General features: G+C 48.8%; 1 protein-coding gene and 5 non-coding genes across 6 annotated transcripts; 1 reads left to right on the top strand and 5 right to left on the bottom strand.

Moving 5' to 3' along the window:
- Window positions 1–6,216: 6,216 nt before the first annotated feature.
- TRNAC-GCA (transfer RNA cysteine (anticodon GCA)) lies at window positions 6,217–6,288 on the bottom strand. Its single transcript has one exon. It is a non-coding gene; the product is annotated as a tRNA-Cys (tRNA).
- A 6,621-nt stretch (window positions 6,289–12,909) lies between these two features.
- Window positions 12,910–12,981, bottom strand: TRNAC-GCA (transfer RNA cysteine (anticodon GCA)). The gene has a single exon. It is a non-coding gene; the product is annotated as a tRNA-Cys (tRNA).
- A 1,318-nt stretch (window positions 12,982–14,299) lies between these two features.
- TRNAY-GUA (transfer RNA tyrosine (anticodon GUA)) lies at window positions 14,300–14,371 on the bottom strand. The gene has a single exon. It is a non-coding gene; the product is annotated as a tRNA-Tyr (tRNA).
- Window positions 14,372–15,324: 953 nt separating this feature from the next.
- On the bottom strand, window positions 15,325–15,396 carry TRNAC-GCA (transfer RNA cysteine (anticodon GCA)). Its single transcript has one exon. It is a non-coding gene; the product is annotated as a tRNA-Cys (tRNA).
- A 4,016-nt stretch (window positions 15,397–19,412) lies between these two features.
- Window positions 19,413–19,484, bottom strand: TRNAC-GCA (transfer RNA cysteine (anticodon GCA)). The gene has a single exon. It is a non-coding gene; the product is annotated as a tRNA-Cys (tRNA).
- An 18,272-nt stretch (window positions 19,485–37,756) lies between these two features.
- On the top strand, window positions 37,757–57,716 carry ZNF746 (zinc finger protein 746). The gene is given in 8 exon segments (XM_028106328.2): window positions 37,757–37,863; window positions 40,856–41,155; window positions 41,283–41,361; window positions 42,323–42,436; window positions 54,730–54,921; window positions 55,409–55,534; window positions 56,636–56,746; window positions 56,749–57,716. Coding segments are annotated over 8 exon segments (1,902 nt in total). The 5' UTR covers window positions 37,757–37,839; the 3' UTR covers window positions 57,705–57,716.
- Window positions 57,717–70,750: the final 13,034 nt, after the last annotated feature.

Here is a 70,750-nt window from a genome sequence, read left to right as displayed (position 1 = left end):
CTGTGTGCGTGACTAGTATGGGAACTGGTACCCAGGGTAATTTGCAAGCAAGAGATCCTCAGAGAAATGCAGATATGTGGGGATCGGGGGTTAACTACCAGACCTCGTTGTACTGAAGGCAGGAAAAGTCCTGGTTGGTCCCTCCTGGCTAGGAAGCTAGCAAACCAGTGTTAACAGACGCATTGTTGCCTGCAGTCAGCTGAAATCAAGTGCCCACAGAGAGCAAGCGCCCTGGTGGCAGATTCTAACACCCCAGGAATGACTAGATCATACTACATCCAGTTCTCAGAAGGACACACGGGGCTTCTGACGACTGTGCCAAGAAAATCTGCCTAAGGCACCACGTGGCAGAGCCGAACACCAGAGGCAAACTTTGATCCAGCAGTTGCTAAATTCCCTGAAATTCGGAGACTCTTGGTCTCTTGGGTGAATGTTGGGGCATTTATCAGGGAAGAACAGTCCTCCCAAATTTGTAATTTATGAGAGGATATGGAGAAATCAATCCCAACTCCAAAGGCCACCAATCCCCACGGATTTCCTCTTATATCCGGACTGATGGAAGGGCTCGCAGAGGGTCCAGCACCCCTGTCCCTGCCCACTGAATGCAGAAGCTGTCCATTCACTGTGGAAACTGAAAACACCCAGGGGGTCTTTCCTGTCCATCAGAATCTTTGCACTTTGGAATCCAAATAGCCTGTGGCTCCAGGAGGGGACAGTGTGCGGTCCCCGCCCAGGGAGAGGCAGGTGTGGTCTGACTGTCCTAGGCAGTGGCTCAGCCAGCAAAGTCAGAGTCCCCATGCCAGTTCAGAAGGTTTTTAGGCTTTGGTAGCCCAAACAGGCAGCCTTAAAGCCCATCCCTGCCCCCTCCAGATGTGCAAAGCCCCAGACGTGAGGCCTTTCAAGGCAGCTGGGGCTGCTCAGCGGGAGGGTGGTGTTAGCCTTCCTGGCCAGATGCCTCCCCCAGGCTCAGCCCCGGGATTCGGCCTTGGGATGAAGAAGGGGAAAAAGAGATCCATCCAGCCAGTAGTCGAACAGGTGAAGCTGGGGGGAGAGGGGAGCAGGGGTTAGAACAAATGAGCCCAGGAAAGGTGGAGTGAAGAGGGAAGGTGGGGGAGGTAAGAAAGTGTATCAGCGAGAGACAGGAGGGGAGGGGCTGAGCAGGGCGGAGGGGGCTTCAGGGCATTCAAATGAGGGTCAGTGGGAAAGGGGAGGGAGCTTCTGGCCAGGAGAGGGTGAGTCAGCCAGGACATGGGGCCGGCAGGAGTAAATAGAAACTACTGGGTCTTGGCGGAGGAGGGTCCCTCCCTGGGGGAGGCCACAACCATGAAATGATGTCAATTAGGAAACAATGTGAAGTAAGCTCTGGGTCCGGGGAAAAGATCTGACTGCGGGTCGGGAGGACCACAGTTCAGATTCCCAGGCTGCTGTGAGCTCATCCTGTTTAGTCCTAGATGTGGGGTGGACATCATTCAGATCATTATTTGGGGAGGCCTATCTCCTCCAGCCCGGGCAGGAAGGAAGCAGCTGAAGGCAGTGGGCCCCGTCGCGTCTTGTCCCAGGTTAGGGAAGTGGAAGGAGCCCAAGATCAGCCATGTGGGATCTGGCCCCAACCCTATGATTAATCAGGTGTGTGTGCTTGGGCACATCTCTTAATTATGGCCTCTTTTCAAGCCTGTAACATGGGGCACCAAACTAAATTGGTGGTTTCCAATTCTGACTTTCCACTGGGATCATCCCATGAGCTTGTTAAAAATAGAGTCCCTTGGCCCTGCGCCCAACTATGCTGATTCAGGCAGTCTGACCTGGGGCCTGCGAGCTGTATTTCCATGAAAGCACACGCCATGGCTCTTACCATCTCACACGCCGGGTGCTGTGATGGGCCGTCCAGCTGGGGACCCTTGGCCTTAGAGAAGTCCAGAGCCCTCCACTGACACAGCCCTGCTTTGACATTGACGTCCTTGGCCAAGGACAGCTGGCATAGGCAGGGGATGGTGCAGAAGGGGATGGTGGGCAGGAATGCCTTCCACCTGAAGCAGAGCGGGTCTCAGGGACTGACAAGACATGAGGGGGTATGTCAGTGTCTGAAGGAGTTCTGGAATTAATGACAGAGGCCAGAAGTCTTCCTGTCAGAGTGAGGTGAGCTTTTAAGGACAGATGTTGCTTACCTGTTCTTGATTTTTGGAATGCGACTCCAGCTTCCTTTCCCTCACTGGAGCCCGTGATTCTACACCAAGGACAGAGAGAAAAGAGGCCCCGGAAGGTCTCTCTTCTTCAGCGTTTCCCTCCCTGGAGTCAGTCCCACAGCGCCAAGCACAATCCTGCTCTTCCCTGGGGGCGTGGGTCTGTGAGTCCTGAGCAGGCCTCAGGGGGAGCTCCACAACCTGAGTCAGGGAGCCTCAGGCCAGAGCCTCTGCAGGGCCGCCAGCACGCTGGGCTCAGAAAACTAAGCAGCAACCCTACTGCAGGGCTCCTTCTGGCTCAGCTACTCTTGTAGGACAGGGAACCCACTTGTGATTAAAAGTTAAGGAAGGGGGCACACCCAGATTTGAACCAGGGACCTCTTGATCTGCAGTCAAATGCTCTGCCCCTGAGCTAAGAAGATGGTATAAGTAACACCTTTTGCCTGTGTTGCTACATCAGGATTCAGTTTTGCTGGTTGGAATGTCCTGGCCAGTTCTGCTTCTCTCAGCTCTGACCTTCCTCCTGCAGGAAGCCAGCCCTTCCTCTTCCTGTCTCTACTGTGTGCACCTGGCTGAGGATGCCCCTGGTCGCCTTGTTAACCTTTACAGGTGGGCAGAGCTTTAAAATCATCCAGATTTCTCTCTTCAGCCCTAATGGTTGTTGAGCATCCACAGCAGGTCAGGGACACTGGGACGGTGACATAACTGTGACAAGTTGCAATTCTTTCCCTGTGGGGAGAGAAGGTTCAGAGCCCATGTCCAGCGGTTACTTAATTACACAGAACGTCCATAACGGGCACCTGCGTGGCTCAGTCCGTTAAGCGTCTCCCTTCAGCTCGGATCATGATCCCGGGGTCCTGGGATCAGGCTCCCTGCTCAGGGGGGGGTCTCCCTCTCCCTCTGCCCCTCCCCCCGCTCGTGCTCGCACTCTCTCCCACTCTCAAATAAATAAAATCTTTAAAAAAAAAAGAATATCCATGATAATTTGTCAAGGGAAAAGGCAGGTTACAAAACCGTGTGTCTGAACAAAATTGTTGATGATCTCAGCTTTTTTCTGTGCTTTTATTTATCTTTCAAGTTTTCCATGTTGAGTTTGTGGCCTTTGTAAAAAAAAAAAAAAGTTACTTAGGAAAAATTATACTCTAGGAGAGTTCCACTCCTGGGAATTTATCCCTCAGAAATACTCATGTGAGTGCACAAAGACGCTGTAGGTGGAGACTCGTTGCAGCTTTTACCTTTTTTGTTAGCAATAAATTGGAAACCACCTAACTCTCCACTGACAGGGAACAGGTTACAAAGCAGTCAGAGGATGGGGTATGATGCAACAGAAAAAGATGACATAGGTCCGGAGTATGACAATGAGAAGACTCTTAATATCATTAAGGGCAAAAAGCAAATTGCATGGCATGTGCATGATATGAACTCATTTGGACTTTTAAAAAGAGACCAGGTATATATATTATTATATAATAAGGGGCGCCTGGGTGGCTCAGTCGGTTAAGCGTCTGCCTTTGGCTCAGGTCATGACCTCGGGGTGCTGGGATGGAGCCCCTTGTAGGGCTCCCCGCTCAGCGGGGAGTCTGCCGCTCCCTCTCCCTCTGCCCCTCCCCCCTGTTCATACTCTGTCTCTGTCTCTCTCTCTCTCCAATAAATAAATAAAATCTTTTTAAAAAAGATTATATACACATACAAATATTTACGTATAAACACATAATAAATTTTTATATATATAAAACAATTTTTTGAGAGAGAGAGAGAGAGGTGGGGAGGGGCACAGGGAGAGGAAGGGGGAATCTCAAGCCGACTCCACGCTGAGCCCGGAGCCTGACCCAGGGCTTGATTCCCCCCACCCAGAGATCGAGACCTGAGCCGAAACCAAGTCGGACACCCAACCAACTGCGCCACCCAGGCGCCCCTAAAAATATAAATTTAAATATAAATTTGTATATTTGTTTACATGTTATATACTATATATAACACATCTATAAAATATGTATATCATCTACTATGGGAGAAAATAAACCAGACAGCTACTGCCAACGAGGGGGTGGGGGATTCTTTCATTTTCCAATTCACACACGTAATAACCCAAACGTCTACACACTCCAGCCTTGCAGGTACTGCGTGGTTAAAAAACAACTGAGAGAAAGCACTACGAATATTCTTTCCTTTCCTGCCTTCCGCAGCTGCATGCCTCCTGATTCCTGCTCCTCCCTAGACCCCGCCGGCCCCAAGCCCCTCCCGATCCGTCCTTCCCCCACTACCCCTGCCCCGTGGTGGTGGCAGGCATTTGTCCTTTCTGCTGGTTTTCTGCCCCCCCCCACCTCCCCTCCAGCGCTGTCGTCATGGTTTCACACACCGGGCGTCCACTGTCCACCCAGCCAGGATGCACGGTGTCCTCGGTTGGTGTGAGGACAAAGGGCCAGCCCACTGCCCCCCCCGGGGACCCCAGCACCGCCCGGCCCCTCAGCCACACACCGCCGCTGCCACATCTGGCTTCTCCGCCCCGACCTCTCAGCCTCCCCAGAGGCCTCCCGGACTCCAGGCTCTGGGGCCAAGGGTATAGGGAGGGCGCACCCGACGGGCCCACAGACCATGTAGGACTCTGAAAATCATGAGAGGAAAGCTCGCCTCCCAGGTCAGTGGAGACTCACAATAAAGTCAAAGGGTGACATTTCCAAAGGTAGAGAAAGGTTTTCGTATCCACACTCAAGAGCAAGACAATCGAGGAAGGGACAGGCCCCGGCTCGGTGATGAAAATCGCGTACACACAGCCTCAAATACGCAGGCTCTCTCCCGTAAGAGGGAGATGGTTAAATCAGGGGGCGGGGGCCACTAGGGAGCCCTCAGGAAGGGCAAGAAACAGAGACAGCTCCTGCACAAATCCGGAGGGTCCCGCGGGGGAGAGGTCACACGGACGGAGGCTGCCCCCAGAAGTCACTTTCAACATCAGAAGGTGTCGTGGGAGGGGAGGCACAGGAAAGGAACAAGCCACCCGGCTCTCGGCCAAAGTTCCAAGTGTTTACGAAACTGGAAAAAGAAGCACTGAGTCAGAAATTTGAGTCTCTCGCTAACAAAAAGGAGTCAGCTTCAATGAAAGGGAAACTCCAAAGCACATCCCTGAGGATAAAAGAAGTCTTGTTTTTTCAGGCACTCATGTTGTATGCTGATAACAGAACGCAGGATAGAGAACCTTTGCAACCCGGGGTGTCGGACGGAGAGCTCTGGGTCAGCTGACCGAGGTAGACGAAGTCTGACCACGCTGTTTCTATGCTGCCCTTTCCCGCCGTCCGGTGTAAGGGGGTTGAGGCCTCCTTGCTGTCAAAGAATTTATTATGAGAACCTGTTTTTAGCCCATCAAAAGTGTAGATTTCTGTTGTTGATCGAAGCCTGGAGGGTGGGGAAATGGGAGAAAGGTCATAAAAGATGATGGGTGTGAGGCATAACAGAAATCATGGCTTGCCCTTGTGAATTCCATGCCGTATCTCGGAACTCACAACGGATTCTGAGACTGTCTACCAACATGCTCCGCTGCTCCTTCTCCAAACCACAGAAAGTCATTACACACTTTAGTTTTGAGATGGGTGATATAATTCACGGGTTCCTTATGCAGAAGTTTACTTGTAAAGCTTGAATAAGATATACGATTGTCTTTAATAGTTCCTCAATGTGCACTTGAACATGTGGAGAGGGGCCTACCCTCTGAGCCACAGATCCCAGCCCTTTGGCTTGGAAAGAGAAGACCCCTTCTACCCCATTCACAGAATGCCTGAATTGAGAAGGGAGAGTATTGAGGACACAAGGCAGAGACAGTGACTGTCCCTGATACTGTTAACATCGGGTCACCGAGGATGCCCACTTAGAGATGAATCTGAGAAGATCTAGAACACAAGGTGCTGGGCAGACCGAGCAACTATGGTATTAAGCTTCACCATTTGATGGTTTTGGTGGGGGAAAACAACTTCACATTGACGTCTAATAAGGAAGAGGAAGTTTTAAAAAAAAAATGCAGCATCAATTTAAGTTAGGGATAAAGAGGGGGCACCCAGATTTGAACTGGGGACCTCTTGATCTGCAGTCAAATGCTCTACCCCTGAGCTATACCCCCTCCTGCTATGGTGTGACTTAATTAATATTCTTCATCTGTGTAGCCACACCCAGACCACCTGTAAAGTGATGAGTAACCCCTTCGGAAGGCGCTCTCTCGGGGACCGCCGGGCCTGCTTCAGGGAAAACTCACCAGCATGCTGCATAACAAGCAACAGGCTCCTTCCTCAAAAGCCTCACACCCTGTGTCCTCCTGGCCTACAGCCCGTAGGAAGGTGGGAGCAGTAAAAGGGTGAGGGGGCCGTCCCAGGGACAGAGTCTCAGGCCCCACACGTGGTGGGCAATCTGAAACAAGACAAGTTTGCCTAAAGACAGCACTTAGCAAGGGCTAAGCTCTTAAGGAGCAAGTGAGTTGAAGACAAGAAAGAGAAAAGCAACCCCGAGCATCCACAGCCCCTGGCAGGCTGACTTGGCGTGGGCCCTGAGTGAGCACTCTTCATCTGGTCTGAAAAGCTACAGGGAGTTATTTTAATTCTTGTTGGACTCGGGTGGATGGTGCCCTAGGCTCCTGGTCAAATGAAAATCCTCTCTGAAGGAATGCACCAGGAAACAAGCTTCCTAGAACTCCCACGGGTCGGGTTTTAATAAATCTAAGTGTTCGAGAAGCAGCATAGCATGGAGACCCACAGCATAGACTCTGAAGGCAGAGAGCCTGGATCCAAGTCCTGCCCCAGCTGTGGGACCTCTGGCTGGTTACTTCCCCTCTCTGTGCCTCGCTGCATACGCTGTAAAATGATAATAACATATACTTGATGCACTGGTGGGTAGATTAAATGAGTTAATCCGCATAAAACACTTGAACCAGGACTGGCACATAGGAAGCTCTATGTCACTGTTTGTGACTGAGCAAATTTAAAAACGCACGAGGAAACTAGCTAACATTCGTGAGAGTCGACGGAATAGGAAACATGGGAACTGGACCTGCAAAGACTCCACCTATGACATTATTTGAATGAATCAAAGAGTATCTTAAAAGAGAGAAATGAAATCTAAACTGAGGAGCAAAAGATTCAGAAATGGTCACATATATTCGAAAAACTAATCAAAACATTCTCGAAATGAAAGATGTAATTAACTTGTTTTTATTTCTTATTGAAGTGTTATTTACACAAAGCACACAAATCTTAAATGTACAACGCAATGAATGTTGACATATACACACACCCAAAACCACCACCCAAATCAAGACACAGAAAATTTCTGGCACCTCATAGGGTTCCCTTGCAGCCCTTCCCAACTGCCCCCTCTCCCCAAAGATAACCACCATTCTGTCGCCATGGATTAGTTTTGCCTGTTCTTGGATTTATTCTTTTGAGTTTGCTTCTTTCACCCAACCTCAGGGTTCTCAGACTCATGCCTGTTTAGCCACTGTGACAGTAATGTGTTCTTTCTGATTCCTGTTTAGCATTCCATTGTATGACTGTACCATGGTTTATTTATCTATGCTGCTGCTGGTGGACGTTCGGGCTGTTTCCAGTTGGAAGCTATTAAGAGAAATGCCGGTATGAACCTTCTTATATGTACATGTGCACTCTAAAGTATATAGCTTGGAATAGACTTGCTGATTAAGAGAGCGTTCGCATTTTCAACTCAACTGATAAGGCCAGACAGGTTTCTGAAGTGGTTATATCAAATTGTACTACCACCGACAGCATAGGAGAGTTACTACTGCTCCATATCCTCGTAATGCTCAGTACCATCGGTCTCCATTTTAACCATCCTGGTGAGAATCTAGTGGTATCTCCCTGTGGCTCCAATTGCATCTCCCCAAAGACTAATGATGTTTGAGCATCTTCTCATATCCGGATTGGTCATTTGAGTGTCTTCTTTTGTGAAGGGCCTGTTCAAATCTCTTGTTCATCTTTCTATTGGGTTGTCTGTATCCTTTTTATTGCTTTGCCCAGGTTCCTTTTGTGTTTTGGATATGAACCCTTCATCGGTGATATGTATATATGTGTATCATGTATTTACAAGGAAGTTTGGAGGGACCATGTAAGAGTAGAAGTTTTGGTGAAGGAAATGACCTTGTTGGGAGACAGGAGAGTGAAGAGCTTTGCCATTCATTGAGTAGGAAGTTGGTATACTGGCACCTTTATCAGCTAAAATCGTGGATTTTTCCACTGACCCAGCTCAGTCCTGCTAAACTCACTCACTCTGTAAGTTGTATTGTCCTAGAAAATTTTCCATGCCATCTGAATATTGTATTTTATTGGCACAAAGTCACTCATAATATAATCCTATGATCTTTTTAATGTCTTTGGAATTGTAGTTAGGTATCCTTTCAAATATCTCTTTTATTGGTTATTAGTGTTTTCTCTTTTTCCTTTGTCAGTCTTGTCTGGATTAACATTTTTTATTATTTTTTTCTTTTTTTTCAAAGATTTTATTTATTTATTTGACAGAGAGAGAGAATGAGAGATAGAGAGCACAAGAGGGAAGAGGGTCAGAGGGAGAAGCAGACTCCCTGCTGAGCAGGGAGCCCAATGAGGGACTCGATCCCGGGACTCCAGGATCATGACATGAGCTGAAGGCAGTTGCTTAACCAACTGAGCCACCCAGGCACCCTTATTATTTGTTTCAAAGAACAACTTTTGCTTCATTGGTCCTATCTCTTATGCATTTGTTTTCTATTTAATCAGTTTATGCTTTCATTAATTCATCTTCATTACTTTCCTCTTTATTTTTCCTTTGGCTTTATTGTCCCTTTCATTTTTTAAAATTTTTTATTTTTTAGAGCGGGTGGGGCGGGTGCAGAGGGAGACCAGGAGAGAATCCCAAGCAGACTCCATGCCCACCTAGCACGTGAGTTCAACACGGGGCTCGATCTCACAACCCCAAGATCATGACCTGAGCCGAAATCAGGAGTCAGTCGCTCAACCGACTGAGCCACTCAGGCACCGCTTTACTGTCCCTTTTATATCTTTTTTGGGATAGATGCAGAGCTAGTTAATTTTCACCTTGTCTCTTCATAATGCTGTGGATGCAAGAATTGCCCTCTGCACACTGCTATGGTTGCAACTGACAAGTTTCAATATCTGGTATTTTCATCATCATGTAGTTCAAATATTTTCTAACTTCTAACTCAATTGCAATTTCCCTTTTGGCCCCTGGATTATTTAAGAAGTACAGTTTTTAATTTCTAAGAAGGTGGGATTGTCTAATTATTTGTTAGGTTTTCTTGTTATTTATTGTTACTTGAATTTTAATTTAATTTGGTCAGGATACATACTTGTTGTGCTTGAAATACTTTGGAATTTGTTAAGACTTGCTTTACACTCAGAATATGGTCAATTTGTGTGAATGTTCCATGAGTGAATGGGGGGAAAAATGCAAGTTCTCTAACTGCTGAGTGTAAGGTTCTTTATGTGTTAATTAGGTCCTATTTGTTAATCATGTTGTTCAAGTCTTTTATATCTTTCTGATATTATCTCTGCTTGTCCTATCAATTCACAAAAGAGGGTTTTAAAGATCTCTCGCACGATTGGAGGGTTGTCCATTTTCCCTTTTTAATCTGTTAATTTCTGCTTCATACGTTTTGAGGCTTTATTTTTAGGTGCAATCAAATTTAGAATTGTGGTACCTAACTGGTTAATTGAACACTTTATCAGTACAAAATGACCATCTTCATCCCTGGTAATGATTTTTGCCTCAGAAACGATTTTGTCCCGTATTAATATAGCTACAAGACATATGGTTGTCATAGTTACATCTCTTTCTGTCCTTTTATTTTCAATATATTTATATCCTTATGTTTTCTACCTATCTCTTGTGACCATCCTATAGTGGTTGTTGTTTTTATCCAGTTACATTCTTTGTCTTTTTACTGTGGTATTTTATACATTTATATTTAATGTCAATACTGATAATACTTTGGTTTAAGCCATCTATCTTCTTCGTCCTTCAAGTTCTAGGTTCTTTTGCCTCCTTTACTGTCTTCTTTTGGCAACTATAGGAAGAGACAGCGGGAGTTGACAGATGAGATCCCTGCACCGTGGAATGGAACTGGTAAAAATCCACAAGAGTCCAGGGAGCTAACAGATTTCTCTTGCTGGTAGGATCACACAAAAGATGGTTAGTGTGGGGCTAACAGATCTTTTAACCAGAGTGTAGGCAAGGGAACCGGCAACCTTGTCTGCTATTGAGAGTGACCTAGACTCCTTGGATTGGCATTTGCCTAGAATAAAAAAGAAGGAGCTAGAGAATAAAATCATTAGCACTTTTCCTGTGCTGACCTGGGTGGGGACAAGTGTCTCTAGGGGACAGCAATTTTCTCACTGTCCACAAAAGGCGGACTCACAGAGGTGCAGAACTCGACCACAGCTCCGATAAAGCTACACCCCTCCCCACAGCAGACCCTCTGACTCCTTCGCTTCCATCACAGGCTCATCGAGGACATACTTCCTTCCCCCACTTCTGTCTTCTCCAGCACAAAAGCTCGTGCAGAAGCAGCCAGACTGCAGCTGCTTGGTTTCCCGCCACACCTCAGAGACCCCTCTCTTCCCCTCTCTTCTTTCCCATTCTTCTCAAAGAAAACATGCCTCTCCTCCCTTCCAAGTAAACCACTCCATCTCTACTCTGGTCCCCACAACTGAGCTGACTCAATTCTTTCTCCATCTTATTCCTTCCCCTAACCAAAAGCCGGCTCCGAACTCTAGCCTAAATTAGATTAGGCTTCCCACCTTCCCTATAGCTACTCTGTATTTCTCTCTGGACAAAAGTAATCCACGCATCTGACTCTACCTTCTCACACGATTGCTCATGCTGTACCTCTCATCAGCCACCAAGTCCTGTATATTTTATCCTGAAAGTCTCTCTGGAATTCCTTTTCTCCCCTGCTTCTGCTTCCTTACTCTGCGTCACTGGGTGAGTTCTTTAACTCTGTTAGCTTCAGTTTCCTCGTCTTAAACAGGGATGAGTTTCTTGTGACAAATACGGTTCACTTCAGATAAACTGCCCGGCGTGGTACTAGCACATAGTAGGTGCTCGAAAAAAAAAATAATACCAGTTAAGGAAGGGTCTTTTGGCAAACTTGGTCATGTAAGCATTCTCTGTAATGTCTCCTAGGTGATGTCCCCTAAATAAAGGGACTGGCAAAGAAGTCCTGCTTCTTTGCAGTCCGAAGGACTCCCTGTGACCCACAGAACAAAGTCTGAATTCCGAAACGTCCCTTACAAACAAACTTTCCTTTGTTGAAAGTCTGCATCTGACATTAGGTCACAGTCACGTGCCCTCCCCCCTGTCCCCTGCACAGCCGTCGTGCCCACACACACACTTCCAGTCTCCTCCAGGTACACACACACCCCTGCACGCATGGTTGCACACACATGTGCACCCACTCTGCACACACAGGTACATAGAAACACGCACCCGTGCATGACTTTTCGATCCAGAAAACACTCCAAATACATGGCGCCTTTGTTTCTTTGTGCGTGTACTACCCACACACTGCCTGACATTCACCGTCCAGACCCAGCTGACCCCACCATCTCCGTAGAGCCCTCGCCGAGTCAGCCCAGAGGCGCCAGGCTCCTTTCTAGCTAATATATTTTGTGTTGCAAATCACTCTTCCCCAAAAGAAGGAGAGCCTCTGAAAAGAGTGAGGAAGGAAAATGTCTGACTAGATTTGGCTCACCTCTGGACCCCCAGGCCTGGCCTCTTGCTCAGCACAAGAAGCATTTGAGGAATTTAACTGAGAGGGCTGATTGCTCTCTGGGGTTTGGTCCTGCCAAGGGAGAGAGAGAGATGGCGGGGGGAGGCAGCAGGGCTGCGGGCAGAGGGCTCAGAGGTGGCCCAGGGGGACCCAGGGGTAAGGGAGAGTATGCAGCAGAAAGACAGATGCATTTTCAGTGGGCAGGCTGCCTGCTGCCTACAGGTCAACCCTGCTTATTCAGGAGGGCAAAATCACGGTGTGGCTTCAACACAGAAAAGGTACTTGCTGGGAAGATACACTCATTCCTCTGTGGGGTGACAGGACATCTAATAGCTTAGACCTCGTACACTAGACAGGGCACTGAGAGGTCTCCGGATCACATCTCCGTGCCCACTACTCACTCTCCATTCTCTCCATTCTATTCATTGAACTCTTGTTAAACGTCAAGATCCCTCTCCCTCGGTAAGTGGGTGAGCAGCGGAGATCAGGAACCTTCTGGACCAAGGCAAGCTTCCAGCTCTGAGTCCTTGTCTGACTCAGCAGCCCATGGCCTCTTCAACACCAGGCGACTTTTCTCCCAATTCCACGGCTCTCCCAGGTAGGCAGACGATCTGTTTGAGACATCAGCCCACAATTATTCCCACAGGCTAATAGACTCAGAAGGTCCCGCAGGAGGTAGCTGAGTCTTTGGCCTTGGAAACAGGAGAAAGAGCAGCAAAAAGAGAAAAAGAGCATCATTGGAAGTGTGTTACAGGTTGACTGGGTATGCGTGAGGCTCAGAGGAGAGAGCATGAGTCTTGTACCACAGCTGTGTGAAGCCAAGGACCTCCCTCACCTGGTCTCTCCCCAAACACACCAGGCCCTAAGAGTCCTAAGTGATAGGAACCTACCCCTGCAGGAACCCTGAAGGAATGCAGGATGCCATAGCCCATTGCAATCCAGTGGCAATGCAAAGCCTTGCCACATAAAGTAAGGGGGCACCTGGATTTGAACCAGGGACCTCTTGATCTGCAGTCAAATGCTCTACCCCTGAGCTATACCCCCAGGCCATAGATGCTACATAATTAATACCTTTCATCTGTTTGGTAACACTCAGCTCTGCAAAATGAAGTCATGGCCCCTTTCCAGGACTGTCTTTCTAGAAGTTGCCAGACCTGGTTCATGGTAAGACATCCTCCCTCAACCCTGCAGCTTGCCAGGCCTCAGTCCCTGGTGGGGTCATTAGCAAGCAAAAGAGGAGAGAAGCCGCCTGAAGAACCCAACCCATTGCCTTTTTGCTTTAGCCCAAGAGCTGGCCAACCTGTCACCAAGGCCAGGTTCTGATTTGCTTCCTTGGTTTTCACCAGTCACCAGAAGATTACCCTTTCCCCATCAAAACTGCAGACCCAGGCCTCCCTGACCACTTTGATTCGAGGGGAGCAGGCAAGGTCAGGTGTAACCACATGCCTCCGTTCCCTTAACGTTTATAGGAAGCTGTAGAGGGTGGTCTCTATCTTTCACTCGCCCTGGAGTCCACAGACAGAAATGGGCTGTTGGTTCAAATGCTATGAGCACAACAGAGATTCAGGGGGTTTACTACATAAATTGGGCTTATAGGAACAATTCTTTAGACTGGAAAGAAATTCAAGTAGTATAAGAAGCCCCATGGACTCCCTCCTAGTCAGGAATCAACTTATACCTATCATAACATCTCTGCCACAGGGAACAGAGACAAGCACCCCCTGCCCCTGGTGGCCCGGTTTTATGAATTTCTCCAGAGGACATTGGTCCTAGAGTTTCATATCCACTGGAAAGAATAACTCAACATCCACTAAGACCAAAATCATTGCCCTTAGCAGACACTCTCCAAAATAGTTCAATAATGAAAGGACTCACAACCGCCATCTGTTCATTTACCTGAGGGCAGATTTGCAGCTAATAATAACAACTGACATCTGTGTACTAGGTGTTGTCCTAAATGCTTTAAATTCTCTCTCACACACATACACACACCCTATGAGGTGGTACTATTATTATCCCCCATTTTATAAATGCAAAATCTGAGGCACAAAGGAGACTGAGCAACTTACCTGGGGTGACACTCCCTACCTCACCCAGTGACCCTTAGAATCAACCAGACTTCCCACAGGAACTTGAGGTCTTCCTACTGCTGCAAGATGTATACAAGGAACAACTTACCTTCACAACTCCGAGGCATGGAGAAGGGCTTGGCACTGGCCGATAGTTGGTGTTCAGTGAGTCAATGAATATAACTGGACAATCTGTGCACAACCTCCTGGCACCTTTCTTTTTAACTGGGAGCCTAGGATGGAAGGGGGACTGGGAGGCAGGGGGAAGGACCATCCAAACTTGGACATAAGTAAGGGGGCACCTGGATTTGAACCAGGGACCTCTTGATCTACAGTCAAATGCTCTACCCCTGAGCTATACCGCCAGACTGTAGGTGCTACATAATTAATACCTTTCAACTGTTTGGTAACACTCAGCTCTGCAAAAGGAAGTCATGGCCTCCTTCCAGGACTGACTTTCTGGAAATTGCCAGACCTGGTTCATGGTGAGACATCCTCCCTCAGCCCTGCGGCTTCCCAGGCCTCAGTCCCTGGTGGGTCATTGGTGGGGAAGAGAGGAGAGAAGCCGCCTGAAGAACCCGCAGTCCATTTCCCATTGCCTTTTCGATTTAGCCCAGGACCTGGCCTACTGTCTCCCAAACTACCCACCCCATCGGGGCTCCCAGCCCTTCGCATTTCTCCCTTCAGTGAAGACAGAAATGGACTCTAATTCAGACAGTGTTGCAGAGCTCCAATAGTTGGGGGAGCAACACTGTCTGTCTCCCTTGTCAGAGTAGCTAAGCCAGGCTTTAGACCCCAGAAGGTTGAAGCAAGTACGTGGGTGAGCTCTGGTGTGGGAAAAACCAGATCCCCAGAGGGAAATGTATATCCCACATGGAGAGAACCTAGATGCTACGATTTGTCTCCGTAGGTCTCACCACGACTCCACTGTGCCAAACTGTTTTTGCTGGGAAGGAAGGGTGAGGGTGATGATTTAAGGTTACCGTTTACTGTCTGATCCTGGGAAGTCTGTTGTATCTACTCTGGTCTGCCCTGGAAAAACCCAGCAGAATTCCCAGCATGCGTCCCTGCCTTCTCTTTGAAGACCCAATAGAGTGGAAGAAATTAGATATATGCAGAAAGGGAAAAGGCTAGGTGCCAAGAGAAGGAGGGATACCCAGAGCGTTAGTAGAGGCAAACATGCAAGGGGCAATCCACCCAGATTGCCGTTGTGCAAGGGCTGACCAGTGGCTTTCGATTTCAGGAAGGATCATAATTAGCATGGATGAAGGGAAATTGGAATATGGGCAACAGCTGTGAATAGGAAAACCAATAGAGTAGGGGGCACCCGGATTTGAACCGGGGACCTCTTGATCTGCAGTCAAATGCTCTACCCCTGAGCTATACCCCCCTGCTTCCTAGGGATGTCTAATAAACACTTTTCACCTTCATAGTCACACCCAGAACTCCTATTGCACATTGGGAGTTTCTATTTGTCTCTAGAGAGCTGATAAAACCAGCAATTTATTCCTCCACAAACTCACCCCAGAGAGGTCCTCCCCAGAGCCCCCGGCCTTACCCCACTACGTGCCTGCATCTCCGCCCCCTCCCCCCGCCCCGTTCTTCAGTCTGTGGTGACTGCAGCAACCAGAAGGAGCATTGACTTTAACTACTGGGAGGGCTTTTAAGATTTATTTGTCTGTGTTTCTCTTATTCTACACCACAAAACAGCAACTTGAAGAGATCCTACCTAACCTCTTCGGAGACGCATGCAGTGCTTACATCTGAAGATGTCTCTCCAGTGTGTGCGTCTATTCATCAAACCTGGGGGGTGGTAGTAGGGGCAGCTGGGGAGGTTAGTGAAATTTCCAGTCCCCGACCTGGATCAAGGCATGGTCCTAGAACCATCATGGAGACATGAGGAAGCTACACATAGCTTCTGGATTCCAGCCAGGGAACTCTTGAGCTACAGTGAAAAGCTCTACCCTGAGTTACACCTCCACCCACAGAACACGGATGTTTTTAATATTATATTTTGTGTTTTTTACTGAAGTATCTTGTGCAATTATTTTTAAAAGTCAAATATTGTTTTTAAAGATTATCGGAAAAAACTCAATCCTTTGTATCTCCCTCCTGCCACCCAGAGGCAACCACCCTCTACTGTTTTGTCTGTTTCTTTTAGTCTATTTGCTGCCATGATTTCAAATAATATAAATATCTCATGATATGTAATATCAAACTTAATCAAGTTTAGACATCAACTGTCGTACTTTTCTGATGAAGATCATAATTTATGTGCCTCCTTCCCTTCTCAGTTTTCTATTATAACTATATCTCGACTTTTGGTTAGATAATTTTCTATGTTTTTATGTTTAATATTTTCATTGTTATTAGTTAATAGTGTTCATGGTGCTAAGTGGAACTAAGAATTCTGGTAAAACTTTTGGTTTTTCCTGAAGTTAGTAATAACCTCATGTTTCAACTGCTTAGTTTTCTTTGAATATCTAAGGTTTTCCACAAACTTTAATCACTCCCTAGCTACCAGAAGAGCCAAAATGAACTCCAAAGAAGCAATTCTAGCTTCTCCATCCCCACTCCCTCCTGGCTGATGGGGATGTCAGGGATGAGGAGGGCCTGCTGAAGGCCAGGCTGAGGCCTGGGGTGGGGGGGGGCGGGGAGGAGGGAGGGCAAGGAGGCTGCCTAGCAATGGAACAGGCCTGCTGGTGAGCTGGGAGGCACACTGAGAACAAAGGAATAGCAACAGAACAACAAGACCCTGAGTCTCAGCTTCTAGGGGAAGAGTGTGGACCAAGAAGTCTGCTTCAATTCCGAGTGCCCCTCTTGTAGTCTGGCTTAACATCCACATAGACGGTTCTGAACTTTTCATTACTTTGCACCTGCTAGGTCCTGAATCTGTGAAGTCTACAAATAAAAACTATACTGGCTGGAACCTTGACAAAGCCCACTTCGGCCTCAGAAGGATGAGCTCCTCATGGCAAACTCCCTCCGCTCCCTCCTGCCCCACTCACGGGCCCTCATCCCAAACCATCTCTCACTGTAAAGTCCTGATGCATGCAGCTTCTCAGAGACTCCTGGCTTACCTTGAAAAGACACGTTTATGCATTGGGCCTCAGGAAATAATGTTGATTAAATAGTACCACCTGGTGCTCCTCTGGAGGAGAAAGGGCAGAATGGTCTGGGGTGCAATGCAGTGTCTTTCCCACCAGAGCAGAGTGACCCGATCTCAGTGAGAGATGAAAACTGATGCAGAGAGCAGAGGGAGAAAAGAAAAGTCTGGAGGGCTGAAAAAGGATGGAGGGTTTCAGTGAACTAAAACCAAATTCTGAGTCCTGAATATAAAGCCCTTCAACCCCTGGCCCCTGCTTCCCTTGGAGCTCCAGCCTACTCCCTCTGCTCTTTGTCCCCAGGCACTTGGGACACCTCTGGGGGCACTTTATGTCCCACCTTTGCTTATGCTCTTTCTCCTGCCCTGATTGCCCCTGCCTGCATCTCGGCAAGAACCAAGGAGGCTTCCTGGAAGAGGCACCAGCTTCCTTCCACTCTTCAAAACATGCAAAGAAACTGCCTTACCCCTTACAACATAATGGTATTTGTTTCTTAGGCTAATATTTTATGTGAGTAAGCAGATTGTATCTACAATGATATTATTATTGACTATTATGATTCCTTTGTTTGTGGCGGGCAGTCTGCCAGGGATTATGCAGGACTGGCTTTAGATTTTTGCTTTTAGTTGTTGCCTTTGGGTCTATGGAGAGCTCAAACAGAGTAAGAGGTTTCCTGATGTCCTGGATAAGAATTTCAAGTGGAATAAAACAGAGCAGTAAATTGACACACTGAAGACTGATACAGCTTGCAGGAATGACTGGGCGAGAAGCACCCCTTGCCATATGATCATGATGTGGGCATATTGACCTGAAATGTGAACACCCTCGAGGGACAACTGGTCCACCATCTAGATGCTGGCACAGAGTATAACTGGGCGCTAATTAGAACACCACTGAAACCACTGTCTTTCCAGTCTGACTCCGAAATTCTACCAGCCAGCATTAAAGAACTCCCTGACCAGGTTACCTTGTTCATCTTCCTGAAAAACATGTTGCAGCATCCTCACTCCCGTGGGCCCTGCCTGTCTCTGCTGCTCAGATGGAAAGCAGACATCCCACAGTGCATTCCCGGGGTCCCTGTTCAAGGCAGGTGACTGGGGTCCCTGTGTGAACGCAGGGGACAGAGAAGTAGCCCCAGGGTGGCACAGGGCCTCATGAGTGAAGTGGCTCGCAGCCCCTCATATGTAGAAGCCAGGTCCTGGCAGTCAGCGTGCTTCCTGAAGGGCCCTCTCGCCACCCTCCCTTTAGACCCTCTGCTCTGTACACTCCCTGCCAAGGCAGCTCAGGGCAGAGCGACCGGAGCCCTAGGGGTCTGCTGTGGGCACAGCCCTGAGCTCAGTAGGGATGAAGTGCATGTGAGAGGAGGCAAAGGTCCATTCTCCCCGCCACGGAGGTGGCCCTGTGTGGTAGAGGTGGGACAACTCTCAGGAAGGGTCACATCTGCGAGGCTCTAAGGGTAAGTGTTAGCAGGGGGCCTCGGTCAGTCCTGGAGAAGTTCACCTGCAGCCACAAGAAGCTGGAGAGGCTTTCTAGCAAAAAATCTACACCGTCTGGGCTCCCTTCTCTCCTTGCAGGGAGACTCAGCTCTGCAGGACCCAGCGGCGACAAGGCAGTCCTTCGTAAATAAAAACCTAGAAGGGGGTACAAGGCATGTGGTTTGAATGAGAGACCACTTGATCTGCAGGTAGACCCCCTGCCTCCTCTGTGTCCCTCCTTGCTCTAGCTGGCTCCTAAACACCTGTGTCGCCCCATCAACACCTCTCTTTATTTTTAGTCAGCCCACGAGACCAGCTCCGCCAAACACTGGATCCATTCCTGCTCACCTTCTCCTTCTCTGGCCCCAACCTCCTTCCACCTGGCAGCCCTGCAGTTTCTCCTCCCGCCCAGTGCATGACCAAGACATCTAAAGCCCCTGATGTTACCCTAGAAAGGCATTTAGAATGCTCCCGAACAGCAGTTGCTAAATGTGGCGGCCCAGGAAAACCATCTAGTGTTTCTGTGATGTGGGTGGATGAAAAGAAGGAAGGGTTTTATTGAGAAATAAAGCTCTTCAGGCCCCAGCTCAGACCAGTAAACCAGACTCTCTGGATTGGGGGCCTGGGAAATGGATGTTTAACCACGTTCGTTGGCAATCCTCCTGCTCAGACACACCTTGGGTCCATATATCGCCTTAACAACACACCACGGTCACGGCTTGAACCACATTCCTGATTCTGGGACTTTCCATTGTCCCAGTCTGCCAAACATCAATCGACAGCCTGAAGGTGCCATTTGGTGTAGGTATTAAAACTAAACTTGGGTCAGGGGGCACCCGGATTTGAACCGGGGACCTCTTGATCTGCAGTCAAATGCTCTACCCCTGAGCTATACCCCCTGCTTTGCTATGGGTCTAAGAAATACCTTTTCACCCGTTCTGCAACACCCAGCTCCCCTGTGCACTGAAATTTCTATTCATTTTTAGAAAGTCTGGAAATGTGGAAAGTTTCCCTTCAGGAAATCGGCACCTTTTGGCCCTGTCCCTCCACTTAGATCCCCCGACCTAACTCTGGCTCCCAGAAACTTCTTCGCTCACAGTCTTGCAGCCTCGTTTTTCTTAGCACCGCTTTGAAGACACTGCTCGAAAAAACTCATTGCTAAGAGCTGGACCACTTCTGCCTTCCTTGCTCTCCTCAACAAGCTGCACCTCCTTGCAACTTGCCTTCTGCACCCTCCCTTCCCACCTTCATCCCCCACACCGCTGGATGGATCCGGGGCTTTGTTGCGCATCTCCCCTCTGCTCTGCCCTCTCGCCACAGCGACCTCCTGGATTTTGGCAGCATCCTGACTGAACCCAGACAAATTACTGGAAGTATTTAGCCGGAGAGGTCGCAACCCTCATCCTGGGGCCCAGGAAGCTGCCCCAACTGTCCCAAGGAGCCTCCGACCAGAAGGTCAGCCCAGCTGGAGCAGCAGAGACTGTGCCTGAGAACCAGGACCAGAGATGCCTCTGCTAGACGGACCCCTGCCCTGAGACACAGCCCTGCAGCCTTAGCAAGTGAACCTGGCTGGCCCCTGGCCAACACACGACCAAGATCAAAAGTCCATTGATCTCAAAAGCGTAAGAGAAAAGACACCCACCCAGAGGCCGTGAGAGTGCCTGGCATGTGTGTGTCAGGTAAACCAACACTCACGGTGCACAGAGACTTGCAAAGGAAAGCCCGGGGAAGGGGAGTGTCTCCCCATCATTCCTCCAATCTAGTTCAGTGTCTTTCAGGGTTTATTCCACAGGTAGTAAGTCCTTCTTGTTGAAAAACTAAAAAGCAATGTCTCCACATCTTTCTACAGTACCCGCCACGACGTTAAGCATAAAAGTTAACAGGTGATAAATTTGTTGGACGGCGGTACAGATAGCAAACTTCACAACGGCGTCTAAGGGTGGAGTAAATACAGATTATCTGAGGTGCCATCAGCCAAATGAACACCGCTAGTGTTTTGGTGTATGTTCCTTCAAAATTCGGCACCCCCGTTCCCCCGAATTGGGGCGCTCCTCTCTGTTGCCAGAGATAAGCCAGTTCACGGCCCCGCGATGCCCTTCAGCTCTCCCTTGCTGGTCTCCTGGCTCTCTTAGCAATATTCTCCTCTCTTACTGAGAAGGGAAGAGGCAGGGAAGAAATCGGAGAAATACCCAAACTAAAATTCCTCTTGTTAAAAACAAACCAAAAAAAAAAAAAAGGAAACCCATTAGGAGGGCATCAACAACAACAACAACAACAAAAACCCACCTCCACGAATCATGATACTCAGTGGGGCAATGTTGGAAACCTTCTCTCGAGAGCTGGAAACAAGGCAAGGATTGTACCTAAAACCAGGGACGGTGAATTAGGGCAAAAAAAGGGGAGGGGAATGGAATGGAAGAAACAAAACACCCATTATTCATGGATACTAGGATTATCTCCATAGAAAATAACCTACAAATTATTTGAATTATCAAGTTTAATAAACAAGATAAAACATAAAGTTATCAAAATCAAATCTACTTCTATACATCAGTAATGAAGAATTGGAAATAAAATATTTGAAAAAATGTCATTTAAAATAGTAACAAAAATGCAGGATCCCTAGGAATAAATATAAGCTGTAAAAAAACCTTTTTAAAAGAATATTTTATGTATTCATCTGAGACAGCGCACTAGCAAGGGAGAGGGACAGAAAGAAGCAGACCAGGACCCCGAGACCATGACCTTAGCCAAAGGCAGACGCCCAACCGACTGAGCCACCCAGGCGCCCCCAAAACCTTTGTTTAGACTATTTTAAAATTTTTTTGGAAAACATTAAAGGAGACCTAAGTGAACGAAGAAATATGCTATGTGTTTGGATAGGACAAAACAATAATTTGGTAAAGATGTTAATGTTCCCCAAATTCATCTGTACATTTAATGCAATGCTAATCAGATTCCCAATTGTGATTTTCATAGCGCTTGACACTCTAGTGCTAAAGGTTGTGCGCGAAGAGAAAGGGCTGGAGACAGCTAGGATTTTCCTAATGAAAAGGAGCTAGACAAGGAAACTAGCCCTATCCGATATGGATTATATTATAAAGCGGCAAGGCAGTGTAGTATTGGCACGAGGATAGACAGACAAGACCAATAAAGCAGGATGAAGATTCCAGAAATGGAGCCATTCCTCAGAGAGAAACTTGCTATATGGGAGAGGAGGGGTGGCAGGCAGGGCAGGGGGGAAAGGATGCGCTTTCCAATACGGATGCCAGGACAACTGGACATCCCGACGCAAAATAAATCCCAGGTGGAGCAAAGACTTAAATATAAAAGACAAATCTCTTAAACTTCAGAAGAAAATATAAGAGAAAAACCTTTAAGGAACTTGGCGTAGGAGAAGAACGTCTTCCTTAAGACACACACATAAAGACCATGAATAAAGGGTGGGTGATGCATTCTAGTTCGCTAAAATGAAGACCTTCTCTGTGCTTAAAAAGCTTCCAGAAAGAAAGTGAAAAGGTGAGGCACATATCAGGAGAGATTTGCCCGTGAAGGTACAGTCAGAAAGCAGAAACGACACTGGGCATCTCAACGGAGAGAATGTAACGTGGGGAACTGGTTCAGCCGTCCTTAGGACGTGCAAGGAAAGAGAAGGAAGGGCAGGGCAATGCAAGCTTCTAAGCCCAGGAGCTGAGAGGAAAAAAGGGAGGCGCTTGCAGTTATCAGAATGGGGAAGCCTGGAGGCGGGGCTCTGGAGAGTGGGGGCTCCGGCTGGCCAGGACCGGGCGCTGGTGCCTCAGGAGCTCCGGGGGCGTCTCCCGGGGGAGCGCTGCCCGTCAGGCTGGTTCAGGAATGGCCAAAGAAAGCCGGCAACCAGAACCCATGCCTCCGGTATAGAGAGGATCAATGCCGGGGCCACCCTGGCAGGAGCAAGAGGAACAAAGCACGCTCTGATGTTCCGCTAGCTTACTTGGCATTTTCTAGTACGATATAAAAATGGAATTACACTTTATGTACTTTTTCGCCTGGTTTCTTTCACTCGGCATGGCTGTTTTGAGATTTGTCCCGGTTGTCGTGTGTATCAATAGTTCATTCCTTTCCCTTGCCAGGTAGTAGTCGACCATAGGCTCTATTAACACTCACCACTCACCTGTTCTGGTCTTTTGTGCTATTTCCAGTATCTGGCTATCACAAATAAAGCTTCTTATCAACATTCATGGGTAAATCTTCGGACATATACTTTCATTTCTCTTGGATAAATACCTCCGGGTGGAATGACTGGATCCAAATGGTGGTGACATTTTACATTCTGACCAAGAACATCTGTGTTCCCTCTAGCGGTGGTTCCCCATCCTTGCCAACACTTGGTACGGTCCGTCTTTTTTAATTTTAGCGATTCTATTAGGTGTGCCACTGTATTCGGTGGTTTTAATCTCATTGTGGTTTCAGTTTGCATTTCTCTAATGACTAGTAATATCGAGCACCTTGGCATGTGTTTGGTATAGCTAGAACTACTTCCCCAGAACCATTCCCTAGTGTAGGTGCCAGTGAGAGTTGAACGACAGAAGAACTTGAGTGACATCTGGGAGGCAGAAGTGAAGCGGGAGCCACGACGCTCGGAAAGTCGTGGAAAGTTGCGGTGGTTCCGGACTGGTACACACAGGCACAGGTGTCAGCACCTGTGAGGGGCGCCTGGGTGGCTCAGTTGGTTGAGCTTCTGCCTTTGGCTCAGGTCGTGGTCTCAGGGTCCTGCGATCGAGTCTCGCACTGGCTGTAAACTTTTTCATTCGTGTGGGAAACATACACAAATGCACAGATTGTAAGTGTTCATCTTTATGAATTACCAAAAAAAGAAATGCACCTGTGTAACCCTACATCCAGATCGAGAAATAGAACATTATTCAGAGGTGGATGGGAAATGAGATGTGGAGGGCCGGAACAGGGGAGTGGCTCTTCCCTGAGTATACATTTTCATATGGCCTTGACTTTGGAATCATTTTAATGTTTTACGTTTCAAAAAAAAAAAAAACCTGCAATAAGTATAAGGAGATAAGTCTAAAAATAAATATAAACAAAACCCAAAACCCTAATGGTATATCATTTGATAACATGACCACAAAAAAGAAAACATTCTCAGTCCTATATATTCTAAGGAAAAAAAAGAGATTGAACTACAATGAGACATTGAACTTCCCTTGGTAAGTTGCTTTGGTATGACTTACAAAATCTATTTTTGAGCACAGGAGAAAATATATTGATACTTGGGGGAAGCAGGGCTCTAACTATGGGGGGCAAGGGATATTGATGTGGACTGGAGGAAGGCAAGGAACTGGAACTCCCCCTGGAGAGGGGCTGGAATTGTCAGCAGCAGGGTGAATATACACATGGATGTGCACACACGTGCACACACACATTTCCTGACCTTGCCCTCTGAAAAGGGCTAGAAACAACGATGCAGTGGCAATGAGCACTCCTAATGCTCGAATTGAAGTTACTAAATACCATTAAAAGGAACCAGGAACTAACTCTTGGAGAAATGGATGATTCCAGGTCCGGGCAGGAAACCTTAAAGGTGAACAACGCAACATCGCATACCAGAAAGCGAGAGAGGACTCCAACACTGGTGAGTACAAGTCAACAGAATGCAGGGCTCGCTTGAGAAGGCCTGGTGACAGCTCAGTTTGGGACAACTTGAGCATCCAAACAAATTAAGATAGGAATGTGTGATAGCTCATTAAATTAAAGAATCCATGAATCCATGTTAATACTTTTTTTTAAATTTTAGGTGGAGAAAGGAAAGCTGTTCTTTCCAAAAAAGTCAACTAATAAATGTAAAAGGACTAATAGAAATATCAAATCACCATTTTATAACCATCAGTGTAATAACTGATTTTGGTAAGAATCATTAATGGATGCTAAATTTGCAAGGTGAGGATGGTTAGGGAACAAGATATAGAAAAATCTGTCAAGGGCGCCTGGGTGGCTCAGTTGGTTGGGCGACTGCCTTTGGCTCAGGTCATGATCCTGGAGTCCCTGGATCGAGTCCCACATCGGGCTCCCTGCTCGGCGGGGAGTCTGCTTCTCCCTCTGACCCTCTTCCCTCTCGTGCTCTCTATCTCTCATTCTCTCTCTCTCAAATAAATAAATAAAATCTTTAAAAAAAAAGAAAAATCTGTCAAACATCATTTTAACTAAATAACCAAATTCAATCTCATCAGTAGCGGAGCCAAGTGACATCACTGCCTCTTGCTGTCATTCACGGACATAAGATAAACATATATAACACACACATATATAACACATAAACATAAACATAAAACCTGAACAGGACATAGTATCACCTATGTAGTCATTTTGCCAAAATATTGAACTTCAAATAATGAGGAAACAATCAGACAAATCCTTCTCTCCAAAAGTAAACCACTATCCTGTTAACACATTTTGGGGCCTATTTATGGACTTCACATACTCTTGGTGAGATCCAGCATACTGTCATGCATATGTTGACCGCAGGGACATTTCTGCCAGTCACCCAGCGCGGAGTCTTCAAAGCTGTCAATTTCATGAAAGAAAATAGAAGACGGGAGAAGTATTCTGGATAAAGCAATCTAAAAACACGTGACCACCACATACAATGCACGAGCCTTGACTGGACCCTATGTGGGAAATAAAAGATGACTAACAATGACATTATTGGGAGAACTGAGAAATATAGAATACGGATTGCATAATAAATGACTGAATCATATCATTGATAAGCCTCCTGCATGTGTTGTGGTTATGTAGAATGCCTTTGTTCTTAGAAAATCCATGTTGGAATACTGAAGAGTGCCAGGATGTCCTCAACAAACTTTCTAATGAGTCAGGAGAAACCTTACACACACACACACACACACACACACACACACACACACACACACAGAGAGAGAGAGAGAGAGCGCATGCGCAAATGTAGCAAAATGTTAGCAACTTGTGACCCCAGTAGAGTATAAAAATTTTCATTGTACCATTTTTATAACTTTTCTCTAGATTTGATATTTTTTGGAATAAAAAGTTAGATTGTGTTCAGAATTTCCTTTATAAACAAAAAGAAGAAACATTACCAGCAACCAAAACCCATGCCTGTGCCTCCTGCCAGTTGTTAACATCCTCTCTCCAAAGTAACGGCTATTCTAACTTCTGACCCCATCTGTGTCCTATTTTTGGATTTTACATATCTGTCTCCCCGTATTGTTTGCAATATCCAGCCGCACTATTGTATGTAAGAAGGGTTTGTTTCCTTCCATAGCTGTATAGTATTCTGCTACACGAATATTCATTATTTATCTAAGCTACTGTTGAAGAAGATTTAGGTTGTTGCCAGGTTGGGGCTGTTATGAATAAGCAGCTGTGAAAATTCTTGTGCCCGTCTTTGATGAACTTATATATGCACTTCTGCTAGGAGCACAATTGCTGGATCATAGGTATGCAACCATTCTGTTTCATAGTTAATGACATACAATTTTCCAGGGTGTTTGTATGTACCAATTTATTGGCCATTTGGACAATGTTTTCTGTGAAATGCCTGCTCCGCTCCCATTTTCCTCTGGCGTTGTCTGTCTTTTTTCTCACTGATTGGTAGGCATTACTTTTATATTTGGATATAAGTCCTTTGTTAATTATATGCATTGCAAATATCTTCTCTTTGACCTTCCGCTCTCTTAAAGCTGTCCTTTGATGAACTGAACCCTTAACTACAATGGTCTGATTTATCAGGATTCCCCTTTATGTTTAGTGCTTTCAGCATTCTCATTAGTAAATCGTTACATTTTCACCAAATCACAAAGATATTCTTTAAAGGTTTCTTCCAGAAACATATTGTTTTATTTTTTACATTCGGAGCTACGGTCTACCAGGAATTGATTTTGGTATGTGGGGTGAGAGTCTAGACCTTTTCCCACACGTTTTATCCAACTAACCCAGCCTCGCACACTGGAAAAACCATTCTTTCCCTCACTACTCTGTGCACCAAGTTTGTCATAAATCGAGTCCCCATATATGTGTAGATCTGTTTCCGGACTTTCTCTTTTGCTCCATTGGCCTACATCCTTACTCGCCCATCATTACCACCCCGTCTGATTACTATACACAGTCTATCTGGTGGTGCAATTCACCCAACTTCGTCCCCCTTCATGAGTGTATTGCTGTTCCTGGCCTTTTGCATGCCCATAAAATTTTTGGAATCAGCGTGTAAATATCCACAAAAAATTATATGATTTTGGTTGAGATTATTCAAATCTATAAAGATGGGAGGAGAACTGTTGTTGTTGCTATACTAGCCCTTCATTCTACTAACTTAGTACATCCCACTACTTTTTAGATCTTTAATTTTTCTCAGGGATGGTTTATAGGTTTCTGTAGAGAGATATTATACATCTTTGATGATTTTTATTCCTCAGTAGTCGGTTTTTTGTATGTTATTCGAAATAGAACTGTTCACAATTTTTCTACCTTTTAAATTTCTGTCATGTAGAAAAATAGAATTGATTTTTGTATTGACATCTTGTATCTAGCAACCTGGCAAATCCACTTAATACCAATAGTTCATCTGTATATTTTTTTTAATTTAATTTATTTATTTGTCAGAGAGAGAGAGTGAGCACAAGCAGGGGGAGCGGCAGGCAGAGGGAGAAGCAGGCTCCCCGCTGAGCAAGGAGCCTGATGCAGGACTCCATCCCAGGACCCTAGGTTCATGACCTCAGCTGAAGGCAGACGCTTAACTGACTGAGCCACCCAGGCGCCCTCATCTGTATATTCTTTTGGATTTTCTGCACACATAATACTATCATCTGTGATTAATGGCAATCTTATTTCTTCCTTTCTTATTATTTGTGCTTTTTATTCCTTTTTTTTTTTTTCTCCTGACTGCACCAGCCAGGGCCTTGGAAACATACTTAAATAGAAGTGGTAACTCTGGATGTCTTTTCCTCTTTCCCAGTCTCAAAGGAAAACCTTCCAGTGTCTCATTAAATGTGATGTTTACGGGATGCCTAGGTGACTCGGTCGTTAAGCGTGTGCCTTTGGCTCCGGGTCGTGATTCCAGGACCCTAGGATCCAGCCCCGCATCGGGCTCCCACCTCCACAGGAAGCCTGCTTCTCCCTCTCCCACTCCCTCTGCTTGTGTTTCCTCTCTCACTGTCTCTCTCTCTCTCTGTCACATAAATAAAATCTTAAAAAAAAATAAATATGGTGCTTACTATGAAAGCCTTCTAACCCCTTTATCAGGTTAATAACATTGCCTTCCACAGAGGGCTGAATAATGGCGCCCAAAGATATCAAGCCCTAATCCTGGAAACATGTAAATGTTACCTTATATGGAAAAAAGGGTCTCGGCAGAGGTGATTAAGTTAAGTATATCAAACTGGGAGATTATCCTGGACAATCCGGGTGGCCCTAAATGCAATCGCAAGTGTACTTACAAGAGAGAGGTGGAAGAAGATTTGCGCGGACAAAAGAGGAGAAGGCAATATGACATGGAGGCCAAGACTGGAGGGATGTGGCCACAAACCGAGGAATGCTGGGCAGCCACCAGAAGCTAAAAGGGGCAAGGAATGGATTCTCCCTCCGGGCGCCCTGCCAACACCTTCATGTCAGCGAAGTGAAACTGATTTTGTACTTCCGGCCTACGGAAGCATAAAATAATAAATGTGGGTTGTTTTAAGCCCCGAAGTCTGAGGTTATCTGTTACAGTGGCCAGAAGAAAGTACAGTCCCCATGAATAATATGCTAAGTGTTTCTAAATCATGAAGAGATGCTGAGTTTTTCAAATGCTGTTTCTGCATCTACGAAAATGATTGTGTGATTCTCCTCCTTTATTCTAGTAATGTGATGAATTATATTGATCAGTGTTAAATCAATCCTGATTTATTCCTGGAATAAATCTGATTGGTCATGATGTTTTCTCCATTTAGACAGTCTCAGATGCATCTAGTTCATAAGAAAGATTTTCCCATACTAGTCCATTCTTATCTCGTCAGGTTTAAATACCAATGTTACATTGGCCTCGTAAAACATGTCGGAAGTAACCCCAATTTTTCTAATTCTCTGGAAGCTGTATATGTGTTTAGTATTAGTTCTTCCTTACATTTGGGAGAATTCGCCAGTGAAGCCATCTGAGGCTCAAGCTTTCCTTCTGGGAAGGTTTCTAGTTCAAGAGTCTATTTAATAGATGTGAAACTATTCAATTTTCTATTTCTTCTTGGTCAGTTTTAATAAATTATGTTTTTCAGGGAATTTGACATTTCCTTGAAAATTACATCTAATTTTTCAGATGTCTTGGTATCGAGTTGTTCATAATATTCCTCTTATATCTCTTTGGTGTCTCCAGGACCTGAAGGCTAGTCAGCTGAACAAAACCTCCAGCGTTTTTAGTATCACAGAGGATTTTTCTGTCACTTATTGGTGCTAAGAGATAGTCTGGGAAATGTAATTTGGACCCTAGCTCAAGAAAAATCTGGGACAATTTAACAGATTCCTGTGGATAAAAGGGAATATCTGAAAATAAAACTGTCCAAGGAAGATGCCTGGGTGGCTCCGTCAGTTTCTCTCATATGTCATTCCTTTTTTTTTTTTTTTAAGTAGGCTCCACCCCCAATGTGCAGCTTGAGCCTGACTCTGAGATCTATTGACTGAGCCAGGCGGGGGCCCCTCATTTGTCAGCCTTCATATTATCCATATGTATTTTCTCTTGATCACTCTTGCTAATGGCTTATCAATTTTGTTAGTTTATTCACTGACAAATTTTGGCTTTGCTGATCCTATCTATGAACATTTGTTTTCTGTTCTTTATGATTTCATTCCTTCTACATTTGGGGGGGTTCATTTATTGTTCTTTTTCTAATTTCTTGAAATGGTAATTTGGATTATTGATTTCTCAGCCTTTCTTCTTTTTCTAATATGTGAATTTAAGGATTTAAATTTCTATCTAAATGTGATTTTAGCTGTAACATGAAAACTTTGCGTATGTTCTAGTTACATTATCATTCATTTCAAAGTATTTTCTAATTTCTATGAGTTACTTAGAAGTGTGTTGTTTATTTTTCCACCCCACCCCATGCTTCAGACCTTCTGATTCCTGTCTGGAATGTTCCTTCCTTAACCTTGTCTGCCTAGCAAACTCCTGCTGACCCTTCACAGTTGGGTTCAAGTTGTGTGATTCTCCTCCTTTATTCTCTTAATGTGATGAATTATATTGATCAATGTTAAATCAACCCTGATTTATTCCTGGACTCAAGAAGCCTTCGCTGCACCCGCCCCAGGCAAAACGGAGCACTCCTTCCCTCTACTGGGTTTGTCTCCATATTCATCCTCTTTTCACTGAACAGGGAGCTCCTTTTAGACAGTCATGCATCTGTCATCACTGTGCTGAGCCCCGAGCAGTTGTTTACTTCCGTGCTTGTTTACTTGCATGCTTGTTTTCCTTGGACAGTTTTGGGTTTGTTTGTTTGTTTTTAAGATTTTATTTATTTATTTGACAGAGAGAGAGAGAGCACAAGTAGGCAGAGAAGAAGACAGAGGGAGAGGGAGAAGCAGGCTCCCTATGGAGCAGGGAGCCTGATGTGGGACTCAATCCCAGGACCCTGGGATCATGACCTGAGCCTAAGACAGAGGCTTAACCGACTGAGCCACCCAGGCATCCCCCTTGTACAGTTTTAATTTCAGATATTCCCTTTTATCCATTGGAATCTATTAAATTGCCCCAGATTTTTCTAGAGATAGGGTCCAAATTACATTTCCCAGACTATCTCTTAGCACCAGTAAGTGACATAAAAAATCCTCTGTGATACTAAAAACCCTGGAGGTTTTATTTAGAAAATATGGTCACCTTGACTATATAGTCTTCCTGCCCAGTACCAGGCTGAGAACCTGCTAGTAACTCAGTATGGACTTGTTGACTAATTTCTACTGAGTGGATTTTGTCCCTAGCCAAGCTAGAAATAACTTGGTGTCCCTATAAAATATTCCTAATTTCAGCTGATTAGCCTTTGTTGTGACAGGTTCCCCCCCACAACCCTCGAAAACCATAAGGCAGTACTGTATTCATTACGAGGTCACCCAGAATTGATGACTCAAGGGTTAGCCTTATAAAACTTCAAAATCTCTCGTAAAAATGAGTCAGAATCTAGTAATAAGCTTGTTTCTATTATAATTAATAATGTCTTTGCTGGGGCGGGTCATGTTCTGCACAGTAAGTGTTCTTTAATGTACATGGTGAGAAATCTAATTTTCCTATTTTCAAAAGCTGTGGGTAACTTAGTTATGGGGAAATTCAATAACTTCAGTTATTGAATGTTTAAAGTAAATCTAAAAACAAACTCTGATGCTTGTTTCATATAAGTCTGGATTTTTCCACATGGGGAGTTTGCTTAAAGTGAGGCCCACCTACATTCTTTTGCTATACTCCTCATCTTTACCAGCTCTAGGTGACCTCACTTCTGCCCCAGAGAGTCCAGGCCCAGAGCCTTTCCCTCTGTTGAGGAAGCCTGGAATGCCCTAGGGTTCAAGTCTTCATTCCTGAGGCTCAGAGCTCTGTCCCCATGGGAGATGCCGGGGCCCTGGAATGGGTCATTCTCTAAGCTGTTATCAGTCACTGGCACCCTCAGCGTAGACAAGTTCTGACATCAGCATATTAGAATAACTGAGGCTACAGAAGGTTCTAGAAAGTATGAAGGGCAATCACGGATGCCAGGGCACTAAATCTTCCTCTACACATTTGCTACATGCCCACCTTACCCCAGCTCTCTTAAACTACCTCGGAGCTGACCTCCAGGTTGGCTGAGAATGGAAACTCAGGGGCGGCTGGGTGGCTCAGTCGGTTAGGCATTCAACTCTTGAATTCGGCTCAGGTCCTGATCTTATGGCTCGTGAGACTGAGCCCCACGTTGGGCTCCACACTCAGCAGGAGTCTGCTTGGATAGTCTCTCCCTCTGCCCCTCCCCCTGCTCGCTCACCCTCAAATAAATAAATAAATCTAAAGAAAAAAAAGAATGGAAACTCAGCAGCACCTGAGACCCCAGAGCTAGCTTTCTCTGACTGAGGCATGGACCTCCCCACCACCCCAAAGGGAGGCCCCGAGTGACGAGGGGTGTGGGAGCAAGAGAGAGGTGCTTGAAGCACCTGAAGCATTGAATCATCATATTTTTTCACCAGCCAATAAGTCCAAACAATCTTTTAAAATTCAAACAAGCATGGAAGTGTTATAAAGGCACTACAAAACTGATGTGATCGTTCGTGTATGACAACTCCTGGCTTGCTGAGGCCACTCCGGGTAGCATCCAGACCCACGGGACACGCCCTCGCTCTGTCCTGTCTTGGAGAGATGCGGTGCGGAATGCTGCTGAGGCGCTGGGGTCCAGGTCCCGGAGCCTGCCAGAGCCTCCTGGCAACAGAGCAGGGGCGGAGAAGCTCCTTAGAGCTGAAAACAAGCCCCCCCCCACCCCCAACCCCACCTCTGTGCAGCTTTTCCTGAGCTGTTCCAGGAAAGGCCCCGGCTCGGCCCAGTGGAGGAGCTCCAGAGCCAGGGGGGAGTCAGGCTTGAACAGACACCACCTGCAGCTGAGGACACCTGCCCTCATGCCTGGCCAACCTCCACCGGGTCCTGGTATCAGTCAGGATGGGCGAGGTTAAGTTGCGGTAGCGATCGACCCCCAAATTGTGGGACCTATTACAGCAAAGGGGTTTTTTTTTGTTTTTGTTTTTGTTTTATGCTCCTGTTACATGCTTATCAGGGTTGGCTGAGGGTCCTATGCAGTGTCTCCTCCCTCCAGGATGCAGGCTAACAGAACAGCTTCCACCTTCTCAAATATTGCTGAGCACCATCGTGGTGGGAAAGCAATCTCTGGAAGGCCCCAACTTATAATTAAATGCTCAGCCCAGAAACGACAACTCATTGACCAGACCAACCAGAAGAGGCCAGGAAACACAATCCAGCCACATCCCTCAGGGGAGCCAACTAGAAATATTTGGTGGCCAGCAGTAATGACTACCACAACCTTTTTGAAAGGCCTAGCACTGAGATTCTGGGCTGTGTGCCTGGGCCCAAGAGAAAACCTTAGGCCTAAGGGAGCAGCTAGAAAAATGGAGGTCCCTGCACACAACTATGCCTGCCCCAGCATAGGAAGTACAGCAGGGGTTCCTGGCTCAGCAGCCCCTACATTTGAACCATCTGAACCACACGCTTCAGGCCTCTCCAGTTCCCTGGGTTGACAGAGGATCTCATGCTCACCCATCTCCCCTCTCCTGCAGGGTGAGCTGTAGATAATCCATGACCACCCACCTTGGATTTTTCTGGGAGGGTGGAGGTGACGGGAGTGGGCGTGGGAACGGACCAGCAGAGAGTGATGAGTTCATGAGACCCTCGCTCATCACACCACAGAAAATAATCAGTCAAGATTAATACTATGGGATTACTGCATGCTCTGTAAACCTACCCTAGTGAGCACGGTAGAGGAGACAAGAAAGAAGAAATAGCCGCTGCTGTCAAGAAGCTTATAATCTATGAGGCAAGTTAGGACACCGTTACCTTGTGTTATCATTTTTCTCGAAGTGTCAAATAAATGGTACCAATATTAAGTTATGAGCTTGGCCAAGGCAGAGTTCACTACAGACTTGATTGGAATAGAAAGGCTTTGTGGGAGAATTAGGGCATGAGCTGGTCTGGGACAGATTAGGGGGCTTTGTCTGGATAAAAGGAGAGGAAAGAATCTGAGGATAAGGCATAGGCATGGAAATCCTCACACCTGCTTCTGATGCATATACGGACAGACCGCACCATCAAGTTGGAAATGGAGGGAGAGGTACAGGTCTTGCTTTAATCTAAAGGCAGGGGGAGAGGTTAAAAAACAATAATAATAAAGTTAAAAAAATGGGGCCCCTGGGGGGCTCAGTCGGTTGAGTGGCTGACTCTTGGTTTTGGCTCAGGTCCTGATCTCAAGGTTGTGAGATCGAGCCCTGTGTCAAGTTCTACACTTGGTGCAGAGTCCGCTTGAGATTCTCTGCTTTTCCCTCTGCCCTTCCCCCCCTCCACTCATGCTTGCTCCTGCTCTCTCTCTCTCTCAAATAAATAAATAAAGTTTAATCTAATGGGGGGAGGGGTTGTCTTTACTCTTTTTGCAAACAGAGGCTGGAGAGCCAGCTAGGGAGACTTTGCAATGGATTCTTGTCTTAGGTGGAAAATTGGGCCAGTCATTCTTTCCCAAACTTGGCTGTGCATCAGAGCCCCAGCCCCACCCTTGCACCCACCCCCTACTATAAGCTTGTTAAAAATAGATCTTTTCTAAAAAAGTTTCCACCACAAAACTCAGGACCTAGCCCCAGAGATTTTGCTTCTGTAGATCTGGGACGGGATCCAGAAATCCATACCCTTCACAAGATTTCCCACAGATGGAGCTGGTCTGAGAATCCACTCGGATAGGCAATTTCTACCCAGAAATGGCACATATCAAAAGTTGGATTTTTAAGTCACGTTCCTGAAAACTAGCTCCTGTTTGTATTCACTTTGTCTCTGTTGCAGGTACGCGCGCCACCCCCCCCCACCCCGATGCAGCAGCTCAGCGCTCGCTGGAATTCGTGCTCACATTGTATATCATTTACAGCTTATTGTAGATCATCTCCTTATTGTGTATCATTTCCAGCTCTCTCTTGGTTGTTCCTTCCTCCCCGTTCCCGCTCCAGCTACATTTGGCCGGAGGTTTTCTCACCTCACGCTTGGACTCTGCAGGGTCCTCCCGGCTGATCTCATCCCCCTCAACCCTCCCCACACTTCGCTTTCAGGTCAGTCTCCCTATCAGCATCACAACTGGCTCATTCACGCTCAACCCCATTACTTGAATCCAGCTCCTCGGCCTGAATAAAGTTTGTAAAGCTTATCAAAATATGGCTCATCCTATTTTCCCCTGTGGTTTAAAGTCCTAGCCAAACGGGACCATGGACCGTGTTTCTCCTAAACATGCTTTGTACCTTCCTACCCCCGTTTTTTTCTCGGCTGTTCCCCTAGCTAACATTTCTGCTACCACCCTCTGGTCTGAGATGCTCTCTGCTTATGAAAATCCTGCCCATCCTTCAAGATCCGGCTCAAATTTTATCTACTTTACAAGGTCTGCCCTGTTTGGAAAACACAGAGAAAAGGATATACGCGCATAACACACACACGTGCACACACACACTTTCTTCCCAGTTGCATGCTAGGCAGCTTGCCAGCCTTGGAAAGTACAAAGATGAATGGGTCCAAGCACCTGCGGGTGTGGCTTTCAACTCTGCTCAGAAGGGGCAGCTTTGTTGGAGGTAGGAACCAACCCAGTCAGCTCCTCTCTCCTGGGAAGAACTCATTCCCGAGACACAGGCTGCGCCCTGCCCCACACTGCTCACACCCTCCGTGAGGCAGGTGATACCTTGCCTCACGGAAGCCCTGGGACCCTGAGGGGCCATATCACCGTGGAGGTAACACCTCTGTTTCCTCGAAAAGGAGGAAGCCCCCTTCTCCAAGGTAATCCAGGAACTGACCAACGTGTGGTATCGTGAAACTATAAGCAAGCTATGACACAGAGCCCAGCACAGAGGCCACAGCGGGAGCAGACAACAGCGGGCTTCAGTTGGGTCAAAGCCAACTGGTGGTGAATGGAAGGCCAGGCTCAGGAAAGTCACAGAACAGCCCCATCCAATCTTCTCACTGGACATATGGAGATCTGCGCCAGCCAGTGGCAGAACTTTCCTTATTCCACTGACTCCTAGATCTTCCCGCAATACCCCCAGGGCACACGTCCCAACTTAGGCTTCGATATGTTCCCATGGCTGTTTTTTGTCTCGTTTTGTTTTTTAATCAAGCACCTTACCAGGAAGCTAATAAATCTTAAAATTCAGATCACCTGTCTTGCACCAGCTCTGTGCCTACCTTTACATTTGCAATTCTGGGCATTTTTTTCTTAATAATATTCTCTAAGTCATACAAAATGCAACCATTTCAAGCCCATAAAACGTGGGTCCACCCTGGCAGAGGGAATGTGTTATTTGGGAGGGGAAGGAATCCCGTGGAAACAAAGCTAGAAGAAAAAAAAAATAGGAAAAGGAGCATGGGCAGGTTTAGGAACATTCCCCTACAGTGAGCGGGTCTACTATATCCTTTCAGGGACTTATTCCAAAAGGCAAAGGGTGCCATGGGCTGCAACCTGGCAAGCCCCTATCCTTCCCCCAGCCCATCCCCACATTTGAGGGGTAACTTTCAAGAGCTGGGGGCATGCGAAAACAGCTGGGCTAACATCAGTAAGAAAAAGAAAATTAGGCTCAGGGAGCCCACTCCAGAGTAAAGTCCCGCCCCCCCTCCTGGGGAGATTCTACTTTTACACATAGAGAAGAATGCATCCTGGATGACCCCCATTCTGTAGCTTCAGGCCAGGCTGATGGAGAGAAAGTAAAGAGCCTGCGAAGACCCCTGCGTGCTAGACCCCAGAGCCCACTAGAAGTCTAGACCACGTGGGGCACCGGTTTCTCTTTAGGAAAGAGTCCCACCTAGAGGAAATTCTGGAAGTTTGAAATGCATCTTTGTGACCACATGGGGGCCCCATTCAAAGGCTCCTTCATTCCGCAAGCCTGGGTTTGCCTCTTAAGGAGTTTTTCCAATTATTTATTTAATTTTTGTCTCCTTTTTGTTTAAAAATTCCGTTCTTATTACTAAAAAATAAAAACAGGAATTGAAAAAAAAAAAGGTTAGAAAATGTATAAAAAACGGCCCGTGGTCTCACTGTTAAAGAAAAAAGAAGCTACTCTGTGTTGCTCTGTATGCTTCCAAACTCGCGCATGTGTTTTTTCTTTTACACAAAACTGAGATCATTCTGGACAGACTTCTCCTCTTAAAATACCACGAACGTCTTCCCACACCAAGTTCTTCATCAAAATAATTATAAATATGGTATTGTGTTCATTCCACTTAGAAATATTTGTTATAAATAATAAACACATTACAGAAAGTTCTAAGTGGCTGTCTACTGGGATTTACCGAACTATTTTCCTATTGTTGGAAGAATTTATTCCATTTCAAACCAAGACAGACGTGAGTTACAGCTGTCCAAATAAATAAATACATGAAAAGCCCAAATTGCCTGGCAAAGACCTAAAGCAGCAAAGGCGACGTGGCAGATGCCCTGTGGGAGAAGGCACAGGTCTCCTGGGGCTGTGGCCGTGGTCACCCTGCCCGGCCCGGCCCGGCTGGTCCCTGGAGCCGGGAGATTCTTTTTAGTAAGCGAGTCCCTTGGGGTCCGTGGGGTCCAGAGCTCGAGGCGCGGCAGGCTGCAGGTCAGGCGCTGGGTCCAGGCGGTGCCTCAGCGCACGCCCGGCCGTAGGCCGGTGGGTCGGTGCGGGGTGGGGGTTGGGGAGGGCGGTCTGTAGGCCGGTGGATCGGGGGGTCAGGGGCCAGTGGGTGGGGCAGCGTTGGTGGGGGGGGCAGTGGGTCCGGGGGTCCAGAAACCTGTGGGCCAAGCAGCATCGGTGGTGGTTCAGGGGGTCGGGAGGCCGGTGGGTCGGCTGGCCCGTGGGTCGGACAGCGCCGGTGGGTCGGTGGACCGGTGGATCCAAGTGGGTCGGTGGGTAGGGAGGCCGGTGGGTCTGTGGGTCAGTGAGTCAGGGTGTCGGAAGGATCGGCGGGCGGGTGGACTGGTGGATCGAGAGGTCAGGGAGTCGGTGGGCGGGGTCGGAGGTCGGGAGGTCAGGAGGTCGGGCGGTCGGGGGTCTGGAGGCCGGTGGGTCCGGGGGCCTGTGGGTCCGGGGTCGGGCGGTCGGGGATTCGGGAGGCCGGTGGGTCGGGGGTCGGGGAGACCCAGGGATCAGCGGGCGGGTGGACCCGCGGGTGGGTGGGTCTGCTGGCCAAGGGGCGGGGCGGGGCGGGGCGGGGCGGGGCGGGCGCCGCGCCTGCCGTTCGCCTCTCTGGGCTGCAGGTGGGGCTGTGCGGCCGCGCTGCCTCCAGGAAGCCTCACGGGCCTGCGCCGGCTCCCAGGATGCAGTGTGGACCGGCCGGGCGCTGACGGCGGCGGCGCGTCTGCGGGCGGAGCGGCGCGGGCCGGCCAGCGGGGAGCGCGGCGACGCGGGCGGGGAAGGCAGGGCCGGGCGGGCGCCGCCCGCGGAGAGGCCGGGGGCCGACCTGCGTGGAGCCGCGCGCGGCGGCGGCGGCGGCGGCGGCGGCGGCGGCGGCGGCGACTTCCTCCGGGCCGGGCCGGACAGTGCACGGCCATGGCCGAGGCGGCCGCGGCTCCGGTAAGGGCGGCCCGCGCGCACCGACGCGCGGACTCGGGGCCCGGGCCCCGCACACGGCGCCGCAGGCCCTGGGGAGGGGCTCCGTGGGCCGGGCCGGGCCGCCGGGCCTGGGCTCCGGCGAGCGGGGCGCGGGGTCCGCCGGGGCCTACGGCGCCCGTCGGCCGGGCCCCCCATTCGCGGCCGAGCCTGAGCAGAGCGGAACCGGTCGACCCCGCAGCGGAGGCCGCCCCACGCCGAGTTCCTGCAGCCCTCCGCGGCTTCCTGCCCCCGCCCCATCCGCTGGCCCCTTCATGTCCGCGCCCCCCACCCTGCGTCTCCTTTCTCTGCCCACCGCTCTGCTTCAGCGTTCCCTACCCCCCAGCTCCCCCCAGCGGCCTGGTGGCACCTGGGAGGTGTCCGAAGCGGCTTCGATTCCGCACACACCGAGTGCCCAGCTCGATCGAGGTCGGGGCGGAAGACAGCTGCTCCCTCTTGTAGAAGCAAGCAGGCACCATCGCTGTTAGGCATTATATTGTCCTCACAGCAAACCTGTGGGGTAGGTGCTCGTTCCGTCATACAAAAGAAAAACCCGAGGCCTGGAGAAGTTAACTTGCCTAGGATCTCACAGCCAGAAAGTGTGTGAAAAGATACAGTTGGTCTGTATTCAGGGACACATTGTGTGTTGGGGAAGCAGACAGGGACCCTGGTGATAACGATGCCAACAGAAAGAGGTGAGTGGTTCTTGCCTTGAGGCAGAAAGGTGCTCTGGGAGGGCAGAGGAAGGAGAGGGAGGGTCTGGCACCCCTTTCTGGCCTGGGCTTCTGTGATTTGAGCTGGGCTTTTGAGGAAGGCTAGGATTTCATCAGGCTGAGTGGACCAGTGGAGCTTTTCCGGTAGGGAGGTCAACTTGCGCTCAGAGAGAAGGCAGTGCCCAGCGGGTTCAAGGACCAGAATCCAGTCCCTGCTCCATGGAAGATGGTTTTGGTAGGGAGGCAGTGGGAGAGAAGGCTGCAGGGAGAGTTGGAAGGGGTTTTAATGCCTGGACTTCACCCTGTGGGTGGGGAGTCCTTGAAGGATTTGGAGTTCTCTTGCCATCGGCTCCTCTCAAGCATGGGGTTTCCACTTCCCTGGCAGGAGTCTGAGGACAGCCCCATATTATCCACCCACCATTTAGTAAGGAGCTGGGCCTGAGCACAAGCGGTCACCACCTCCCACTAAATAGTGCGAAGACCCATTGAAATGGTAAGCACACTGTGTGTGCCTTACTGTTTATAAAGGAGTTTATGCAGGTGTCCTTTTCCTGCAATGTAAAGATTGCATTCATATGGCAGTCAAGTGCACTCGGGGGCCGAATAGGATTTCAGTAGCTGGGGAGCCGGGTGACAAAGTGAATGGAGACTTCTGGAGCAAACTCTTGGAGGCTGGGGTCAGGTGGCAGGGACTGATCAGAAAGGACAAATGGGCAAGGGAAGGAATGGCGGCTGTCGTGGAGGGTGGCCCAGGGTGCCAGCCCAGCACAGTCCCTGCAGCCTCGGGGCAGAAGCACCCGCCTCCTGAGAGCAGGAGTCCCACCCACATCCAGCTGTGTCCCTCTAACAACTCTCTGCCCATCCAGCTCCTTCCCAGCGAAAGCCCTTCCTTCTTCAGGTCAGAGGTCATCTGGTGCGGCCTCCCTCCAAACAACCTCAGAAGCGCTAGGGTGCTTGACAGTTGTTTTTGGCCTCTGCGCACACACCTCTCACTATTATCCCCCCATGCTGTAGTTCTCGGTGCCTTTCTCCAAATGAGCCCACACTGCTCCCCACTAGTCACGTCTTCGTTTTGCAGATAGTCACCAACGATTTGTTTGGGAATAGTTTCCAGAATGTTGTAAGGAAACGTGCGCCCTCAGGCACAGCCAGAAGAAGGCGCAGATATCTGGACCTCCTCTCTGACCCAGGGGGGCCCACCTTCACATGTGGGTGGGTCGAGTGGTTCAGCCCCTACCCAAGGCAAAATGCGCCCTTTCCTCGGGGTCTCCAACTGCCAACTGTCAGGTCACTCAAGCTACGTGTGAACTTTCCAGCAACAGGGAAGTAAGTCACTGCTTGGGGGAAGCTTTATGACGGTTGTCGTACGCATAAAAGTCTAACCTTATGGCATATGTTTTACCTTCCTCACCAGTCTGTAAGGTGTGTCACTGATCCCGGAGTAGCTACAAAAATGTCAGAAAATAATTTTCCCCTTGGGAGGGGTGGGGACAGTGCGAGAAACAGACTCTCAGGGGGCCCGGTGGACCTGTGTTGATTTTGTCCCCTTGACACACCCCTGCCACGTGGGTCAGAAAGTCTTAACTCTTGGCTGGTGGGGATTTGCAGTAACGGTGATTTTTAGTTTAAGGAGGAGTAACTGGGGAGGGGACAGAATCAGATGGCACTGTGGGGAGAGGGACTAGCTGTTTGATTTTTATGTTTATTAAAAAGAGAGAGATGCTTTAAAAAAAAAAAAAAGAAAGAAAAGGCAGTTGAGCAATGCTCATGTTTGTGCCGGTTCAGTGAACCAGCTGTTTTTTTTGCTAGGTCATCATCCGTAGACAGTTCCTGTGTGATTATGATGGGAGGTGCTGGCTGGGCTCTAGTAAATCTGCAGTTTACTATTTATCCACTGAAACGCCCCAGCAGTGCTAAGTCACTGTTTATTTAGCAGAATTGCACTGAGCACCTTCTATGGGGCACACACTCTGCTGCAAAAAGCTGAAATACTGCCTTCAGAGAGCCCGTACGGGCAGATGCGGGAGGTCCCCGGCCAGTGCGTGCCGAGCCCTGGAGGGAAGGCACCTGCCCGGACGTCGGCGGTGTCTGAGTTACTCAGAGGAGCTGATCCTAGGCTGAGATCGGGCGTGTGGCCCAGGGCGTCCCCGCTTTCATTCCCAGCTCTGCACCTCCCGGCCCAGCTCCCCGGCACCTAGAGGAGAGGGGCTCAAGGAAGCGGTGGATGGAATGACTGAAGGTGGACTTCTCTTTGTTTCTGAAAGATCTCCCCATGGACGATGGCAGCCACAATTCAGGCCATGGAGAGGAAGATCGAATCGCAGGCTGCCCGCCTGCTTTCGCTAGAAGGGCGGACAGGGATGGCCGAGAAGAAGCTGGCGGACTGCGAGAAGACGGCCGTGGAGTTCGGGAACCAGCTGGAGGGCAAGTGGGCCGTGCTGGGGACCCTGCTGCAGGAGTACGGGCTGCTGCAGAGGCGGCTGGAGAACATGGAGAACCTGCTGAGGAACCGAAATTTCTGGATCCTGCGCCTGCCCCCGGGCAGCAAGGGGGAGGCCCCCAAGGTATCCCACGGGCACCTGGGGTGGCACAGCCCGAGGGACTGTGCCTGTGAGTGTGTGGGTGAGCGCGCGCGACACTGTTCAGGTGCCCGTGACCTTTGATGACGTGGCCGTGTATTTCTCTGAGCAGGAGTGGAGCAAGCTGGACGAGTGGCAGGAGCTCTACAAGCACGTGATGCGGGGCAACTACGAGACGCTGGTGTCCCTGGGTAAGGCATAATACTCATTCTTCTGTTACATGTGACTTTGAGAGTCCTCAAAACTCTCTCTCCATGTGGGTGGTTTTCGTCGCAACAATATGTAAATCACTAGAAACTCTGACCGTGCAAGGAGTTACCTCCTCCTCCTACTGAAGATGAGCATCAAGTGACCGAGTCGAAAGCTCCAACAACCTGATGAAGTTCATGGGTGGCCAGACAGAGAAGGGTGGTGGCATTTCTCCTAACCAGGCACAGAGCACGGACGTCTCTGTCCTGCTGACACAGAGTCTAAAGCCTCAGGCTACTCTCAGGTCCAGGATGGAATCGACCCACATTCCTTTAGCCTTTTCTTACAGAGATAGTGTGGCCTGTAAGATACCTGGCGACACTCCTCCGGGTTAGTGGAGAATAGGGGCAGACCATGTTTCCCATGGCCAGCGCTGTCTTTGTGCCTCAAGGCTCTGCTCCCTCAGACCCTGGGGCCGCGGTCACTCTCCACACATGGTAGCCCCAAGAGGCTGTTCCTGCCTGGGCTGCCTTCCTCTTGCGATGCTTTCTGTGTGACCCCAGAAGGGAACAGGGCCAGGCATGACGGTATATTTCAGTTTGAAGAAATGCGTTGCTTCTTAAGGGAGAGACTATCAGAGTGTCTTCACCTGGGCACGGACGTCTGGGGCCAGATGGTTGTTTGTTGTGGGGCTACTCTGTGCAGTGTAGGATGTTCAGCAGCATCCTGGCCTTGACCCACCCATGCCAGGAGCACCGCACCCCCAGCCCCCAGTCGTGACAATCAGAAATGTCTCCAGACTGCCAAACATCCCCTAGGAGGCAAAATTGCCCATGGTTGGGAACCAGTGCTCTATACTAATCTAGAAGTTTCGTTTCTTGGCCACTCGTGGATTCCCAGGCTGCCTGTCCACAGCTCTGAATGGAACCACATGGCAAAAGCTAACCTTTCTGTCCTTCTCAGACTACGCCATCTCCAAGCCCGAGGTCCTCTCCCAGACTGAGCAGGGGAAGGAGCCATGCAGCTGGCGTCGCCCGGGCCCCAAGGTTCCAGATGTTCCTGTGGACCCGAGTCCAGGTGAGGGGCTGAGGGAAGGCCAGGGACACCAGGCAGTCAGGTGGAAACAGGAAAGTAGAGGGGCAGGGAGGGCATGACCTTCTTTCCAGGAAGAGCCGAGGAGAAACCTCAGACGTGAATATTTTAAATCGAAGCTTTTTAATAGTTATGACCTGTAGCCTGTTCCCCTAACACTCCGGGAATACTGGAGTGGAACGAGGCAGCAAACCTGGTCTTTTAGAAGAGAGGTAGAGCCAGTGCACACAATTAGGGGGAGAGGGAGGAGAACACTCATAGGGAAGGTAGGAGTGCGTCGAAGACAAAATGTAATTCCTTCCCGGTTTTATGAAGAGCCAGCCTTGCCCCTATCCAGGAGCCAGTCCCATTGGCCACATGTTTCAGCATGGTTAGAACGACGGATTTGTTTAAGGTGAATCTGGATATCTGAGATCACTGCCTCGGATTTTCCTGGAGCCAGGCAGCACCTCTGAAAGTTAAGGGAGGGACAGGTGGATGCGTGAGAGAAGCCAGGTCACTGAAGTGAAGCCCTCGGCAGGTGTGGGGAGGCGACAGCCCATCCCTGGCCGGGAGGACCCTCCCCGCCAGCGGGCTCGGGCCTGCTTTCCGCCCAGAACCGCCGTGTCTGTCCCACCTGCCTCGGGGTCCCCTGGCGTCCGAACACCTGTGTTACTAAAAAGTCTGGCGGTGCTTCGTTTGTGGTTAACGACGTGCGTCTTCCGTGTTCGCTGTTTGATCGCAAGTAGGGTTTCAGGCTGCGGGAGCGGCGCATGCGCAGCGCCGGCCCCACGGCCGTGCCCAGGGGAGCGCTCGCCAGCTTCGTCCCGCAGACGTCCTCTGAGACTTTGCTAGGCGCCAGGGACAGAGCTGCAAGTGGAGGACAGAAAGATGACTAAGCAGGGCGCTGCGGAGTCTGAATGGAGAAGGGGACTCGGACACGGAGCCCGGCCTCCTAGGCTGCGGGGGAGAGGGGGGGGGGCCGGGGGCCCGCGGTGGGCGGTTCCCTTTACTTAGATCGTCCTTGTGGAGGCTCTCCGCTTCCCAGCCCGGCATCCGTGAGAGCGAAGAGGGGCCCAGAAATATGGTGGCTGCTAGCGAGACCCCACCATGCCCTCCCCTCCAACACAGACTCCACTCTCTGCCTCCAGCCCGTCAGCAAGAACCCCGTTACCCCCTACCCAGCTCAGCGAGAGAAGCCGGGCCCCCAGCTCGCTCCTCACCCTCTCTGGGCTTGGGCATCCCCTTGGCAAACGTCCTCTCCACTTCTCTTCAGCTGCTAAATTCTGCCGCCATGCCTCGGGGAACTCGGCCCCCAGCAAGACCTCCAGTCCTCCGGCTCCTCCCTGAGCATCCCCGCCTGTTCTTGTCCAGATGAGTCCTGGTCCTTCCAGGGGCCCTGCCTCCGCCGCAGCCCACCCCTTCCCCCCATCCCCCCTAGCCCAGGCATGGAAGGCAGCCGTGTCGCCGCGTGCCTGCTCCATGGGGCCTCTGTGCTAGTCTCCCCTCCTCCCTAGAAACCCCCGCCTTTCACTCGGATGCCTCCCCTCTTCCTACCGCCTCCTGCAGACCTCGTCTCTGCTCCTACCATTGTGGCTGGCGAGGGCGGCATGCACAGACGGCCCTCTGAGCACCCCAGCCTCCACTCCCTCTCCACCACCCACTCTGAGGTCATTCCCTGTTGCCGACAGTGATGCATCCCTCCCATCATCTTACTTTGAGCTTGGCCCCTCCTGTCCTTGCAGATCTCTCTTCCCAGTGCCCCGACCCCAGCATCCAGCCCTTTCACTGCCCAGCTGGTCCTGGGTGCCCTCTTTGCCCAGCCAGGACTCTGGTCCAGGGTCACCCTCGCCCCCTCTCCCCCGTTAGTCATTGTGCTCACCCGGCAGAAACATAATCCTGGTTAAATCTGTCTGCCTGTCGTGCACCTGCTCCCATGCAGCTGCACGTGGCTGGAGACAAGAGAGAGAGAGACACACACACACACACACACACACACACACACACGCCCACCCGCCCACCCGCCCACCCCGCCACAGCCCTCTATTTCTCACCTACAGTCCCAGGAGTGTCTCCTTGGTCCAGTTGCCCAGAGGTTGGCAAACTGTGGCCTGTAGGCCAAATTGCGCACCATCTGTTTTTTGGCCCACAAGTTTAGAATGGTTTTCATGTTGAACAAATACTGTTTAACTGAAAAAAGAAACAGAACTCACTGCCCTTCCACCCCACCGGCCTGTCTGTTCCACCCATGCCCCGTTCTCTGTGTTGGCTGCAGCGGTCACCCCTCCCACTGAAGGCCTGCTCCACTGGGCACTAGATCCAGTCCAGGCCACCTTGGCGAGGACTCACACCCCCCCATCCTTCCCATCAGCATCTGCCCCTGCCATCATTTGCCCGGTTTGGACACCGACCACTCGTGACCCCACACCCCTGCAGCAGCCCCCCCATTTCTGCCCTCGTCGCGTCCCGCTCCCCAGGAGCGCCCTCCTGCAGTGCCTGCTTTCTCCCATTCCTCTTCCACTCTGGAGGCCTTTCCATCAACACTCCTGTCAAGGCCACAGGGGCTGCCATAGCGTTAAAGGTCTGGTCTTACCATTGGTGACATTTGCCACCGTTGATCACTCTCTTCCCAGATTCGCTGCTTTGACAGGATGCCTCCCCCTCCTGGTTTCGTCCTGCCTTACTTAACACCTTCCCTTTGCTATTTCCCCATGCTCTTTCTGGCCTCTAAGTGTCGAGGTGCCCTTCCTCCTCTCTATGTGGCGGTCTCCACCATCCCGGCAGTGGCTGGGAGGGCTCCGTGTGCCACCTGGGTGCCGACAGTTCCCACGGTGTGCCTCCTGCCTGGCTTCTCCCTGAATTCACACCCGGCTGCCTGGTCTGTCTCCACTCGGGTGGGATAGACGTCTCATGCCAAGCACACACCCAGCGGAGCGCCTCCTCCCCTCGTCCCTCCACCCCACGTCTCCCCTGCTGCAGTGGCCAGCTACCCACCCTCCAGTTGCAGGCGGAGACCCAGGGCTCGGCCTCAGCCCTTTCTCACACCCACAGCCATCGGGGATCCTAGTAGCTAGCACTCCCTTCAGACTCATCCAGAATGCTATCACACCCCATCTCCTCTACCCTGCCACCCAAGCCCATCGTCTCCTGTGGTCACCTCCCAACCAGCCTCCCTGCTCCTGCGATGATCCCCCAGAGTAGGCCCTACGCCCTTTCCTTCAAATCCCCTTACGGGCTTCCCACTGCCTCGGAGACTCTGGCTCACGTATCTGTTTGCGTCTCACTCCCTCTGTTCCCACCATACCATCCTCCCTGCTGCTTCCCCCAACACTCCAGGCTGCCCCAGCCTCAAGCCTTTGCACTTGCAGCACCCTCTGCCAGTGCCCTTCAGGTCCTCCCCAGGCTCCACCCATTACCTCCTTCAGGGCTCTGTTTATTTAACATTTAAATCACCACCTTATTTAAAATTACAGCCCCTGTCCCCACCCAGAATTTCCAGTCTCCTTTCCCTGCTTTGGTTTGTTCTACAGCAGAGAGCATCATCTATTATGTGTATTTCGAGATTGTTATATATATTTCACATTTACAGAATCGATAGAGATCTAGATATTACATGTATTTCAGAGAGAGAGCTGATAGATTTCACGTTTGTAGATTAATATATGGCCGGCCGGGCTCTCCCCATTAGGATGTAAATTTCAAGAGGACAAGCACTTTTATTTCTTTTGTTCATATGATCATTCCAGGCACCTTGAACTGCCTAGCACAGAGTAGAAATTCAACAATTACTTGTTGAATGTATGTAGCGTATACGTAATTTAAAATATTTTTGTGTTATGTGTGTTAAATTCCTTGTTAGATTTCCTAGTCTCATTCCTCCCCAGGGTAACCAGTTGTCCTGAAGTGGATGTTTACCCTTTCCATCCGCATTTGGAAACTGTCATTTAAAGCTATTATGTACATATGTAGCCATAAGCAACATATAATATGGTTTGTGTGTTTTGAGAAATGGTATAAATGTCATTATATTTACACATCAATATCGTGTACTTCAGATTTATCTCTGTTGATGCAGATAGATCAAGTTCATTCATTTTAACAGATGCTTAATATCCCAAAAGCAACTACATTCCAGCTTGTTCTCCACTGGTCTGTTGATTTGCACTTCAGCTGTGTCTGATTTTTCACTCTCACGAGTGGTGCCGCAGTGGGCAGCCTGACCCTTGTCTGTCTGTGTCCTGCGCTGCGGCCTCTCCGGGGAGCAGACCAGGGGGGACCCCCTGCATCGCTGGGCATGCTTGTCTGCACCTCCACCATTGCCATGGTTACGCAGCTGGTCCTGCTCCCATCAGCAGCCAGGAGTGCCTGTTGTCTTACATCCTTGCCCTCCTTCAGCATTAGCTCCTTGCCAATCTGATGGAGGTTGAGATGGCATCGTGTTTTAATTTGCGTTTCCCCGACTCTTAGTGAAGCGGAGCGTGCTTTTCGAGTTTATTTGGTTTCTTCAGTGAATTGTCTTTTTCTGTTTTTCTACTGTTGCTTTTCACTCTCGTACTGATGCAGACTTCTGTCTATAGGTTCCGGATCCAAACACTTCATCTGTTATTTGCATCACACATGTCTTCTCCCAGCCTGTGGCCGGTCTTTCAACTTTGTCTTTTGCTTGTACAGAAGTCTTCATTTTGGGTACAGTCAAACCTACCAGTGTTTTCCTTTATGATCTGCTTTTTTCTATCTTAGGATAGCCTTCCCTACCTCACTGCAGGTCAGAAAGACATTCTTCTCCATCTTCTTATAAAACTTTTAAAGTTTTGCTTTGCACATTTAAGTCTTTAATTTATCGAGAATTAATATTTGTGTAGGTTACGAGGGAGAATTTAAATTTCCCACAAGGACATCTGATTTCCCAACAAAGTCTGCTGAATATTCTGGCTTTTCTCCAATGACTTATAATGCCAGTTTGGTCATGAACCAGGTTCCCCTGCATACACTTGGTTTCTGAGCTCTTTATTTTTTGCTTTTTTGGTCTTTGTCTCTACACCAACACTCCCTGTTCTAGCTTCATAAGAAGCCCTCATATCTAGAAGACTAAGCCTTCCCTACTTGCTCTTCAAAAACTTTTCAAGACTCTGTTCATGAGTTTCAGAATCTTTATGTCAAGTTCTCAGAAAATCCTGCTGGAATTTTGATTGGAACTGCATTTATCATTTCATTTCTGGAGAATAAGGCTCCTCACAATATGAGCCCCTCTCCCCGTGGGAAGACTCACTGAGTGAAGGCTTCCGGGTGGCCTGAATAGGCTTCATGGTTTTCTCCAATCGTTGTTTCTATTGTGAATGGCATTTTCATATTAACTACATTTTAAATAGTTATTACAAGTATATAGCTCTGCTGTTGACTTTCTTTAGTAAAAGACCCCTTTTGTTCAACCTGCTTATTATTTCTAGTAATTGACTTGCCAGTTTAGATTCTCATGGATTTTGTTCCGTAGACGGTTGTGCCTTCCTCATAACACAAAAGTTATCTCTTCTTTTAAAATTGTTATAACTTTATTCTTCTTGTTTGGCAGTTTGGCCAGGATGTTGAGTGCTCCCAGAGATGGCCAGCATCCTTATCTGTGAGGTGCTTCGAAGGTCTGGGCAGTAAGGCTGGTTTTTGCCAAAGACTTTTGATGATACTCTTTTTATAAGTTTATAGACGTGGGACACCTGGGTGGCTCAGTCGGTTAAGCGTCTGCCTTCGGCTCGGGCTGTGGTCCCAGAGTCCTGGGATCGAGTCCTGCATCAGGCTCCCTGCTCAGCGGGGACCCTGCTTCTCTCTCTGCCTGCCACTCCCCCTGCTTGTGCTCTCTCTCTCTCTGACAAATAAATAAACAAAAATCTTAAAAAAAAATATGTACAGAACAAAATCCATGTAACCGTTAGAGAGTAAGAGTCATACCCCAGCATCAGAAATAGATCACAACCCAGAACCTTCCATTGCCCCATGGTCCCTCTCTGATCCCATTCCCCTCCCTCCCTTTTACAGATAACCAGAAAATTCAGGAGATGTGATCAGTCCCTTGCTTTTCTTTATATTTTTATTCCTTATCTATATATTCCTAAATAACACTGCGAACTTTGTAGGAATGAGCTCACACCATCCATATTCTTCTTTAGCTTGCTTTTCTCACTGGCCCTTGTTGCTGAGAGTCGTCTGGTGTTGACGCGGCACAGCTGCCCCTTTTCCTTTTCACCACTTCATGGTTTTCGTGCTGTTTCTAACTTGTTTGCTTTTAGGAACGATGCTGTTGTGAAAATTGTGAAGCATGTGTCAAAGTTTCTCTAGGTGTAGACCCGGGAGTGGAACTGCTGGGTCGTAGGAAAGATGCATGTTGGGCTTTTCCAGGTCACGTCTGTGTGCTCTGTAAAGTGGCCTGCCCACGGTGCCCAGCCGCCCACGGCCCCTCATCCTCACCAGCCCTGGGAACGCCTCCCATCCTCATCTCTGCCCATCTGGAGGGAGTGCATCGGTTTAAAATTCCTATTTTAAAATGTGCATTTTCCCAATTAACGAGGTTGAACATTACATCCTCTGTGTATAGACCACTTGTCTCCTCTTCTGTGAAATGCCTGTTTATGCCTTTTGTCCGTTTTTCTTTTGTTTTCCCTTTACTTACTGATTTGTAGGAGCTCCTTTCATGTTCTGAATATTAATCTTTTTCTTGGGCGGGTGTATTGCCAATATCTTCTCCATTTATGGTATATTTTAAAGAACAGATGCTTTTGATTTTAATGTACTTGGATTTTACCTTTATGATTTGTCCTTTTTATGTCATAAACAATTAAGAAATTTCCCCTACCTCAAGGCAGTAGTACACCATCTCACGTTTGCTTCAAAAGTTCTGCCTTTCACATTCAAGTTCTTAGTGGTAGAGGGAGGTTGGGACCCTGGTTCTTTCTCACTAGCGCTTTGGGTCATCTTTTCCTTTGCTCTGGGGGTCATCTTCCTAATTACCTTATAACAAGTTCTGTGAAAAATCCAGCTGGGATTGTGGTTGGAGTTGCATTCACTCTCTCAGTCGCGTTGGGGAGAATGGACCCCTGTGCTGTATTGAGGCACATTATTGGGGAATGTCCTAAGCCGCCTCCATGTAGCTCATCTGTCTCATGTGCCTCAATGAAGTTTTAGAATGTTCTCCAAACTTGTTGTTAGATATATTCCTAGGTTCCTTGTATTATTTTTTTAAAGATTTTTTCCTTGTATTTTTTTTTTAATTGCTATTGTCAGTGGTGCTTTTTTTTTTTTTTTTTTTTTTTTAGAGAGAGCTTGAGATCTGGGAGGGGAGGAGCAGAGGGAGAGAGAGAATCGAGCAGGCTCCACTCCCAGCCCAGAGCCTGACACAGGGCTCCGTCTCACAGCCCTGAGATCAAGACCTGAGCGTAAATCAAGAATTGGAAGCTTAACCGACAGAGCCACCCAGGCGCCCCAGTGGTGCCTTCTTTTTTTCAACATGCTTTTTCTGTTTGTTGCTGACACCTGCTGGGGGGCTGGAGGGGCAGGGAATTCCTTTTTCCCAGTGCCTGTTCTCATGCAGAAGGGGTCAATTCTGTGACGTCCCTCCCTCTCTCTCTACCCCTGGGCATCCTTCCAGGGGGCCCACCAGGAACATACCTCATCATCAGAGAGTTTGGGAGCAGAACTGGACAAGCACAGTCCTTACCCATCCATCCAACCCCCCCTTGGGCAGCTGGCCACCCCCAGGGGCCAGGCCATCTCTGTTGCTCTGTTGGGGACAGGCTCCTTCACTGTGGTCCAGCAGGGGGGACTTCCTACCCTAAAGCAGTAGAGTTGCACTGACTACTTGACCCTTAATTTTCTACCTGTCTTCTCCTTCGTAATATAAACATACGAGGTCATAAAATACCCTCTAAGTACCATTGTAGTTGTAGCTCACACATTTTGATAAATACTATCTTTATTGGCTGGACGCCTGGGTGGCTCAGTCGTTAAGCGTCTGCCTTCGGCTCAGGTCACGATCCCAGGGTCCTGGGATCGAGCCCCACATCGGGCTCCTTGCTCGGCGGGAAGCCTGCTTCTCCCTCTCCCCCTCTCCCTGCTTGTGGTCCTTCTCTCGCTGTGTCTCTCTCTGTCAAATAAATAAATAAAATCTTTAAAATATATATATATATCTTTATTGGCATTAGGTTCCAAATATCTTCTCATTTTCATTGTCATTTGTCCTTAGAGCCTTGGATTATTTAGAAAACATACGTATTTTTAAATTTTAGTACATATGAGGAGTTTGGGGATATCTGTTCTTGATTTCTGACCTAATGTTATAGTCAGAAAATAAGGGTATAAAGTACAAATCTTTTAAATTTACCAAAGTTCAGGGGCGCCTGGGTGGCTCAGTCGTTAAGCGTCGACCTTCGGCTCAGGTCATGGTCCCAGGGTCCTGGGATCGAGCCCCGCATCGGGCTCCTGGTCGGCGGGGAGCCTGCTTCTCCCTCGCCCACTCCCCCTGCTTGTGTTCCCTCTCTCGCTGGGTCTCTCTCTGTCAAATAAATAAATAAAAATCTTTAAAAAAAAATTTACCGAAGTTCATTTTATGGTCTAGAAAGTATTCATTTTTCCCTACTGTTCTGTGTGGCTTGAAAAACTTGTGTTTTCCTTGTCTTTAGAGCCTACTACGTCCATTTGATCGGGCTTGTTAATAGTGTTACTCGAATTTCCTATAACCTTGAGTCAGCTAGATTTATCAGTTACAGAAACAGGTGTGTTGAACCCCCCGCTCCCCCCCCCCCCCCCCGCTGAGAAGTTGGGAGTTGTTTATTTCTCCTGGAGTTTTGCTTTATTATTTTGAAGCCAAGGTATTAGATTAAACATTTATAGAATTACTTTCTCTTTCTGGTCAATGTAACATTGCACAGTGACCCTTTTTATTTCTATGAATATTTCTCTTTTCAAAAGCTATTTCCTCTGATATGGTATAACTACATCTTTTTTTAAAATGTCTTTATTCTGGCTTTTATTCTTTTACACTGCTCTTGCATCCTTCTGTTTTAATTGCGTCTTTTGCAAACAGCATATAGCTAGGTTTCTTCGGTTTTTTGTCGTTGTTGTTGATGTTGTTTTTTGTTGTTGTTTTTTTTTTGCCAGAGAGAAAGAGAGAGCACAAGCAGGGGGAGTAGCAGGCAGAGGGAGAAGACGTGGGGCTCCATCCCAGGACCCTGGGATCATGACCTGAGCCGAAGGCAGACGCTTAACCACTGAGCCACCCAGGCACCCCAGTTTCTTGTTCGTTTTTAGTGTAATCATCTTTACCTTTTAAATGTCCAAAGCGGTGGGCACTAGGCACATATGGCTGTTGGTCACTTAAAAAGTTCTGTAAAAGGGGCGCCTGGGTGGCTCAGTCGGTTAAGCGTCTGCCTTCGGCTCAGGTCATGATCCCAGGGTCCTGGGATCGAGCCCCGCATCAGGCTCTCTGCTCAGCAGGGAGCCTGCTTCTCCCTCTCTCTCTGCCTGCCGCTCTGCCTACTTGTGTTCGCTCTCTATCTCTCTGTCAAATAAAATCTTTGGCAAAAAAAAAAAAGTACTATAAAAGGGCACCTGGGTGGCTCAGTCAATTAAGCATCTGCCTCTGGCTCAGGTCATGATCCCAGGGTCCCAGGATTGAGCCCCGTGTCGGGCTCCCTCTCAGTGGGGAGTCTGCTTCTCTCTCTCTCTCCCCCCATTTCCTGCACTCTCTCTCTCTCTCTCTCAAATAGATAAAACTTTTTTAAAAAGTGATGTAAAGATGAAATACATAAATTTTGGACATTTTTGATATATTGGGTTAATTAAAATATATTATTAAAACTAATTTCACCTGTTTCTTTTTACTTATTTATTTTTTTAATATAACTACTAGAAAACCTAGAATGAGCTACGTGGCCTGCACAGTTTCTCCAATGGACAATGCTGGTCCAACCTGCTTACACTGATCGCGTTCGCTAGCATGTTTGGATTCTCACCCACCATCTTGAATTGTGTTCAGACCTTGGACCACCTTTTCTATATTTCTTTTTTAGTACCCTTCCTTTGAGAGTTCTTCATTTAGATTCTTTCTTCCTCAAACTATTTTTTTCCTTTTTTTTCTTTTAAGATTTTATTTATTTATTAGAGAGAGCACACAAGCGGGGGTCCGGGCAAAGGGAGGAGAAGCAGGGACTTCCCCCGACTCGGGACTCGATCCCAGAGTCCTGGGATCATGACCTGGGCTGAAGGTAGACACAACCAGCTGAGCCACCCAGGCGCCTCTCAAACTAGTATTATTTTTAATAAGTTTGGAAGTTACATGTTCTGTTTCTGTTCTTTTAGAGGAGACTTTAGGAGTTTTTTTTTTTTCCTTACAAATATATCCTTTAGAAGTCTTTTGTGGGTCTGTGAGTGACAGACTCTCAGTTTGTGTTTGTATAGGAGTTTTTATGTGTCTGAAAATACTCTTACTCCATTCCTGTATTTGAGGGATATGGATTCTAGTGTGAATGTTATTTTCTCCTAGCCCCTTGAAGATGCTTTGCTGAGAGGGAGAAGCTGAGAAGCCATCCAACCGTCCAGCCATTGTGGCCTTGTGGGCGGTCTGCCTTGTCCTCCACCAAGCAGCCTCTGACTCTGGGGGCCTGCAGTCTTTCCACATGTCCAGGCAGGGATTTCTTTCTCTTGATCCAGCTTTAATCATCAGTAGTTTTCAACGGTTTGGGAAATTTTGCAGTATTATCTCTCCGAATATTGCCTTGCCTGCCTTCTCCCTACTTCTTCATTTTGGAATGTTTTCGTACTGTCCTTCATAACGGTGGACGTCTCTTCATATTTTCAGCTCCGTCCATCATTTCTTATCTGTCTTCTAGTTAGCTCACCATCCTCGGCTCGGTTCTTTGCTTTCTGTTTTGCCTATAAACTGGATTTTTAAATTTCAGTGATTTTATTTTACAATTCCAAAGTTATATGTTCTTCTTTTTTCAAAATCTGACTGGTCTGTTTGGGTAGGCTCTGATTTATCAGACTCTCCCCCTTTTTATTTTTCCAGATATATTAAACTTTGTATTCTGCGTATGATAATTCCAGTATCCAGCATCTCTGCAGGCCAGATCCTGCAGTACATGACCTCTGATCCCCTGAGGCTGCCACTTTTCTTGTTGAGGTGGTGATTTGTAGTGGTGAGCTCAGTAACTCCTGCAAGCTATGTGGAAAATGCTGTCCTCCTGAGATTCTCTGTCCGCCTCTACTGGTTCTCGGGGCCACCACGGTCTCGGCCTGGAGGCTTTCAGGCCACTCTGTGGTGTGACCTGGCAGGGGACAGCCTTGGGCACAGGCCGCAGTGCGTCAACTCCCAGGGTGGTACTTAGGTCCCTGCACCCTTCGGCTTGTTCTTTTTTCTGTAGTTCTTGGGAGTCAGTTCGGCCACGACTCTCATGTTGTTTGGCTCCTCTTCTGGTTGTAAGTTTAGTTTTTTCATAGGGACCTGAGTTGTGGGGGTGTCCCCTGGGGGGCAGGTTTGCATTTGCCTGTGCTGGGGGGCCTCATGGGTTGTGGCGGGGGAGGGGGGGTTAGCCAATGTTTCTGTGGATTTCTCAGCTTCTGGTCTCTGCACCGTGTGGGTGGTATGAATTCAGTGTGGACGTGGGAAAATTCCACTTTCTTAGGGTGGCTGTCCCACCCATGGCCCTAGACAGGTGGCAGCTTCCTGGTAGTGCCCTCAGGTAGATGGAATTTTTCTAGTCCCCAGCTCACTAGGACGGAGCCTCATGGCTCAGACAGCTCAGCAGGGCTCTTAGCCTCGCTTGGGCATCAAAGCCCAGTCCCTAAGGCCTGTGTCCTGTTCCAGCAACTCGCTGGGTTGCTTGGCTCCTGTTTGAACTCTTGATTGACTTTGCATTAGCTGTTTGATTCTTGTATCTGGAATCTTTCTTTTATGCTTACTTATATACAGGTGGGGAAGTAAGGTTTGGGGGGGGATATTTGGAGTGACTTTTTATATAGCATTTCTGTTAAAAGAGTGAGGGCAGGACTTGCCCAGAGCAGCTCAGTCTTCTGCGTGGGCCAGAGGTCCCGCCCTGAGAATGCCTTCCCATCCTGCTCTATGCTCAATACCATGTGACCTCATGCTTTGCCCAGAAGGCCCTGCTGTCCCCGCTGCTCTGGCCTTCCATTCCCACCAGGTTCTCTTGCTTTTTGACCCCTGTAAGCCCCTGCGTCCACGTCCTTGGCTGGATGTGTGTCCGCCCCAGGCCCGAGGGGCCCTGATGCTGTATGTTCATGCCCTTTCCCTTTCTTAGGCTCGGGGCCCCCAGTTCCTGCCCCTGACCTCTTAATGCAGATCAAGCAGGAGGGCGAGCTCCAGCTCCAGGAGCAGCAGGCTCTGGGGGTAGAGGCATGGGCAGCCGGACAGCCAGATATCGGGGAGGAGCCGTGGGGCCTCAGCCAGCTGGACTCCGGAGCAGGAGACGTCTCTACAGATGCTGCCTCTGGTGAGTGGCCACAACCAGAGCAGACACCAGGAACGAGATGCAGGGACTAAGGGCAGGGTGCAGGGAAGGAGCTTCTGGAAGCACTGTGGGAGCTGTGGGCTCCTGACTCATGGAGAAGTTTCCCCACCTGAAGGCAGGGGGCTGTACCAAATGATATTTTGCAGGCCCCACCGTGGGTTGGATGATGCTCTTGTCTTGGCATCTCTCTGCCTGACCTTCATCAGCTGCACTCCCGTTCCTGCCCCCACCATTGGGCATTTAAATTGCCAGATGCCTCATATTCAAGAAGCCTGTATGAAATAAATAACATCTGAGCCTCCTGGTGCCTCAGAGAAGGAGCAAAAGAGAGAACTGGGTGTGGGAGAGGCGGGGCTGTTTGCTCCCACAGAAAAGGCGGGGTCTTAGGGTCTAGCCTGCCCTTCCTTTCGCACAGGCTTTCCGCGCCCTTCCTTCCCCTAACCCACGGGCTCTGATCTCTTCATTGCAGGCGTCCACTCCAACTTTTCAACCACTCTCCCACCCACTTCCTGGCAGGCGGACCTCCCTCCCCACCATCCTTCTTCAGCATGCTCAGACGGGACACTGAAGCTCAACACAGCGGCCTCCACGGAAGGTATGGGGTGGCAGAGGACGGGAAAGGGTCGCATCTTCCTGGGAGGCCGCCTCAGCCCAGGGTCCTCACTCTTACCAGTGAACTGCCCTGACCTTTCGGCCAACAGGCCGTTAGGTGTCTGTGACGTATGGACTCTACACAGTCTGTCCTTTATCTCCTTCCAAATTCTTAGACTTGGACAGCCTTTCTTGAGAATGTTTCTGGCTGTCCCTTTCTCATATGGTCTGAACCAGTAACCCTGGTAAGCTGATCCGTTGAGAGGATGTGCCTCCTGCCCAGGCTCAGCAATCCTGGCTCCTGGCTGGCACTGAAAAGCCAAAAGCAAACCACAACCGCTTCTTAGGTATCAGCACTACCAAAGACAGGTGTCTGAAGGCCAGAATCAGAAGAACAACTACCAAATTTATGTATTGGCTTTCTTTTCACTTCGGTTTTGAAGGCCAGTTGTCTGTTACTTTAATCATTTCTATCATATTTTAGCCCCCCCAAAATGTGCTAAAAGCCTGCATCCCTGATCTAAAACTTCAGGATGTGAGATTCAAGTGCATTTATATAAAATCAAAAACATTTATACTATTTCACTAATATTTTTATCATTAGCATGCTAAGTGCTTTCAGACGTGTCATCAGGTTTAATCCTCATACAACCCTATGAAATAGAGTATTCATAGAGGAGGTGTTGGTCAGAGAACTACCTGAAGCTCACAGCTGGCCTGGGGGGCGGGGGGGGGGGGGGGGGGGAGGGGCGGAGCACAGTACAATCGTAGATACATCGGAGCCCAGCACTGGGCTTCTGCCCTTTGGCTACTTGGCCACCAATGGTCAGCTTCAGGATAAACGCATGATTAGTCTTGATTGCCAGCGTGAACTCGGAACGTGGTGAGCGGATACATTGGCTTTACCTGTGAAGGGCCTCATCCACAGGCTGAGGCAGCCCCAGGCCCGCGGGGAGGATGCCCTGCTGAGCCGGATCCTGAGGCAGGGAGAGTAGGGCTCAGCGGTGGTCGGGGAGCTGAACAGCCCGATGAAAGTATCAGGTCTTCCTTCTCTAAGTAGGTACCGGGACAGAATGATACGGGGTCTTTCTGTCTTTCTCAGCAGATGTAAAAATTGTGATAAAAACAGAAGTCCAGGAAGAGGAGGTGGTGGCCACACCCGTGCATCCTACTGACCTAGAGGCTCATGGGACCCTGTTTGGACCAGGCCAAGCCACAAGTTTTTCCCTAGTCCTGTCCAGGAAGGAGCCTGGGAGAACCAGGGCAGCTCCTTCCCCAGCCAGGACCCCGTGCTGGGGCTGAGAGAGCCCGCCCGGCCTGAGCGGGACATGGGTGAGCTCAGCCCGGCCGTGGCCCAGGAGGAGACCCCCCCCGGGGACTGGCTCTTTGGGGGGGTCCGGTGGGGCTGGAATTTCAGGTGTAAACCCCCTGTGGGCCTGAACCCGAGGACTGGGCCCGAGGGGGTGCCCTACACCTCCCCTGACAACGGAGAGGCTGTGCTGGACCCCACCCAGGCCCCGAGACCCTTCAGTGACCCCTGTAAATACCCCGGCCGGACAAAAGGCTTCGGCCACAAGCCAGGCCTGAAGAAGCACCCCGCAGCCCCTCCGGGAGGGCGGCCCTTCACCTGCGCCACGTGCGGGAAGAGCTTCCAGCTGCAGGTCAGCCTGAGCGCGCACCAGCGCAGCTGCGGGCTGCCGGAGGGGGCGCCGGGGGGCGCGGCGGCGGCGGCGGCGGGCGGCGGGGCGCGGGACGGCAGCGCGCTGCGGTGCGGGGAGTGCGGGCGCTGCTTCACGCGGCCGGCCCACCTCATCCGCCACCGCATGCTGCACACGGGCGAGCGGCCCTTCCCCTGCACCGAGTGCGAGAAGCGCTTCACCGAGCGCTCCAAGCTCATCGACCACTACCGAACCCACACGGGCGTGCGGCCCTTCACCTGCACCGTCTGCGGCAAGAGCTTCATCCGCAAGGACCACCTGCGCAAGCACCAGCGCAACCACGCGGGGGGGACCAAGGGCCCGGCCCGCGGCCAGCCCCTCCCGCCCCTCCCGGCCGGCCCCCCGGACCCCTTCAAGAGCCCGGCCTCTAAAGGACCCTTGGCCTCCACAGACCTTGTGACCGACTGGACTTGTGGCCTGAGCGTCCTGGGACCCAGCGATGGCGCGGACCTGTGAGCCACCCCCCCCCCCCCCCGAGGCTGGCCCGGGCGCCCGGCCCCTTCGCCCCCGCAGACCGCGCGTGGCCGAAGTCCCACTCGACGTCGGGGTGGTGGTGAAAGCGGAGGCGGGAACGGGAGCCTGGGGGAAGCAAATTTCCAAGTTGCTGAACTGATCACTGGAAAAAGAGACACTATCCGGCTTCCACCCCTAAACAAAGTAGAATTCTCTGATTGTGAAACTGAGCAACATAGAATTTTAAGTAATTTAATTATGAAAACTTTTTTTTTTTTAAATTCTTGACGAAAAAAGCTGGAAAATAGTCGTAGCACCAGTTTAAACTTTATAGTGTACTTTTGGTTTCCGGAGCGTGTGTTTGTGTGGGCTGTGTCCTTACCAAGTCTGACAGTGAGTGTGCCCGGAGTTGGCCGGCTGGGGACACAGGCCCCGCTGATGTCTAGGGATGGGCTGGTGGTGGCACAGAGTTGGGGGGAGTTGAGACCACCCCCTACAAAAGCTATGCTCAGCCTGGGGCGGAGCAGGGCTGCAAGCTGGTCGCATCACCACCTGCTCTACAATGTGGAAACAACCCCCACCTCGTGTCAGCTGGGAGAAGGACTTGCCCACCAGCAGCCAGTACCATTTCCCAGCTCTCCTCCATCTGAAAAGGCCGCCAAACGTGCTGGCCTATTATGGGCCATCTGTCACCCCTATCAAAAGGGGTTTGGGTGGTGTCACCCTGTTAGGTGACTCAGAGCCTTATAACAGAGAGTCATCTGAAAACCCAGTGTTAGGGCTGCAGAGGTGAGGCAGCTGAGGCGGGCAAGTGGAACCCTTCGATGTCACATCCCAGCAGAGCTAGGAACAAAGCCTGGCCTGCCCACCCCGGAGTGGGGCCACTTTCCACTCCCAACGAAATGCCTCTCTTTCCTTTTCTCTCTGTGTGGTGTTTCTTCATTGTCAAAATGCTTTCCCTTCGCATCTCATTTGATTACTGTGACCTTGTGAAGCACGCAGGACAAGTGTTCTTTCTTGTTAGAGATGAGGAAATAAATTCCTCAAGGGGGACACATCCCAGCCTCGCTCGGTGAGTGCAAGCTGCCGTGCCCGCAGTCGAGGAGGGGCCTCTGATTAGACACAGCTCATCCTCCTGGAGCATCAGTTTTGGGGGAGGGAAGGTTTTCGTCTTTGCCCTCTTAAGATTTGTGCCACATGTGCTGGAGCAAAATCGTCAGGCATCAAGATGTAGCTGAGCACCGGCCCCTCTGGTGTGCGTGCTCACCATCCCCACCCCCACCGCAGGGGGTGCCCGGTGGCAGGGCTGAGCGCTTGCTCACTCCCCGTCTGACATCTTAGAGGGAGAATTAGAAGTGGCCCGGCTTCCTTGACTCTACCGCAGTGCTGTCCCTCCTACACGAGTATCCATCCCATTTTGTTGGAGCAGCCACTGGACTGGTTCCCTTCCCCCAAATGGGTCATTTGTTTCCCCTGAGGAGCGAGAAACCGTGGCCTCTGTTCAGTCAGCTCCCTCATGCGTACTTTTATTAGGCAATAGACTAGTTAAGAAAATTGTTTCTATGTACTGTATATTTTGTACCTGTTTACACTTCTAATATTGATAGAACTGATATTTTGAAAAACAAAGAGGAAACATCCTGTTAAAATAAAACCTAACCAGCACCAAGGCGCTTTGGTTGGTTCCATTCTTAGACCGGTGCTTCGGCACTGAGGCCTCCAAACCCCTCTTGCTCACGAGCTGTGTGGCCAGCTTCCTCCCGCCCTCCCCCTGCGCTTGGTCACCTCAGACCTAGGGAGGCCACCGTCCCTGAGAGCTAGGAGTGGAAGAATCCAGAGAAGTTTGACACCGTGGAGGGAAAACCATAGTGCATCCCGTCACCGGGCTTCAGAATGTAATCATGGTTTGTGTAATTTGGCTTTATGTAATTTGATGTGATGTACGTGAAGATAGGTCTGAGGGGGGAAAGGGCAGAATATCAGAAAACAGCGGGTGCTGGATGTTCTCTCCTTGCATCTTGGCTGGGCAGGGGCGAGGAGAGGACTGACGATGCCTGGGGTGGTGGTTATCCCGGTCCGGGAGCGAAGTCCGCCTGTAGCGTCTGAGCCAGACTCACACCGACGTTCCCATCAACCGGAGTTAACGATTGTTAATGTTTTCTCTCGTGTGTTCCGTCTCTTTCACATTTTGATCTTTGTCTTTTTAAGAAAATGAAAATGTAAAATAAAATCTGCGTAAAATTGCCCCAAGGGCACGGGAGTGGGGCATGGAGAAAGAGCAGAAGTGCGTCTCACCCAGGCCCACTGTGATGATGGCGTCCCTCATGACAGGCAGCCCTGACCTCTCTCATGCGCTTCTTGCCTACCTCCCCGCTCCCCCACTGGACGTGTCTCCAGTCCTGGGCAATCAGCCAGGGACCCTTCTGGTGTCTGCCCAGCTCACCGTGCCTCCGCCCCACTGCCGCGCTCGGCCGTTCCCACGCGCTCTCCTGCCACACGCCCTGCGTGCGGGAACCCCGGGTAGCCTGCCAAAGCCGCCAGCCACAGAGTGGTTCCCTCAGTGGCCGACTCCCAAGGCTCTGGCTTGGGTGCGCTCTCAAAACAGAACGTGGGAGGACAGGGTTGGGAGGGCGCGGGGTGGAGCTCCGTATCAACTTCCACAGGGGGCACCTGATCAGCAGTTAGGGAGACCAAGGCGAGCGCCTTGGCTGGGGGCCCACTGCTGCCCTGAAGCAGCCTGCTTAGGCCAAAGCACTGCGGTGCCTTCTTGGTCAGTGTCCTCTTGCTGCTGTAACAGATGACCACAAACTTGGTGGCTTAAATCAGTACAGATTTGTCTTATACTTCTAGAAGTCAGAAGTCCAAAATGAATCTTAGGGAGCTAAAATCTAGGTGTCAGCAGGGCTGCGTTCCTCCTGGAGTCCAGAGGAGAATCCATCGCCTCGCCTTTTCCCACCCGTAGCAGCCACCTGCGTCTCTCGGTTCGTGGCCCTCATCTTCCGCGGGAGTCACTCCAACCTCTGCTTCTATCATCACATCATTTTCTGACTTTGACTCTCCTGCCTCCCTCTCGGAATCTTGCACAACCCTGGGCCCACCCAGATAATCCTGAATAATCATTTCATCTGAAGATCCTAATTTAATCACACCTGCAATAGCCCTTTGGCCATGTGAGGTGCCATCTTTTTTTTTTTTTTTTTTTAAGATTTTGTTTCAGACAGAGTGCATGCGCAAGAGAGAGAGAGTACAAGGGGGGGGGGCGGGCAGAGGGAGAAGCAGACTCCCCAGTGAGCAGGGAGCCGGATGCAGGGCTCGATCCCAGGACCCCTGGGATCATGACCTGAGCCGAAGGCAGATGTTTAACCAGCCACCCAGGTGCCCCATGTGAGGCACCATATTCACAGGTTCTAGGGATTAGGATGTGGACATCTTTGGGGGGACCATGTTTGGCTTACTACAGGTTCCAACTCCCAGGGCACTCCTCATCTCCTGTCTGAGGCCAGGCCAAATCCTCCGTGGATGCTCCTATGTTCTGGCACCAAAATAATGTGCTTAAGTGAGAACATTTGAGGTTCATCATGCTCATCAGCCACCCTCTGCTGCCCATAGAAAGGTACCCATCTGCTGCCCGCCTCCTCCTGACATCTTTCTTTACCTTCATCTTTCTACAACTTTGTTCTATTCCTGATGCTTCCAAAGATGGCCCCCATCCCTTCCAACTTTCCGTTGTTCTGTAGCAGTGCTATGTTATCTTTGTCCTGTTCCCGGGCAGGCTTAAGACAAGAGGGGTCAACTGTGCCATAACCATTTCAACAGCATCAAGACCTGTGAGGGTTGTGCTGGCCCCTTCAAATATTACTCTATTTCATCTCCATTCTCGGGAAGATACCCCTGCTCCTCTGAGGTTCCTGTCACCTTCTCGCTCTCCTTTTCTCTGTCTTACTCCACATCACTGAAGGCTTGTCAGAGTCCTCCTGGACCTCAAGGGTGTAGCTCCCCAGCCCATCCTGCCATCCCTCATACTGACCCAGGGTGACCTTCCTTACCGGGAAATCTGAGCGCTCTCACTCCCTGGCTTAGAGTCCTTCAATGACTCCCATCACCTACTGCTGAAAATCCAAATTTTAGGCCTGCATAGCTGACCCTCATGAGGTGGCTCCTCCCTATTTTCATCTTCTGCCTAAACTGAACTGCCTGCCTTCCCTGAGCACCATGCTGTTCCATGTCTCTGCACATGCTGTTCCCGCTGCAGCAGTGCCCCGCCCCCCAGCTCCCCCGTGCACCTGGCACACTCCTTACCCCTCGGGTCATGGCTCAGCATCATCCAGCTGTCCCTGGTCTCTGCAGGGGGCACTGATGTCTCCCCCGTTTCTCACAGACCCTTGCTCGGGTTCCTTCTGTCTTCATATTAGGCTCTCCCCTAATTTGTATATAATGTGTTCCTGGAAGTGCGTATAAAGGTGTGTGTATAAAGATGAGGCAGTACACTTACACAAATCCTAAGGCAGGCTTCATTCCCTGACAGCTATAAACAAAATTCCTGATTTGACGTAATCATCAAGCTCCTTTTAACCCCGAGTATTGTGCAATTTATACATGATTATTTAAACACATTAAAAGTGCAATTTAGACATTAAACATATACTTAAATAATCTGTCTTTGAAAATAGGGCAAAAAGGAATAAATGCAAATAGTGTGGGTTGTATAACCTGATATAAACATCTGGATATTCCAAATGGGGTGCCTGGGTGGCTCAGTCGTTAAGCATCTGCCTTCGGCTCAGGTCATGATCCCAGGGACCTGGGATCGAGCCCCACATCGGGCTCCCTGCTCCGCGGGAAGCCTGCTTCTCCCTCTCCCACTCCCTCTGCTTGTGTTCCCTCTCTCACTGTTTCTCTCTCTGTCAAATAAATAAATAAAATCTCTAAAAAAAAACCAGATGGGATATAATAAATATAATTTTAAATACAGAGTTTAGAAAGGAGTAAAGGGAAATCCTGGTGTACCAGAAACGAAGACAAAACAACACCCACGTTATAAGCACGTGAACAGTTGCTGCATCTAAGAGGGTGGGTATATAAGAGAAGGGTATATAGGCCTTGGGCTTGTTGAAGGTCAGAGTTGGAGCTGACGCCTCCTCCAGAGAAAGGCCCTTAAAGATCTCGTCTTCAGAAAATACATGGTTTAGAAAAAATGCACCCCAACACTAAAAGATGATATGCTAGTTGGGTCCTCAGGAAGCAGATACCAAGTCACAGTTTGGAGTGCAGGGCGTTTACTGGGGAATAATGCTATAAAAGGTAAAGGCAGGAGGAAGCAGGATTTTGCAGGCAAAGTCTCAGACCAGGACACAGACCTAACATCCATGAAAGGGAAGAGGTGTGCAAGCAGGTTTGGGCAGCAGGAACTGAACATACTGTGGTTCTGACAGAGTTTGAGCCAACCAAAGGATTCTAGAGCAAATAATTCCTGTTAGAGGAGTCTTGTGTTGAGTAGAAATGCCCAGGCCCTTGGACCCCACCTGCTCCCTCACTGGCTGGGGCTGCCCGAGAACAACGTGGACTTAGCTTGAAAGCCAAGGCATTTCCTGAAGGCGTTAATAACTACAGCTGCCAGCTAACTGCACTCCTTGTAGCTGAATGGTAAATTCTGAAAGATCTGATTGGTAGAACGCCATGGCCGTCACAAATGACAAAAAGCTTATGCCTCAGGCTGGGCTTTGGGTAATGGCAGTGGGCAGGGTGATATATTCCTTAAGAATCTAAAACTACAGCTTGTATGTCATGGCGGCTGGGATTCAAATTTACATTACCCACAGGGCTGACCAACTGACATAAAAACTGGGGCCACTGGGCCAATGAGAGCACTTGAGGTTTCTGGCTGAAGGAAACCCCCAAACAGGAGGAACTATCCTACAATCCAGACCACGAGCCCGGCTCAACATAAGCTCACAATTACAAATTGCAAAACCCACAAGGACACAGTCTGCCATCAGGGAGAATACAATAAACAGCAAGATCAAAATCCAAGAACTTGAATTCGTGTACAGATCATCCAAAATAGAATGTAACAGGAATAGTTTTATAAGGCATAAAGCTAACAGAGGGCAGAAAGTAGAAGAAACAGCATGGGAAAAGCCTGGCAAATAGAAACAAATCGGACGTGAAGAAAAATCAAGATACTGTTAGAAAGAAAGTGACATTTGAAAAAAACAACAAAATTTCTGGAAATAAAATTGTCACTGAAATTTAAAAAATTCAACGGACTGGTTAAAAAACTTACCTGGACACAGCTGAAAGGAATTAGGGAAATGAGCTACAGATGAGAAAAATGCCCAAAATGAAAGAGAAAATCATGGATGGAGATATATCATATGATATGTTTAAGAGCAAAGACAAAAACACCTACCATACACCTATCTAATCAGATTTTCTCATCTAGAAAAAGATAATGAAGAAATTAGGAGGAGGGCGCCTGGGTGGCTCAGTTGGTTAAGCGACTGCCTTCGGCTCAGGTCATGATCCTGGAGTCCTGGGATCGAGTCCCACATTGGGCTCCCTGCTCAGCAGGGAGTCTGCTTCTCCCTCTGATCCTCTTCCCTCTCGTGCTATCTCTCATTCTCTCTCTCTCTCTCTCTCAAATAAATAAAATCTTTTTAAAAAATTTTTAAAAATTTAAAAAAAAATTAGGAGGAAATACATTTTTAAAAGAATGGCTGACAATCTTCAAGACTTGATGGGAGACATAAATCCTCAAATTCAAGAGGCCCAAAGGTATAGCCACACTTAGAAACATCGTGGTGAAACTAAAACCACCAAAAACAAAAGGCAAATCTTAAAAGCAGCCAGGGAAAGAGATTGACATGAAAGGAAAAGGTGTCAGAGAAGACCATAGGCTCTTCTAGGATAACAACAGAGTCAGAAGACAACGAGCTAACACCTGCAGAGTGGTGAGGGAGAATACTGTCGACCTAGATTTTATACCCTGCCCGATTATCACACACAAGCAACGCCAAATAAAGACGTTTGTCAGAAGATAAAGACTGAGAATGAACCAGTTATAGACCCTCGCTGAAAAACTGCTGAGGACTGTCTTTGGGAAGAAGAAACTTGAACCCAGTACAGAGGAGGAGGAATCATAAGGAGAATCACGAGGGGGGGGGGGAACAGTAAATATGGGTGAATATTAACACATGTGGACTTCATAAGACAATAATAAAGATAAATTTGAGAGATACAAAACAAAGTATCTATGACACTAGACAGTGGGGAGGAAGGACGGAGCGTGATGTCAGTGAAAGCATCCTACGGTCTTTGTAATTTCTAGGCAAGGGCAATCATACATATTTGTAAGTCAATCATACAAACTTAAATGTTCATCATAGCCTCTAAAAGAATAGGAGGGGCTCCTAGCAGAGGGAGGAAAGGTGAATTAGGAAAACTTGATTCATCTAATAGAAGGTGGGAAAAGGGGGAAATGAGCAAAGTTATGGTAAATAAAGATCACAAAATAAGATGACAGAAAAAACCCAAATAGTTCTCACCATTCACTATGAATAGAAAATAAGCTCTTTGGTCAAAAGACACATTGTCAGATTATAAAACTAACTAAACAAAGATCCAGCTCTATGCGTTGAAGTTTTAGTGAGAAATATTCCTTGGGGCATAAATTTTCCTTTCTCCAAGACTGCCCCATAATCACATTATGTCACCTCTCCTCTTGCTGGCTATTCTGTACCATGATGACATGTTGTCAAAATTCCAAAATGTCTCACCACTTTCCCTCACCAAAAAAGTCTCATTCCAGCTTCAGTCCGAACCATACTTGAACTTCAGTGGCAAACTCAGTCAGACCTTGTGTCCTCTGACTGGTGGGGAGAGCACAGGGTCTGCTCCTCAAACCCTTCCTCCTTTCTCTCCCTGGTCTTCCCACACTTCCTTCACCCAGACTCCAGCTTAGGACTTCACAAAGCTTCACTTTTGGCCAAAGCGTGGAGAGTTCCAAAAGGACACGAAGGAGGATGTTCTCGTGTGTGTTGCCATAGAGACTTCGTTCAGCTTGGTGCCACCTGGGACTGTGGGGTTCCACTGGTACAGTGGGTTCCTGGAGGGGGGATGTGAGGTTGTCTTGGGGTAGTACTCAGCTCTACCCTGAATTCCTCTGACATGGAGAAGCATTTCCTGAGGGCTATCAAGAAATGTCTGCCCCTAACTCTTCCCAGGAGTAGCCACCCATTATGTGGCCTGTGGCATATGAGCGCACCAGGGGTCCCCCGCCCCCCACATGCTGTGCTCCTTTACAAGAGGGCAAGGCAACTGCTTGGGTCTTATTGCACCACTGGGGTTCGAGGGTTCGAACAGGGTGGGAGTAGCCCCTCCTTTTTCCTGTGATGTCTTTAAGCCTTCAGAAATCGCTACATTAAAAGCCACCTGGCGGGGGGGGGGGGGCGCCTGGGTGGCTCAGTCATTAAGCGTCTGCCTTCGGCTCGGGTCATGATCCCAGGGTCCCGGGATCGAGCCCCACATGGGACCCCCTACTCGGTGGAGAGCCTGCTTCTCCCTCTCCCACTCCCCCTGCTTGTGTTTCCTCTCTCACTGTGTCTCTCTCTGTCAAATAAATAAAATCTTAAAACAACAACAACAACAACTTTTAGAAGCCATCTGCTTCCATGTGCCAGCATGCTCACAGACTTCAGGGGATACGTACCAAGTGCTTCTCTTCTTCCCTATGACGGAAGAGGGAGTCTGGAAAAGGCAACGAGCGAAGTCCTGGGCCCCACCGAGGACACTGAATGGCCTCACGTGGAAAGGGGAGGATGGCCAGGAACCGCCTTCTCTCTGGTCCTCTTTGTATGTGTGGGGGGAGGTGAGGGCGCGCTTCCTGGTAAAGCTCCGCAGGTGAGTGTCCCAACTCCGTCTGGCCACAGGGAAGTAAATTGTGGGGCCTTTGGTCCCAGCTTACACCTTTGGTCCTCAGCTCTGGACCTTAGCCTCGATCCCCAGACATGGACAAAATGACACTTGACATCTTGTCACATGCTGTTTACAAGAGACGTGCCTAAAACTTAAAAGTACGACATGGTGCAAAGTAAAGAGTTGGGGGAGAAAAGCCATACTAGCAAACGCTCATCGAAAGGAAATGGACTAGGAAATACCGTTAGACAAAGCCAACTTTAATGCAAGAAGCATTACTAGGATAAAAAGGATCACTGTGTTATGAAAAAAATAAGGTACAATATACCTAACAGCATGGACTCATAACATATAAAGCAAAAAATGACAGAACTGTGAGGAAAATTTTGGAAAAAAATCACAAAGGGAGATTTCTATATACCTCTATTTGATAAAACAAACAAAAATTAGTAAGGATCTAGAATATTTGAAAAGCATATTTAACTAATTTTATCCAATTAGAGATTTTATGTTCAAATACATGAAATATTTACAAAAACTGGCTACAAAACAAATTACAACAAATTCCAAATAACCAATTTTATTCAGACCCCTTTTCATAGTCACAGCATAATAAATTAGAAATAATAAAACAATATACAAGGTGTTTGTAAAAGAGAAGAACCATTTAAGAAAAAAAACACCTTTTGCTCACATTTAAAAAAAAAAGATTTTATTTTTAAGTGATCTCTACACTGAACTTTGGGTTCGAGCTCACAACCCCAAGATCCAGAGTTGCATGCTCTGGGCTAACTAAGTCAGTTAAGTGACCCACTCTTGGTTTCGGTTCAGGTCATGATCTTCCGGTTGTGGGATCCAGCCCTACGTAGGGCTCCACCCTGAGCAGGGAGTCTGCTTCAGATTCTCTCTCCCTCTCTCTGCCCACCAGCCCCCCGCACTGCACGCGTGCAAGTCCATGCTCTCTCGCTCTCTTGCTCTCTCAAATAAATAAATAAATCTTAAGGGGAAAAAAAAAAAGAGTTGCATGCTCTACAAACTGAGCCAGCCAGGTGTCCCAGCTCTCATTTTAACACCGCTCTACATGTTTGGTTTTGAGGGGGGCGCCTGGGTGGGTCAGTGGGTTAAGCATCTGCCTTTGGCTCAGGTCATGATCCCGGGGTCCTGGGATCGAGCCCTGCTTTGAACCCCACATCAGGCTCTCTGCTCATCGGGGAGCCTGCTTCTCCCTCTCCCTCTGCCATTCCCCCCACTTGTGCTCTCTGGCTCTATCTCTCTGTCAAATAAATAAACAAAATCTTTTTTAAAAAAATACATGTCTGGTTTTTGGAACAATTCCTATTGTAAAAAGCTTATAGCAAAAAATTTCAGCTGACTACAGAATATTTAATATTAATATATCAAATGTACAACTAGTAATCTTGAGGGGGGAATATACTGAGAGGATATACAGTTATAAAAGTAGCTTCATGTGAAACATGTCAAATGGAAGGCATATTTGTACGTTTCCCTTTTCACATACGCTAGAAGACAAAGAAAAATAAATTCAAATCAGGTAATTAACTCTTCGGTGGTTGAAGTCTTTCATTTTATTTTGGTAACAAGAAAATCCAAAATTAATACTGAATTTCCCATCTCACATTCGTCTGAAAAAGAATGATCATATATTCATTCATCTAGGTGCTTCTCCGTGGGATATTAGCTGATTAGTTGATTTCTGGGCCCCATCAAAATTCTAGCTGGCTTAGTTGCAGAAATTCACAAGCTGGCCCTAAAATTCAAAGGGAAGTTCAAGGCATCCCGAATGGCCCAAAACAATCTTGAAAAAGAAGAGCAAAGTTAGAGGACTCACGCTTCCTGCTGATAACATTTGGAAACATAAAATGTATGCTACCAATAACACAAAGGATGGTGAGTAACCTGCTGTAAGATTAAAGCACCATACTGAGGGGGTATAACTCCCCGTGAAGTAGGCTATTAAAATCTACAGCTGTACATTTTAAAACTTAGGGCAACCATTAAAAATGAGGTATAACTTATAAGTGTACAGTGAAAATAGAATTACTAAAAAACAAATACTCTATCCAAATGCAGGCAAAGAAAGAGAAAGAAATTATGGAAGACTTGGAACACAAAGAAAACAACTAGCAAAATGGTAGATGACGATGCGATCCTATCAGTAAGCACATTAAATTTGGTGACAGGGGTCATATCCACAATATGTTTTCCAAAAACACCTATCAACCAGTTAAGAAAAAGACCTCACAACAGAAACACTGGCAAAGGATATGGAGAGAAAATTTGAAGAGGGAGAAACCAAATGTCTAGTAAATGTGAAAAGATGTTCCATTCTCTTAATAATCAGGGAAATACAAATATCAGCACAAAGTAAAATAACGCACTATCATTGCAAACTCATTGTGTGGACAAGGTTCGAAGTCCATGATCGGTAAGTGTTGGCAAGGCTGTGGAAACAGGACCCCACGCACAGCTGGTGGGAGCCTCGCTGGGCACCATCTCACTGGTGAGCGATTTGGTGAACACAGGGAACAGGAAGGCACCCCGTCACCCACTCTTCTGTGTCTTGGGATCTCTCCGAGAGAAACTCAAACATGGGCAATCGCACATGAATGCAGATGTTCCTACCAGCAGGTTTGTTTTAATTCCCCCGGGGGGAAGGGGAAGTAAACTGGAGTTTATTCATTCAGTGAAATACTATACGGTGGTTAACATGAATGAGCCAGATACTCTTGTTTAAACAGGACTATCTCTCAAAAACAATGATGCTTAAAAAAAAAAAAAGAAAAAGAAAAGAAAAGCAAGCTGCAACTTGATATGGAGTGAGTTACATCATTCACATAAACATTTAAAATACCAAATCCAGCGGTATGCACTCTTTACTGATGAACGGTAGGAAGTGCACCAAGACCTAGGTGGGATCTCCAGCCTCTGGGAAGGGAAGGAAATGGATTGGCACTGGCCTTACCCTTACCCGTAACTTTCCATTTTTAAAGAGACATCTGAGCTGACAGCGTACTGGGTCCTGTTCCTGCTGTCTTCTAAGGCAGTTCCACCCCTGGCCTCCCTGGGGTCCAGTTAGGTGAACAAAGATATTCTACTTTTCTCCACCCCCCCTCCCCGCCCCAAGTTAGTTCCAGTTGGGTTTTCGTCACTTGTATCCAGGAGGCCTGTCTACACCTTCTTTCTTTCTTCCTTCCACCCCCCCCCCAATTTCCTTTCTAATTCTTGCCACCTGGTAGATATTCCACAAATACATGTATAAGTGAACCTGTCCAGGAAAGGGAGCCGCCAACTCTAAGCTCTACCATTTCTTTTGGGGTATCTCTCGAGGTTAGAAAGAGCATTCCTACAGGGACTGGAACTGCAACTTTAGGGTAAACAAGTCCCTTCCCACCCGGCCTCAGTTTCCTCCCAAATGACGGGTCCGGCCCCTTCCAGCCCTAGCACTCTATGATTCTCGGAATTGTGTCCTTTCATGTCGAAAACAACACTCGGGCATTTCACAAAAGCACCCAACCCCCTTGTTACCCTTGGAACCACAGCCCGCTTCCCTGGAACCCGGACTGCACAGAGCTGGTCACATGAACTCGGGCTTTCTTTGGTGTGACGGGTTTCTTAGATCCCTTTGTGAGCGCAGGTTTTGAAAGGGAACGACCCGGGTTCTGGGTTTGAGAGGAGCAGGGGGATCCGGCGGGAGGAAGGCTGTCGGAGCCAATCAAGCCGCCTCCAGACCCCAGCACGTCGCCTTGGCTGCGCGCGGCTGTTTGTGCTCGGCTCTCCAGCCTCCGGGTCTCGCCCGAGGCTGCCCGGGGAGGCGAGGACCCCAGGTGAGAGGCCAGGGGGGCCTGGGGGGGAGGCCGAGCGGTTCGGCCCGGGCTCCACGACGGGCTGGCCCGGGGCTCAGGGCGTGTCCGTCGCCGCCTGGCTGCTCGCTCGACACTGTTCGCTCCTACCGGCTGTAGATGGAGCTGTCTGGGTTCCTGCAGCCTCCGACGAGCCTCGGAGTGTTTCTCTTTAAACGGCCTGAGAGGGACATGCCTCCCAGGATGCAGTTTGTATCAACATGGCAGCTGCTGTGCAGCTCCCCTGCTGAAGAGGCGCCGGGACGGCAGCGCAGC

Source organism: Eumetopias jubatus, unplaced genomic scaffold, assembly GCF_037043125.1.
Source record: "Eumetopias jubatus isolate StellerSeaLion01/CBP00866 unplaced genomic scaffold, mEumJub1_p1.0 scaffold_14, whole genome shotgun sequence".
In the NCBI taxonomy this organism is placed as follows: Eukaryota; Metazoa; Chordata; class Mammalia; order Carnivora; family Otariidae; genus Eumetopias; species Eumetopias jubatus.
The sequence above is the reverse complement of the archived record's forward strand: the minus strand, read 5'-3'. Positions and strand labels throughout refer to the sequence as shown.